Source organism: Sceloporus occidentalis, unplaced genomic scaffold (assembly GCF_023333645.1).
Source record: "Sceloporus occidentalis isolate IW3139 unplaced genomic scaffold, rSceOcc1.0.p SCAF_54, whole genome shotgun sequence".
Classification (NCBI taxonomy): Eukaryota; Metazoa; Chordata; class Lepidosauria; order Squamata; family Phrynosomatidae; genus Sceloporus; species Sceloporus occidentalis.
The window spans coordinates 1,639,673-1,699,042 of record NW_028317034.1 but is presented as its reverse complement, the minus strand read 5'-3'; the positions used below and the strand labels follow the sequence as shown (position 1 = coordinate 1,699,042).

The following is a 59,370-nucleotide window of genomic DNA, read 5'->3' as shown; positions in this document are numbered from 1 at the left end:
GCATAGTAGGCTGAGCATTGGGTGCTAAAGGCTGTTACTATTTGTAGCTGTTAGAACGCTGTACGTCCCAGTTACAGCACATCTCTATTTTGTAACTTCTTCATTGCCAACTTGAGCATTTTGTACATTATCCTACAAATCTTTTTGTTAAAACTCTTAGGGGTCTCTATTAAAATGTAAGTTTTAACAATTCATACATATTAATTTACATTCAAGAAGAATGTGGTTCCTATTTGGTGGCTGTGTTTTATCTTCCAACTGTTTTGCCTTAGGAAACCACACTTGAATTGAAGTATTTCACAAGTATTTAGAATCATGCAACTTAGACAAAGGGCTATGCTTCTTAAACTTAAAAGAGGCGTGCAATGTCACATTTTGTCCTAGTTATTGTGTTGTGTTAAATAAAAAAATCATTCACTGCATATAAGTGCTGAATCACCCACCCCGCTGTAAAAGTAGCATATGCCCCTGAGTTGTTTAGAAGAGATAGTAAAGAGAAAAAAACAGTTTCCTTCTAAATGACATACTCAATTGTGTATATGTATATATATATATATATATAAAGTCCAAGAGTTACAATTGCACACCGACCACTGCTTATCTGCCCAGTGCCAAATAACTGTAGCAATCAATCATATAAAATCCAATGATAGTTACCGGCACTCCAGGGACACGAAACCTCCAATTTTAAAATTTAAAAAATTATTTATGGAAGTCCCTGGAGTGCCGGTAACTATCATTGGATTATATATATATATATATATATATATATATATATCTTGGGGCTTTAGACCTGGACCATTACTAAGCCAATAAACTAAAAAGAAGACCCGCTGAGTGCATCAACTTTATTTGCATGCTGTGTATGTATATACATATATATATATACACGGTATATATGTATATATATATATATTAGACATGTGCAAATGGGCCAAAAACTATTCGGAAAAATTATTTTGTTCCTTTTTGTCCCATTCATTATCTGGCAATGGATTACGTTTTCCTGTCCGTTCTGGGCAGACAAAAGGTGGATTCTTAATTTGGGTTCACACATTCACTCTTGTTCACTCTCTAACGCTCTCTAAATGTTTTCCTACCTTCTATGTCGACCACTTCCACTTCTGTTTCCACTTCCAGTTCTCCTTGTTCGTCATCTTCTTTCTTATATCTTCTATTTAACTTGCACCCACAAGATTTTCCCCAAAATCCAGGTTGCAGCCACATGATTTGTACAGATCACATCCACAGGACTTACCACATACACACACACAGACTACACCCACAGCGGTCTCCACTAAGAATCTCAGCTCTCCTTTTGATTCTCTCCTTTCTCACTATCGCTTCAATTTCTCTTTTAGCCCAGCTCTCTCTTTGCTCTTAGCTCTCCTTTTATTTCCCTTTAGCTCTCCATTTTCGCCCTATCTCTACATTTTTTCTTTCTCACACCCCTTTTTCTGTATCTCTTTAATCTCCCTTCTCAGTATCTCTCCTTTCTCTTTATCTCTTCCCTTTCTTTTTTATCTCTCTTTGTTTTGTTTATCACCTCACTTTTCTCTTTATCTTTCACCCCTTTTCTCTCTCCCCTTTCTCTTTATCAGTACTCCTCTCACTCTCCTTACCTCACCTTTTTCCTATCTCTCCCATTAATGTATAACACACATGTGACAACACTGAAGAAATGACACTCTGTTACAATGTAAAGTAGTGAGTGTACAGCCTGTATATCAGTGTAAATTTGCTGTCCCCTCAAAATAACTCAACACACAGCCATTAATGTCTAAACCTTGGTAACAAAAGTGAGTACACACCTAAGTGGAAATGTCCAAATTGGGCCCAAAGTGTCAATATTTTCCAGCACTGCCTTAACCCTCTTGGGCATGAAGTTCACCAGAGCTTTACAGGTTGCCACTGGAGTCCTCTTCCACTCCTCCATGACAACATCACGGAGCTGGTGGATGTTAGAGACCTTGCACTACCCCACCTTCCGTTTGAGGATGCCCCACAGATGCTCAATAGGGTTTAGGTCTGGAAACATGCTTGGCCAGACCCTCAGCTTCTTTAGCAAAGCAGTGGTTGTCTTGGAGGTGTGTTTTGGGTTGTTATCATGTAAGAAAGCTGCCCTGGGGCCCAGTATCCGAAGGGAGGGGATCATTCTCTGCTTCAGTATGTCACAGTACATGTTGGCATTCATGGTTCCCTCAATGAACTTTAGTTCCCCAGTGCCGGCAGCACTCATGCAGGCCCAGACCATGACACTCCCACCACCATGCTTGACTGTAGGCAAGACACACTTGTCTTTGTACTCCTCACCTGGTTGCCGCCACACATGCTTGACACCATCTGAACCAAATACGTTTATCTTGGTCTCATCGGACCACAGGACACGGTTCCAGTAATCCATGTCCTTAGTCTGCTTGTCTTCAGCAAACTGTCTGCGGGCTTTCTGGTGCATCATCTTTAGAAGAGGCTTCCTTCTGGGACGACAGCCATGCAGACCAATCTGATGCAGTGTGAGCACTGACAGGCTGACCCCCACCCCTTCAACCCCTGCAGTAATGCTGAGCATGTGCATTCAACTTCTTTGGTCGACCATGGCGAGGCCTGTTCTGAGTGGAAGCTGCTGTGTGGAACTGCTGTATGGTCTTGCCCATCGTGCTGCAGCTCAGTTTCAGGGTCTTGGCAATCTTCTTATCGCCTAGGACTTCTTTATGTAGAGCAACAATTCTTTTTTTCAGATCCTCAGAGAGTTCTTTGCCATGAGGTGCCATGTTGAACTTCCAGTGACCAGTATGAGTGTGAGAGCGATAACACCAAATTTAACACACCTGCTCCCCATTCCCACCTGAGACCTTGTAACACTAACGAGTCACATGACACCGGGGAAGGGAAATGGCTAATGGGCCCAATTTGGACATTTCCATTTAGGGATGTATTCACTTTTGTTGCCAAGGTTTAGACATTAATGGCTGTGTGTTGAGTTATTTTGATGGGAAAACCAAATTTACACTGTTATACAGGCTGTACACTCACTACTTTACATTGTAGCAGAGTCATTTCTTCAGTGTTGTCACATGAAAAGATATAATAAAATATTTACAAAAATGTGAGGGGTGTACTCACACTACACAGCTCAAATGTCAATTTTTTCACAGCTCACACATTGTGTTTGTGCCGGAGACCAACTGCACATAACTGAGTGTTCAAAGAGTATAATCTGAATGGATTGATCGAGTAAGTCATGCAGAGTCCTTGAGTTTTATACTGGTGTGATAATACAGTATATCAGCCTTTTTTTACCAGTTCTTCAAATGCTTTATCATACCACTAATAAAAGAAGGCTTAAAAAAAATATGTTTTTAGAACATTTTCTAAAACATCAAACTAAACACAGAAAGTGAAATAGAACATAAAGAATTATTCACTTACTTACCAGTCACAAATGCCTACAGCTGTGCAACATTTTCAGAAAATCTTGTGAAGCGTATACAGGCTTAAACACCACAGGGATACTATGATATGCAAATCCGTGAAGCTATTTCCTGTTTTTTTAAGGATTTCTCATGACAGACAGTGTGCTTTGCAGCATGATTTCATATACTCAATGAATGGCTTTATGTTTAGACTGAAGGTTAATGTCTGAGACTATATTCTCATTATGTTAATATTTCATTGCTGCAATTCTTCTGATAAAGAGCAACATAAAGTTGCAAATTTTAAGTTAATCAAAACCATTTTGTTTTAGTAAGTTTGTGTATAAATGTAAAAAAGTGCAATTGTATACATTGCAGGTGCTAACATTTACGGATGTAACTTTGTCTCTTGAGGAGCTTTCAGTGAGGTCTATTTACTAAACTGAGGAAGCTTGCAAGTGGCTAAAACGTTCACAGAAGCAAAGTCCCACAAGTTGAACAAAAGTCCCACTCACAAATTTCCTAAAGCCAACTTGCATTAACACTTAAAAAAAAATCACAATTTATGTATGTACACATGCAGGAGAGGCAAATTTACAAATGCAGGCTCATAAATTAGGTGACAGGGTTGATGATCTTGGAGAATGGTCCAAGAAAGTTGGTAGGGCAAGACATTTTGATATGGGACAAATACACCTTGTCCCCTATTTTATACATGGAGGTAGATGTGTGCTGCCAGTCAACATTTGCTTTATAACCCTGTTGTACTTTAAGTACTGTTTCCCGTAGAAAAGTAAACCCTTGATTCAAAAGGCAGATGCAATCTGTGACCTGTGGAATTTGAGTAATAGCTGGCAGCTGAGAAATGTAGTTTGGATGATATCTGTAGTTGGCCTTGAAGGGAGACCTACCAATAGAATGGCGTAATTGATTATTATCTGCAAACACCGCTATAGGCAGCAAGGATAGCTACTTATCTTAAAGATGTGTGACATAGAAACATAGATATTACACAAGTGTTTGGTTTGCTGTTTCGGCTTGACCGTTGGTTGGGGGATGGTATGCTGAATACCATGGAATGGGCAATGGATGTAATAACCAATGGTTGGTATTGGAACCTTTGGCTTGCCCACATCTGTCACATGAGTATATGTAATGCTCAAAGTATATAAGGGGACAGTACAGAGATCACTCCGTGGACCTATTTATACCCAGGACTGTATCTATAACAAGGGGACATCCTCTACGGTTGGAGGAAAGAAGGTTTCTACACCAGCACAGACGGGGGTTCTTTACAGTAAGAGCGGTGAGATTATGGAACTCTCTGCCAGAGGAAGTGGTTATGGCAAACTCAATAAAAGAGTTCAAAAGGAGCCTGGACGTGTTTCTTGAAAGCAATAATATTACAAGTTATGGATATTAGATTAATAGGGACAGAACGTTGATCCAGGGATTTATTCTGATTGCCATATTTGGAGTCGGGAAGGAATTTTCCCCCTGGTATGGGGCAATTGGCATCTGCTTCATAAGGGTTTTTTTGCCTTCCTCTGGATCAACACAGTAGGGACACAATATGTATATAGGTTGAACTTGATGGACTTTGGTCTTTTTTCAACCTTATGAACTATGTTACTATGTTACTATGTAAAGTAGTTTTTCATCCCAGGCTACCAAAATAAACATTGAGTCAGTTCCAAGGTTTTCTTAGTACCGCCATGGCTGGCTAAGGGATGATTGTATACTGTTTGCAGAAAGTTGGTATGGACAGCAGGAGAAACAAAGAGAAGAGCATCCTTGTATAGCAATATTTGTTCATTTTAGTTAGGAAGGGATAGTGGGCGATCTGTTGTTCTGTTTTATGGATTTTATTAGTAATGATTGTGTGGCCAGGAAAGGTCCAGGCTGTAGAATAGTGTTATTGTATTGTATCTGCATAGAATAGTGTTATTGTATTGTATCTGCAACAGAGCTTCACCATTTCCATTGTGTGACCCGTGACGGTAGGCGATATGTAACAAAACCTAGTTAATAAAAGAGTACATCAGAGAAGAATGACATGAGATGAAGTGTCTCTCTGTCCCCTTTCCTTTAGTACAGAATGGCCTCACAGCAGTCTCAGAAACGTTGACTTGACAACTTGACAACAAAATATGGGCACAGACTGACCAGATGTCCAAATGCCAAAAAATGCACACCTCACAAATGTGGCCTTTTAGCCCCCGAACAACCCAACAAACACATGCATGTGGGGTATCACTGTGCTCAGGAGATGTTTCTGAACACGTATTGGAAGCGGTAATTTCACACCTGAAGTACAATGTGTGTGAAAAAAAAAATAAAAAAATTTACTACCATAAAGTTTGACAAAGGCTGATGGTAGAATTAGTGCGTGTAAAGGGTTAAAATACCAGCATTTGAAATACCCTGGGGTGTCTAGTTTTCAAAAATATATGGTTTGATGGGGTAAATTGCAATGGCCGGCTCCAAAAATGTCCCAAATACCACATGAGGCAAAATGACCAGATTTCGGGGAAAAATGGTTTTGAAATAGCAAAACGCTACTTGTATTTATTGCCCCATTGAAAAAAACAACAACAACAAAAAAACATAAAAACATTTGGTAGAATGTTTGAGAATTGTAGAATCTATTTAGCAGTTTTTTTCATTCGTTTTTGCAGATAAGTAAAAGTTTTTTCAAATAAAAGTGAGAAAAAGTCCTTTTTTAACCGAAAATCACCATATTATATCATATTTTTAATTGTAAATGAATTTATATGATAGAAATAATGGTATCTAAAGAAAGCCCTGCTTGTCCTGAAAAAATATATATAATGTGTGTGAGTGCAGAAAGAAAGAAGAAAATTACAGCTAAACAGCAAGACTTAAAGAAGTTAAAAGAGCCTTTGTCCCAAAGTGTACTACGTCTAAGAAACAGTCTTGTCATTAAGGGGTTAACCCAGACTGAATTGTAGGCATCCTGTAAATCTAACTTAGAGGAGATGTGTCCTTCTCTGAGTCTGTTAATTCAGGAACTAAATGCTGGGGATACTTGTTTTTTATATAGTGCTACAGATATACAATCCTATCCAATCTGATAAGGTCCCCCAATGTTCATTGGGGACCTTATCAGATTGGATAGCAGAGGGGTGTGTTTCCATTACACATACACCTCTACTAGTTTGATTACATGCTATTGGAGACCTAGTTATTATGAAACCAGGCCCCTTGCTCTGGACATGGAAAGGAGGGCATCGGGGGGGCATAATTTTGACCTACTCCCCTACACAAGATTACTTAAGGCCTTGGCTTCAGTCTACCATGCGGTTACAGTTAAGGCTTACACCTCAAACATAGAGCTGCTTAGCGGGAGGTAGACAGAGGAGACCCATGACCATGCCAGATAAGGGACAGTGGGGCGGACAGGCGGCTAGCCAGCTTAACATTATTCTGTACGATGCCTTGATAAACCTGGCGTAATGGTCAGATGTCCCAAGACTTTTGTCCATAGTGTGCATATGTTACACATCATCTTAGTAATAATATTTCTTCCTGTGATGGATCTGAGCAAAAAATAATCTGAGTATATACTATATATACTATAAGTTTTTTACACTCTACTGACACACAAAATAATGTACATTTTCATCAAATACAATTAAAATACCTTCCTTATGCCTAAAGCATGTGAAATATTTGTATAATAAAGAAAAAATTCTTACATTCTGTAATAAAATATATATATAGGGCCAAACACAAACTTCGTATCAGGAACAACACATAAATATGTGCGTCAAAAATAGGCAGAGTCACTTAGATGCAAACAAAGGTAAAACATTTAATACGAACAAAAATAGAAGAAGAATATTAAAAGTAGATAACAAAAATAATACAAAACGAGTCTTACAAAACCTTGGAGAGGAATTTTAGTTCATGACATCTGTCCTATGCATTCCTGAGGATGGAGGGAGGGAGTGTTGGGACGTGAAGAGTACATGGATGGCAAGTACATCTCCCCTCTACCTCTCCTCCTATGCTTCTCCAAGGCCTTAACTTATATACACAGTTTGAATAATGATGTCAGTCTTGTCAGTCTATTGGTCTTCACCTAATTGGGTAAACATGCTCACTAAGATCTTTACACGTCGAGACCCTATTTTAGGTGGTGGCTGTACGCATACTGTAATGCCCTTTTAGAGTTACAACTATACCCTGCATTAGCAAGTTACTATCCTATCTATAGAATGCCTGTTCAGCAAATCCTTCATTCCATATCTTAAGGTCAAGGAAACCTTGAAGCCTATCATTGAACTATTGCCTATACCAATAATTATATATGGTCCATTTCTTAATTGAGGTTTATTAGAATCTTTTACACATTCTTACAGCAATGTGTTTAAAGTTTTCAAGGCTCCAGCAAACAGCTTTAGAAATTTACCGGTATCGGCAGTACAGTTTTTTTTTAATCTGCAGACGATTATGTACTGTTTAAGTAGTAGACACACCTACAATTATTCAAATGTGAATAAATATGATCTATGGAAAGTTGACTGAGTAAATATTATTCAAACAGGAATAGTTTCTTTTGCAAAGCTTTCCTCAATCAGTGGTTTACTGTAGAGTTAAAGCAACATTTGCCTCCATTGTTTGACAAATGTGTGGGCATTTGTTCAAATATAGAAGCCTTGTCAGTCTCCTTGTGCAACACATAGTGTTTCATAGTGTACAGGACTACTAATTAACTCCATGACTGCATAGACCAACCCCTAGCCTCCCAATACAGGGCACTACTGGTTCATTGATATGCATAATCACAAGTAGGGGGAAAAAAGAAAAGGCAATCAATATATGACCAAAAGTAGGTAGACACCTGATCATCACACCTATATGAGCTTGTTGGACATCCCATTGCAAAAGGACCATGAGGTTACACAGGCCTCTGCTGAAGTGCTTTCTCGCACTGTATACCGGCGACTGATGCCAAGTACCAGGATATGATGTCATATATCAGTGCTCTACACTGAAGCTGCGAGCTGACGGGCCAGAGTTCCATAGCCGCAGCTAGGTAAACCCTGGTCCTAAAGATTGAGTACATAATAAAACCAGGTTTCCCAAATGAGCTCCCTGTCAGGGTTTTCACCCTTTCCCTGGTCCTCTTGCTTCTGATACTCATCCTCACCTCAGCTGAAGTAATTTGCACCTAATTACTTCCCTGGTTGCAGCTAGGTCCCAGTCAGGCGCATTGAGCATTTCCGTGTATGTGGAGCCCCCATAGCCGGCTAATTCATAGAAGTCTGGTTATGGCAGACCAGATGGGGTTTCCCATTCACCCTTTGCCCCCTAATGAGCACAGGGTGACTTAGACATAAGAAGGGACTGGACAGGCAGGTAAGGAGTCTCCCCAAGAATCCATCAGTGCCCCCCTCTCAGGCATACCCCCATGAGTCCTCAGACCATGGCAGTGTACAATATTAGACTGTGTAGGGTTTCATTGTGCTGTGTTACAATGTGCTTGTGTGTGGGGGTTGTTAGCATAAAGTGTTGAACAGTGTGTACCGTGATGGTGTCAATGTATAGTGAAGAGTGTAGACTATGTTGAGTGTCATTGTACGGAGTGAACGAGTGTGTGGAGGTATCAGTACACAGTGTGTCAGAACGTGTGTTATAGTATGGTGTGTGTTTGCATATTGTGTTAGAGTGACTGAGCACTGAGCATTATTGCCTGTGTCTGGGTGTGATGCACCATGTGTAGCTGCCTCAGCTGCAATAATTGCTCTGCTCCCTAAACTGTATAGCTTCTTCACTGCTTGATCGTCACTGCTAGGCTTTAAAAATATTGCCATCTGTGCAAAAGAGTGGGGGGCAAGAGAATATGCTTGCCTGGGATGCCACTTGGTCTAGGACTCACCCTGTTGGGGGAATTTGTGCCCTTTCAGCCAAAAAAGCCACCAAGCCCAGACTCGACTTCCAGAACCCAAATTGTTATTTGTCACTTCAGAGAACGTTTCTACTGCTCGAAAGCCCAGTGGTAGCGTGCTTTCTACCACTGTAGCTGACTTTGCACATTGTCACCAAACTCATTTCATGAAGCTCCCGTATCACAGTGCTTGTGTTGATGTTGCTTCCAGAGGCAGTTTGGAACTCTGTAGCAAGTAATGCTACAGAAGATAAGTTATATTTAGCACACAACAGACCCACTCTGTGAGTGTGGTAGTCTATAGCTTTGTGAGTGAGCTGTTGTTACTCCTAGACACTTACACTTCAAAATAGTAGCACTTAAAGTGGAATGTGGTAGCTCTAGCAGGGTAGATATTGACTGGAAGAACTGAAAACCCACCTGTTCAGGGAAGCGTACAACATTCCTTCCCAGTACTCCCAACCATTATCATAATCAAGACATCTGAACAATCAACAGCTTCAACACATCATCGGAACCAAATCAACTCATCCCCATCCAAGCAGTCCTCTCCTATTGTCTCACTGCCCCCTCAACCACCGACTAGATTGTAAGCTTGCAAGAGCAGGGCCCTCTTCACCAGTTTTCTATAGTAGGTGTTATTGTATGTGTTTATAAATTGTTCTTCTGACTGTAACAGAGCTGCGGAATCTTCCAGCGCTTTACAAATAAATGTAATGTAAATAAATGTAATGTAACTGCCGCCATTTTGGTGGAAATTCACGCAGAAGTTCACGCAGGAGATAATAAGGGCATGGACAAGAGCCTTAGTGGCATCCTGTGTTAGGAAGTGATGCATGCAGGCAATGTTTTTAAGATAGAGATGGGGTTGAACGAGAGGTCAGAGTCAAGGGTGACACCAAGACAGCGATCATGAGGAGACGAGGAGATGGCAACATTAACATTAAGGAAAACTGATGAGGGAATCTTAGCATTGTAGGGAGGGAAGATGAGAAGTTTTGATTTGGAGAGATTGAGTTTCAGGAAACATGCAGACATCCAGGTAGACAGACGCACGGCAGTTAGTGACATGATTTAAGACAGAGGGAGAGAGATCAGGAGAGGATAGATAGATCTGGGTGTCATCAGCATACAGGTGGTATTGAAAGACAATATTTTGCCATGCGAGGAAGTGTAAAGAGAACTGAGCCTTGGGGGACCCTGACTGAGAAGGGGGGGAGGCGTTAATGGAGACGGAGACACTGAAGGTATGATCAGAGAGGTAGGAAGTGAACCAGGAGAGATCAGTGTCATGGAGACCAAGAGCATGAAGTTTGAAGGAGGTCCACAGTGTCGAAAGCAGCAGAAAGGTCCAGTAGTATTATCATGGAGTTGTGACCCTTGGATTTAGTAGTGAGTACGTCATTAGTAACTTTAGTAAGGGTGGTCTCGGTGTTGAGGGCGAAAACCAGATTGAAGAGGGTTAAGTAGGGAGCTGGTCATATAGTGTCATATAGTTTGATAGAATCCCCAATATTTATGCCGTACATAGGTGCTTTATGAATAGTATTCTCTGGGTATGCACTGAATTCTTGCTTTGCTTTATGTATTCATTGGTCTTTAATATTCTAGCAGCAACCCGGGAATCTGAATGTGTATGCTTTTTAGGTTGTGCTCTTCCCTTTTTGTATATGGTGTTCCTGGTTATATTTGTAGGTTTTGATCAAACCTTATGGTTGAGCAGCCCCACCTGTGACACAGATGCCTCACTAATGGTTGCCAGAGAAGGCTTCAAATTGCATGAGCGTCTCATTGGGTAAAAATTGCAATGCAGTCCCACTGATTCAGCTCCTTGGTAAGCGATTTTGTCATGTAAAATTAGATAGGACTCTCCAAGCTTGGGGTACTTTGACATAGTGGCAGGCTAAGCAATATATGGCCATATGGTGTGATGGAACTCCCAATACTTATGCCTTAGATAGGTGTTTTTTGAATAGTATTCGCTGGGTATGCACTGAATTATTGCTTTGTTTTGTGTTATTACATGCCAGTCAGTTAATGTGATTTACTTACTGCAATAGCTAATATGTGTATTTTATGTATCTCCTCTGCAGGGATTGTCTTTTTGTAAATATGAGTGCCCTTATATGTATGATAGTTTGGTGTGGTGTAGGGGAGTGTGGTATGCAATAATTGACCCAAGGTATTAATATGGGGACATTTAGTAAAATCAAATTTCCTCTTAACAATCATTTTTAGACTAAATATATTTTATATTTAGTGTATTTATGAATTATATAATTATTTCTATGGATATGCACCTATATGCATGAATGTCCCCCATATTTACGCTAAGCTTGCTACAATGATGTATTTTATCATATGGAACATAGATATGCTTTATGAAATAACTGGATGCAGACTATTGAGTGATTGTTTGGACTTGGGGTATATAAGGTAAGACAGACCAGTAGTATGTATGCACCATGAAGAAGCCCCTTTTTGGGCGAAACGTGCTGTGCATGTGTGCTGCCTGGGATCAGCAAGTGGAGGCAAAGTCTTTTTTGTGTTCTAAAATCAGCAGGCCTGTGATTCTCTATTTCCAAAGCTGTTTAGTGAGTCCTGAGAGGAGTACTTATAACACCATCTTGTAAGAATTAGGATTTTAATATATTTTATCTGTGATATTAAAAAAACAGTTTCGATACTACATTGCCTGTCTACCTTGAGGTTCATCTGTATTCAGAGCCGGCCTTAAGTGTTCCGGCACCCTGTGCGAACTACTCCTCTGGCGCCCCCCCTCACTACCCCCCCTCTGCCCCTTCAAACTACCCCCCCGTGCCTTCAAACTACCCCGCTCTGCCCCTTCAAACTACCCCCCTCTGCCCCTTCAAACTACCCCCCTGTGCCTTCAAACTACCCCCCTCTGCCCCTTCAAACTACCCCCCGTCCCTTCAAACTACCCCCTCTGCCCCTTCAAACTACCCCCCCTCTGCCCCTTCAAACTTGAAGATTACAGAGGACCTTTCTTACAGCAACATAAGTATATATATTTTTATTGTGTATTCACTTTTTGGTGGTGTGTTATACCGTAATAATTTCTTATTCTCCATATATTGTTTTCTTTTTACTTTTGTATTTACAGTGAATGGGGGTAGTCTCTGTTTAGGATTGTAGCATTCACATTTTAAAGCACATTTTCTCTTTTTTTCTGGCTCCGATTTCTATATTCATACAAGATTTGTGTTGTACTATGGTCTTGGATACAAAGAAAGTATATACAGTAATAGTTGTAAAGATTGTAAGCTTGCGAGTAGGGCTCTCTCCACCTAAAGTATCGGTTTGTTTTAGTCTGTCAATTCTAGTCTTGTCATTCTCCTTGAATATACTGTATGTATTGTAAGAAGCGTTGTGTAAATTGTTGGCGCTATACAAAATAAATTATAGATATAAGTAAAAAAATATGCAACTCCTAATCTCTTTAAGATAGAGAAAGTATGAATAAATATGTTGCAATCAATAGTGAATCTATCCCGTCAAAGGAGCAGTTTACTGTCCCCGAAGAAAGAAAAGAAGAACCCATACTAAAGTACTCTGTAAAATGTAAGTCTTTAAAGTAACTCAAAAAATGTAGTCATGGTTTTTTTTTTTAAACTAGCATATGCTCTAAAGATTTTCTACTGTCTTGAAAAGGTTGAACTTAATGGACTATATAACGAAGGGTAAAACTGATGATAGAACCCTCTGTCAGTGTGGATCTAAGCAAGGTTCCAAGATAAGCAGAGCAAGGGGAAGCCAGCAGGAACAGACAGACCAATGAACAAATGTTTTACGCATATTTGGAGGTTTCTTGTTCATTTTCATTTGTTTAGTAAAGATTTGTATGAATACACACATTAGGCAAAATTTGTTCAAATGAAGGTTTGTGAGAATCTAAAAGCACAAGTCTAATAAACATACATTAAGAACAACATAATGCCAGTTTGTATCATGGTTAAATAATATATGTTCAATGCATCATGCATTTATGTCTATATTCTTTGTGTCTATAGGATCATGTAATCTAAATTGTGATTTCTTGGATTCAGTATATTCAACAATGCCATATAGTACCATCCCCACTACCAGAATACACAATAATATCGATAGTTTTATATTGATGCTTAGAAACGAGCTGTATCCAAAAGATAAAAAGTATCCCAAGGATTTCCATAGAAGGTAGTTAGCAAAAGCTGCCTCTCTGTTGTCATCAAAGAGTGTTCCGTAGAGAGCTGTACCAAAGTGAATAAATAAATTAATTAAACATTTAACTTTGTTGCAAAACACAGTTATGGTAGCTCATATTCTATAAACATATAAAAGTGAATAAAACTTTATTTTTAAATGTTTACATCAGTTAATCTCAGTTTTTTGCCAGTTGTGAAAATACAAAAAGGCACTAAGCCCTCATTTCCATGTTTTAAGTTAGCAAACCACAGCAAGTTACTTTTATAGTACCAATGTATTTAAATAGTAAGAGTAAATAAAACATTAACAGTAATCTGCATCCAAGGTCCATAATTATGTATTTTGTATGTTCATTTTTTATGGAATAAGGAAGTTTCATGCTTGATCGACAGCCCATTAGCACTACATCAGTGTCCTTGAAGCAGCCCACCCAGAGGAGGCACCAAACGTACTATAACTGATTTCATTTCTCATTGTTCTGTATATGTATTAATTGTCTCTTGTCTGGTAACACATGGTATACCCTGCTAGTTTTATTAATAACGAAGAGGAACATATTTTTTTACAGATTGTTCCGGCATCAGATGCGAAATACCTACTCAGTCCTCCCCCTGCCCTTACCCTCCATCTGACTCTGCACCCTCTCATACACTGAACTCTTCATCCTCTTCAAGCATGCTACCATAACTTCTATCTTGAAAAAACCCTCCCTGGATTTGACTAATCTCCCTACTTCTTGCTTTCAAGCTTCTTGAATTGTCTAAACTCAACTAATTAAGTTTCTTGACCCTCAATCTGGATTCCATTCTCAACATTCTACCGCCCTTAGTAAAGTTACTAATGACCTACTCATTCCTAAATCCCAGGGCCATTACACTACGCTAATCCTACTGGACCTTTCTGCTGCCTCTGACACTATGGACCATCCTTTTCTTCTTCAAACTCCTCATGGTCTTGGTCTCCATGACACTGCTTTCTCCTGGTTCACACCCTACCTTTCTGATCAAACCTTAAGCATCCCCCTCTCCAGTAACACCCCCCACCTTAGTGTCACCCTTCATAGCAGTTCCCCTACTTACATCTCCTAACTCATCTCTAAATATACGGAAATTATGGAAATACACTCCTGCCCGCTCTCTTCCCTTATCCAATGATCTCCATTTGTCTTCTCTGATTTCTAGTTCTCATGAACGTTTGCAAGATTTCTCAAGGTCTCCACCTATCCTCTGGAGTGTCTTCCCCGAGACTATCCAGCTTTTCCCTTGTCTTTGGTCCTTCAAGAAATCTCCCAAAACGCACTACTTTAAGGAAGCCTATAAACTTATATGTTAACACCCTTATATGTTAACATATATGTTATATGTTAACCCTCAATATTCTTTCGCTCACCTTTTCTAGTCCCTCTAATGCATTTCTTATAATAGTGTGGCTGGTCCGTCCCTAACAGCGACACTTTTACCTCTTGTGTAATACACCCTAAATCTCTAGATTGTAAGCCTGTTTGAGAAGGACCCTCCTTACCTGTTGTTTCTATAAATGTAATTGTTATGTTACAAACTACTTATCATGTCCTACTTATCATATCACAAGCTTCCATGTACCCACAGGACGGTTTGGGAGACACATGGCTCTAGACATGCTTTAGCACTGAGGTTGGCAGCCTGTTGATAGAATTGTGGAGAAGCTGGGTTATTTTAGTAAGGTTACTAATTCAAGAAATTGAACAAAGGAAGAGTAAAGGGTCTACGTCTGTATCAACATATCAGAAAATAAGTGGCAAGAACAAAGAGAAGTTATTATGTACTTGTGTATGTTGCAAGAGAGAGATTATGCAGCTTCAAGTATGGTTACATGTTGACTGTCAGAATGTTTATTGCTGTGTGTTTTAATGATGGAACTTGTAAGAGTGGTGGATTTAATTTTCTTTACTCCAAGAATGCTAATTATAATGTATATAATATGTTTGCCTACATAGGTGGTATTTGCCTTTAAATATTTACTGAGTTTGACTTCAACTAGTATCCCCAAATCGTTCTAAAGTGATGACTTCCCTCAGTCTTACCCAATTTAGCTGTAAACTAGCATGTGTTGTTACTAAGCAAATGCATAACTTAACATTTATCAGTGTTGAATCTTATCTACAAGTTTTCTGAACAGTCTCCCAATTCAAAGGATTAAAATTAACCATGTCTAGGTTTTTAATATACAAGTTAAGCAAATAACCTACAAATAACCTGTGGTATCGATTCTGGGTCTAACATATTAAACACCTAGAATAAGGGTGCACCAGGTAGAAATTCAGTCTGATAATTGGGTGAAGTGGGGTGACAATTGTCAATAAAATCTTGAAATAGTAAGTACTTGTCATACACTGGTTCTGAGACTTTTCTTCACACACTCTTTTAGGTCTTTCTATAGCACCTTCTTACACCATATTGTCTGTACTTCAACAACTTTCAGTTTCTTTTGCAACATCAGAAACTAGCTCTTCTCCACATCCTCATGGGCTTTTTCATCTTCTTTTTTCTCTGATCATGTATTAAAGCTGCAGTAATGCATTTACCATGCAATATTATGCTACATTCTTACATGTGGCTCACTACCCTACACTACCTAATTAAATATGTTGTCTCCATCTTTGTCCCTTACAAGCTGTAATTGATAGTAGAAGGCGCCATAAATCAACCTACATGGTTATTCGAAAGATTTGTATCACTTTTCAGCAGGCCATACCTAGATTTAATCGATGCCTTGATATTTTTTTCAAATTTATGGTGTAGCATTTTCATTTTTAACTTGTTGATCACAACAAAACTTTCCACCAATTTAAATTGCTTGTGCATTCAAACACACGCACACATCTAAATTCTGTTGTGTTTTGAGAAGTTAAGAACAAGCTATCCAATGTACCCAGTACTATGGCAGTGTGCCATCTGACTATAAGAAGCCATTATAGGAATTATCTTAGGCTTTTCTAATTATACAAATATGCTATAAATTGATAATATACATATTAAAGCTTAAAAATTACGTTTTTGATCTGAGAGCTCATTTGTTTATTACCAGCGATACTAACCATTTACTAGTGTTTGCCAAACAGCATCTCCAATGCCCCATAATCCAGAAAATACAAAGAACACGACTAGTTGGTCAGACAGAGGCTTCCACAAAAATAATGCTGTTATGCTGATAATGTTAATAACTGCAGCTAGAAGCAAGCACACAAATATAATTATGTATTATTTTGAATAATAATATGATAACTATAAAACTGGTCAATTCATTTATGTTCTGCAAAGAAAAGGGGAAAATATTTTTTCTTGATATCTGACAAGTTTATTGCCTCCTCTTTGCATTTCACTGCACTTCTCATGATGACTAAGAAAGTTATGTATGTATGCAGCAAATTGTGATGGGGGTTGTCTGGCTAATAAAATTGTGTTTAATCATACAGATTTTTCAAACTATGATTTGTCTCTTATATTTGTGGTGCACATATATATATCTCAGCTACCAAATAGAGTAGTAGTGGGACTAGTTCTAGTAGATAGTTGACAACTAAAGGGACAGTGGTTATAAGCCAAAAGCAGCGCTTACCTAAAAAAAAGAAAATAATCCGACTGGCGTATTGACAAAGCTTCCCAAAGAGGTAAGAACAAATTGAAGTTGTTGCTCCAAATATAATAATCACATAACCAACAAACTGTATTCCTAAAGAACAGGTAACATATGACTAAAAGGTGAAAGAAAAAATATTGTTAGTCTATTATCAAAATCAGTTTAATTTGCTGGGATGGGCTATAAAGCATTAACTGTCCTTTTACAACTGTATAACTAAATGGGAAAGAATTAGGGTGGGCCCTTTGTTTTTTCAACTTTTAAATATTTTTTTGTATTTGTATACATATATAATACAGATCTCATTTCCTGGCACAAAATGTTAGATAAATTAGAGGAGGGCAGGACATCAGCCTAAAAAGCAGTGTAAAAGTGTTTATTGAGGTATATAGCACCATCATGTTCTACAAAGCTGTACAATGATTGTGCTGTAAACGTGTGCATGTATATTTTTTAATCTAATAAAAAAAAAACAATAGTATGCAATGACTACCTACGTCTTTGTATGACATTATGGACTGCATCATTGTACGGTATATGTAAATCCCTGACATCCTTTTAGAATTTTTATATTATGTTTTACAACAATTCTAATCTATAATCTACCAAAGATTCTGTAAATTATGCCATATATTAAGGTAACCAAGAACGTCACTCAGAATAATATATACGAAGGAATAAAATACAGCTAATATTGTTTGTACATAGCAAGGAAAACTAAAAGGGATGCTGTAGAACTCACATTACACTCACCTGTGTATAATCACTCAAAATAAACCCTTGTTCAATTCCTGAGTACATAGTCAAAGGAATTAAAAGGCATTGACGTTTATCCTGGAGATGTTTTAATGTTACCAGGAAATGGGTAAAAATGTTTTGAGTGGGCTCATTTTTGTCCATTTTATGTTGAAGATCGATTGGATCCAGAAAACAAGCAACCAACAAAACTGCTAGAGTACCACATCCTTTCAAAGAAAGCATGGAGATATAGTTACTGGACAGAGGTTAGTGGACAGTATTTTTAACTATGAAATACAGATCAAATTCATCGAAACACTTATAAGATTGCATAATATTACTTTAAAACCTAAGATTTTATAAGAATAGATATACTAAAAGGTATACAAAACCAGAAGAATATAATTTTAGTGATTTAACCACGTTAAACCTTTGCAACTCTGCTAAGAAGAACTTAACATTATTATGGATCTGCTTTTTTGTGAAAAAATACAGATAATTGTAAAGGGGTTAGTGTTTTTCTCTGTTATGCCTGCATATTCAACTGAAAAAGTAAAGTAATTAAAGCATTTTCTTTACCTGTATATATACCTAAAATTACGTACATTAAGAAATGCTGTGATTTTGTTGCCATTGGTTCCGAACTGCTCGTGTTCCCAGTCTTAATTAGGATGGCAAGAAAATCACTTGATCCACAGTTTGTGTTGTTCAAATACTTCAATGGCTCTAAAAAATTGAAATATGGTTTATTTATAGGGGTTGGACATAAAAACATAGCTAATATAGGAGAAAACCTAGTGGATGCTACTACTACCATGGGTGGTAGCACTGGTGTTACAGCTTTTCCATTACAGAGTAGTGTATTGTAGCCTAGGTCGTTTTAGCCTAGGATAGCATAATGGGAGCAGATTGTCACAATGGGCAATCATGACCTCCGGAACACTGCAGTTCTACAGGCCATCCCCCTTGTACCTGGCCAAGTTACTATGGAGATCTGCTCCATGGTTTTACTAACATCATAGTCTTATATGGTGGCCTTGGATTAGACCTGAGACAGCATTCAGCATAAAATACACCAGTGTTGTTTCCATTTACATATTTTATATTAGAGCAGGTCTATGAACCAATCCCAAGAAGATCCACTTAAGGCAGTGGATAAATCAGAATTTAAGGCATACAATTAAATATTGCATTATTAGTCTAAGTCATTATCAAAGTATGTGTGACTTTCTTTAAGAAAGTACACTAAAGTTTGAAATTACTAAACTAAAGAAATTAATGGCAATAATTTGTCTTAACTGTGAAAGGGTATTCCATAAAGAAACAGCACTTACCATTTTCGGCAAAATTTAGTATTAATGAAGATATAAGATTTCCCCAAATTCTTGATGACTGAAATATGAGGAAAAATATTCCAAAATACTGGTTTATAACATGCATCTTTACTTTTCCCATTTCCTCTGCATACTGTTTTGCACTAAGAGTGAGGTAGGTGCATTTTGCCGTCCAGAATGGACTGCCACCTAAGCCGACCATGACAGACGTTGGAATCAAAGTGTACCTGGGAAATAATTATTTATTTTTAGAACAAGAGGGTTATTTTACAAGGGTGTTATAATTAATATATTTCCATTTCCTGTCAGTTCTAATTTTGTCCCCAGTTCAGAAAGTGCTAGCCCTCCCCTAACTTCCTGACTTCATTCTTTGGGTACATTTTTTCAAAATGTATCCTTTGATCTTCACTGACTAGAGCTCAATGCCCAATGGGACACTGTCTTCTATAAAGGTGTCTCAACAACATTTGATCAGAGTTACTATTCTATAAATACTGAACAATGTTACATTACCATTTTGGATAGAAGTTTGCCAATGTACAGATGATGTAAAAACACATAGCGATTACAATTGTCAATTTACATCCAAGCTTCTGTATAGCAAATGGAGTAATGAAAACAGAAGAAAAGATTTGGCTTCCATATATAACACTTAGAGAAATGGCTCCCATGCCTTCATATGGATTTAGACTACTCTGTGAAAATAAAATCAACATTAAACATCATTAACATTACAATAAACTCAACCCTCAGCTGAATAAGTTATTTTTAATCCTTAACTGGAACGAAAGATAAACATGAATTTAAATAAAATTGGAGTTTTTCAATTGCGGACAAAGCAAACAAACTATACAGTGCCCTCCACAAATATTGGCACCCTTGGTAAATATGAGCCAAGTAGGCTGTGAAAATATGTCTTTATTGTTGAACTTTTTGATATTTTCTTCAAACAATACACAAAAATACTCTGCTCTCATGGATATTAAACAATTGCAAACGCAGGTTTTTCCCCAAAAAAATAATAAAAATGTTAAATAAATGAGCCACATTTATCGGCATCCCTATGAATTAATATGAGAAAAATATAGTTGAAGTATATCCCCAGCGGTATATTAAATTTTTTAGTATGCCTGGGTGACTAGGAACAGGAAATTGTTCAACTGTGAATTTCTGTTTTCACAGGGATATAAATATTAGGTAACACATAGGGCAAATTCCCTTAGTTATGCATCACAATGTGTAATAGGAATATAGCAGTGATGTTTGGGGAAAGGTTGTTGAACTTCACAAAATGGGATTTCCATTTCCACCATCAGGGGAATAATTAAGAAGATCCTGAAGAAGAACTGAAAATGTTATGAATCAATCTGGAAGAGGATGTGTATCTATATTGCCTCAACGCACTGTGAAGAGGATGGCCAAAAAATCTCCAAGGATAACAGCTGGAGGATTGCAGAAGTTCGTTGCATCTTGGGGTCAGAAAGTCTCCAAAACTACAATCTGATGTCATTGACATCATCACAAGAAAAAAGCTTCTACTTTCATAAAAAAACAAATTCAACCATCCTTTAGTTTGCCAGACACTACTAAAACTTTAAATTGGATTGGATTCTATGGGCAGATGAAACCAAAATAGAGATTTTTGGCAAAAACAAACAAACAACTGAGGTGGGTTTAGAGCACAAAAAGAGGAAGCTATATGGAAAAATACCTCATGCCCACGGTTAACTATGGTAGTGGCTCTTTAATGTTTTGGGGCTGTTTTTCTGCAAGAGGACCTGGACATTTTGTTAGGATACATGGCATCATGGACTTATGGACATATATTGATTTCATACCTCAAAATCCACAACCAAATGGTTTAATAACAACAAATCAAGGTCCTACCATGGCCATCCCAGTCCCCTGACTTGAACCCATAGAAAACATGTGGGGTGAACTGAAGAGGAGAGTCCACCAGTGTTGATATCAAAATTTCAAGGATCTGGAGAGATTCTGTATGAAGGAATGGTCTCATTAGGCATTATAGGAATAGACTGAGAGCAGTTATGTTGGCAAAGGGAGGTTGGGACTATTGACTAAAAGGGTGCTAATAATTGTGCCACACAAATACTTTTATACACACATAAAAATACATTTTTAAACCTGTGTTGTGTTTGCAATTGCTATATTTGTATTTTTGTGTATTTCTTTGAAGAAATTATCAAAGGGACAATTTTTGCTCAGAATTCTTTGCTCATATTTACCAAAGGTGCCAATATTAATGGAGGACACTGTATATAGTATGTGTTCACCACTTTAAATGCCTGGGTACAGCCAAAAAATAAACAGTTATTGTATTAATGTATAGTATGTATAGTAGTTCAATTAGTAACTTACCTGCAAAGTTTGGAGGCCACCAAAAGCAATGAATATAAGTAAAAATCCAAAAGCAATTACAAATATATTCTTCAGGTGACTTATTTCCATGTTTCTATAAAAATCACAAAGTAGAACTCTTGTGTAGGATTACCTCTCTGGTGTCATACCATAGAAAAAAAATCAGAAACTGTATAGATCAGATTTGCATTGTGATCAAAATGTAATATAAAGAGCACAAAAAATATTTTATTTAAACATGACATTATTTATACTATTAATACTAGTGAATGTACCCTCTTATCAGTTAAAATGACAGCCAATGTTTAATATTAATACCCAAGCCCCATCACAATTCTAAATTCTACATTTCTAAATGTGATCTTTGCTGTAAATTGAATTAAAAGGTGCTGTTCTACCCAGACAACACATTATTTTTTAGCACACATATTCATTTTTCCATTTCAAAGTAATAACTAGAATACTAAGTTATTAAACTTTATCAGATCTGTCACTATATTCTTTCTTTTGAAGAAAAGAGGAGATCCTTATCTCTGAAATTTCTTTAATATAATATTTAGGGTCCCCTTTAAATGTATGGACTCAATTGCAATACAAAAGAAAAGAAATAGGCTTACCTAAGGTTAGTTCTTATTGGTAAATTATTTCCTTATTTCAGAAGAAGAAAAAACATCCAACATGAGATGTTTCTTAACAGATTTTAACTGTGTGAAATAAAGTTCATCATTGTCCACATAGCCTCTGGAAATATTCTGTCTACTAATGCCTTGTTTCCTTCTCAGGATATATAGAGTTATGACACATAGGGTAAAAGTGTTAAAGGGTTGTTTCTTATTGTAAATATAGAACATACTGTACAGCCATAGAGTGCAATAGATATATCAGAAAATTACGTAACCCAAGTTAGTTTTAAATTTCATTTAATGCAGAAATGTGAAGACTGAAATCTAAACACATCCCCACACAGAATAAAATAAGGAAAATACTAAGTGTAAATATAATTGACAGTATTATTTGATTGTAATTTTTTTTAAATCATCATTATTATTCTGTTTTTCTTGCATAAAAGAATTGTCCTTTCTATGCTTCTGTTCTGATACATGTAAATCGTGTTGTAATTAATCAACTAGGTCTTTTATTCTTAAGGTACCTGGGTGAACATCAGTTTGACTACTTCAGGTGCTAATTAGCCCATCTAGTGACTGCCATCATGCACTATGTGTTTTTTTTTAGGTTGATTCACTAACTGGAAAGTGAACAGAAGAGCTTGCAGGAGGGTTAAGGTTCTAAAACCTTGACCGCCCTTTAGAGATACAAGGTCCAATGCCTTTGAGTCTTTGTTGCAGAAAGAGTTTAGCTAACGTTGTATTATCATTATAAATAGACTGTGTAAGTATCACAGGGCAATGTAAATAATATGTTGTAGATAAAGGGAAATCAAACAATAAATACATAATACATATGGCATTAATACAATTTGTGAGCAAGATTGCATGGGTCCGGGTTTGTCCATGGGACCCAGGTCGCAGTTTGAGGGGGTGGCTATTTGCCGCCCCAAGGCATGTTCTTTCCACATACATTCAGGGAGAAAGAGAATCGTCTCTGCATGTCTCTTTCTGCACAAATCTGCATTATTCTACCTTTTCTGAGGAGTTGCACCAGGAGCCAAGATGTGCTGCAGGAGAAACAGTGAGACAGGAACATAGCAGGATCACATAACACAAGATTATCGCCCAGCGGTTAAATGTGAGGCTGCTCACAGCTGGAGGAAAGCTATGGCTGAGGTAAGGGGGAGTGAGTAGGCAAAAAAACAGAAGAAAAAGAAGAAAAGAACAAGAGGCAGGAGAAGAAGACAGGGACCTGGAATCAGTCAGATCAGAAGGTAGAAAGACATGAGAGTGTTTATTAAATGCAAATTTACAGAATTTTGGCAAATTTAGCAATTCATACAAAGCCACAAAATCAAGGCCAGACTACCTGCGAAGCAGGAAGAAACTAAGCAAGAAGCTTTTTTTGGCCCATACTTTCATGCATGGGTAGAATCAATGTACTCAGGAGATGTTGCTGAACACATATTGGGGTGTTGTTTGGCAGTGACATATACCGGGAGCAGTAAATTTATACCTGAAATAAAATGTGTGTAAAAAAATAAATAAAAGTACTACCATAAAGTTTGACAAAGGCTGGTGGTAGAATTGGTGCATGGAAAGAGTTAAAATACTAGCCTTTAAAATATCCTGGGTGTCTAGTTTTCAAACATATATGGTTTGATGGGGTAAATTGAAGTGGCCGGCTTCAAAGATGTCCCAAATAGGATATGGAGGCAGTATGACTATATTTGAAAAAAAAAAATTTTTAAGTAGCAATATGCTACTTGTACTTACTACCCTATAACAGGCATGTCCAAAGTCAGGCCCGCGGGCCAATTGCGGCCCGCGTTCCGGACTGATAAGGCCCCACAGATAAGTTGCCCAAATATAGATCTTACGGCCCCCCCAGTGAGTCCCCGAGCGCCGCTTAGGTCTCCTGGGATCTCTCGCCGCGGGACTTGACGTCATCAGCCGGCACAGGGAGAAGAAAAGCCCAAATCTCGCGAGATCTCGAATGTCGTGAGATTTGGGCTTTCCTTCTCCCTGCACCTCCACACACAGCCACAAGGGCGACCATTAAGGGCTATTGAAGAAGAAAAAAAATTCTGCCTACCAAACACCTTGACAAGGAGCAGTAACTGCACAGACAACACTGACAGGCAGGCAGGGCTGTGCAATCAGGATACATGTATAAAGCAGACAAGGGAGCATATAGGAATCTGTGGTAGCAAGCTGTCATACCCTTCATTAACCCCGTGACTGTGCTATAATTCCATTATCTGATGACCTAGTCTATGTGCTGCAGTCCAGATCTCAGTTTCACCCTTCACATTAGTGCAGGGAAGTTTTTTTCAATTAAGATACATTGTAAAATCTCAGTTAATGTCAGCTGGTCTAAATCTGTTATAAATATATTTGAACACATGTATACTTGGTGTTATGTTCCTGTTTACATTTTTTGAGCTTAAAAGTTAACAGACAACCTTTATTACTTTGTGTAATGTACTTCACAATGTTCCTGACATATTTCAGCTTCCTGTTTTTTTTATATTAAAGGCAGAGTGATTTAACACCTGTTTAGATTTGTCATCCAAGTCACAAAATGAAAAGTATGCCGTTTTCAATAAACTGCATAAAATAGTTAATTTGCATTTAATTTTAATGGTTCAAAGAATGTCAGGCAAAATGGTCGGCCCTCGCACATGTTCACTTCACCAAATCTGGAACTCTTCGAAAAAAGTTTGGACATGCCTTCCCTATAACCTGCAAAAAAACCATAAAAACATTGGGTTTTATAAACTCGGGACAAATATTACAATCTATTTAGCAGTTTTTTTCATTCGTTTCTGCAGATGAATAAAAGAATTTTCAAATAAAAGTGAGAAAAAGTCATTTAAAAAAAAAAAAAATCACCATTTTATATTTTTTATAGTAAAAGAGATGATATGATAAAAATAATGGAATCTAAAGAAAGCCCTGCTTGTCCTGAAAAACAATATATAATGTGTGTGGGTGCACTAAATGAGAAAACTACAGCTAAACAGCAACACTGCAAAAATGTTAAAACAGCCTTTGTCCCAAAGTGTACTAAAAGTAAAAGACAGTATTGTCATTAAGGGGTTAATCATGATATAATATAATAGATGTGGGCTTAATTTTGGTGGGTATGGTTTTGCTGGGGGGAGGGTAGCATTTTGTCCTCAGACCCAGGTAGCACAATGTCTTGGGCCTGCCCTGTGGGCAAGATATTAACAAGGTCGGTTAAAGAATGGGATTTTGTGGATGAGGTAGAATATAAGAAATGTAGAGTTATTAAATATGTGTACCTGCTCCATTCTCGTTAAAAAAAAAAAGTTATTTAGTGTATAGTTTAGAGGGACATTTAGTCCAATGATACATGGAGATTTAGGTTAATTGAGGTGAGGTAATAGTACACTGTGTGCAGTTTCCTAAATCCCTGCTACAAAGCATAGAACAACCCAGTTCTCATATGACAGAAATAAATGCGTGTAAATGCATGCACTGCATACGGAAACCCTGCATAAAATGTATTACTCATATTATTTTAATAACGTGGCAGAAGCAAGTATTTGATCTTATAAGTTTGTTTGCACACATAAATCGGACTACCTGGAGTTAGAAATTCAATTGTAACCACAACTTCTCTGGGTCCCCCCAGGAGGCTAGTTGAAAGTGCTTAGTGTGATATCTGCTTAAAGTACGCTGTGAGTGTTTTAATATGCAATATTAAAAGAAAATAAGAACTTATCTTAGGGAGAAGCTAAAGCTACAGATCAAACCACAGAAAAGTGACAAAAGGGTCTACCAAGTAAATGACATCAGGAGAGGGCAGATACTTGCCATTTATCCTAATCCCTTTTAGCTGGGTGAAACTTCTAACTTGTAAAGGCTGGAAAAACTGCCTAAGGTCAAAAAAAGCAATTTCCACAGAAAGGCTAAAACGCCAGAAAAAACTCCAGAAAAAAACGCCAAAACGCAGGAAAATGCAGTGGCAGTTTTCTTGGCGTTTTTCATCAAGAAAAAAAACGCCGGACAAAAACCCAAGTGGAAACCTAGCCTAATAGTATCTTCTGCAAAATGCATACTTAAGCCATGTCTTTAGTTACCCTTTCAAAGATACATTAATACGAAATGTAAATTCAACACTGAGTTCTTAAGGAATTGTTTAATATTCACTATAAATAATAATTTAAAATGCAATGTACATCAATATACAAAGTATATACATTAATACATAAAATAAAAGCAGTTTGGTAAAACAAGTCTATTTTTCGAACTGACAAATGTATTTGTTTAAATCTACTTTCCTTTAAAGGGTACTTAGAAAAATATAATTAATACTACATTCACCTGTAACATTAATATCACATTAACTCAATATCGTTATTAAGTTTATTAATTTCACTTTGCACTCAGCCTTGGAACTTATAGAACACATTTTTGAATTAATATATGAAAAATATTTGGATTCATGATTGTTTTCTAGGATTGCATCTTATTCTTAGGTGTTTACTATGTTTTTTTAGTACAGTGTATTTTTGGCATTATTTGCAATATTGCATTTAATACATTAATAAAATACCGTTCAAACTACATTTCTCTGTGTGCTTTATAAATAATTTACTATATGTAGTCACATTTAGTTTGATAAGTGTAATTATTATTAATAATAATTCAGTATTTGTAAATTTGTCTGAATTGCAAATTTACAGCATTTTGGTAAATTCGGCAATTCGTACAAAGCCCCAAAAACGAGGCCAGACCCCCCCCCCCCCACGAATTGGACAAAACCAAAGCAAAAAGCTCAGAATGTTTGTCCGAAATTCATGGGCCATTTCACTCACACTCACTTTCTCATACTCATTTTGTTCACGCTTTCTAAATGTTTCCCTACGTCCGCTTCTGCTAACCACTTCCCCTTCTGCATTTTCTGCTCTCTGCATCTTCTCTCTTTTATCTTTGTCTGTATCTCTGCAGACATAACCCGATGGAAACTTCCACCAAAAAATATTGCCCTCAGTTCAAAATGACAACACTTTCAGTGATTTCCTCTTCCCCCCGTTTGCAGGGCCGGGATGAGAAGGTCACAAGCGCCACTATTTCTGTGGAACTTCTGCCCAGTAATGTCCGGGGAGATGGGGACAAATATAGCAGATATGAGAAGATGCAGAGAGCAGAAGTGGTCAGCAGAAGAGGAAGTGGTCAGTGGAGACGGTAGGGAAACATTTAGAGTGAATGTGAGAATGAACGAGAATGAGAGTGTGAGAGCATGAGAGTGAATGTGAGCACCGGGCCAACATATTGAAATCCGAAATTAAAAATCCCTATGGCCGAACCGAACAGGCAGGGAACGAAATTCATTGACCAAAAACAAATGTGCCAGAAAAATGTGTCTGAATCACTTTTGGCCCATTTGCACATGTCTAATAATTAGCATTAGCACATGACACTTAATGAACAGACACTGCATGTTACATAATTTTTATATACTGAAAAAGAAGAAAATATACATTCTCTTCGGCGCACAAGAAGCCTAAAAATACGGTATAAGTTATTGGCAAGTGACAACCGTACACAATATAAGTTAATAGACAACAAACTTCTTATATAATTAGAACACCATAAACATTATTTGCATATACCACTCCTGTAGCATAAAAAAAATCACACTGTATATGTTATGGATCAATTAAAAACTAAACAGAATATACTGCATATAGAGTACGTAAAGTGACCAGACCACACACACTCCATTTTTTGGCCAAGGTGATTGTTTACCACGCAGTCTTAAATATATACAATACAGTGAGTTTCAATGTGCATACAGTTTGTGGGCTTTAATTTGCAAGCATACACATGAGTCCAACAAAAACAAACCATAAAACAAAATAATCTCTCTTTCGAGAACTAACTAAACAGTTTTGTACTCCCAACCACAATTGGGATGGCCACATAATTTCCCCAATACAATAAACATATCATGCTTTTTAACACAAAGGTTTTTTAGAGCCTTCTCAGCACACACAAAGTTTCTAGCTTGCTGGTCCAATTGATTTATTAAATATAATGCCTTGAACTCCTATTAACCACAGAGAATCTACTGCATACCCCCCCCCCCTTGCATACCGATATGTAGAGAATCACACAGGGGAACTCTAGAGTCCCTTGAAGGATCTCAAGACATATTGCCAGAAGATGTCATCTGGATTTATGACACTGGCAAAAATAAACTCAGAGACTGACCCCTGTATTCATGTATGTATTTTTTCATGAAACACCCAATTTTGAAATGGCTTATGGTTGAAATTCTGAGTTTAGTGAAGAGATAGCCCACACTTAACTGATAAATGTAAATCCATATGTGTGAAAACCATACCTTGGACCATTTCTGTCAATGTTGACCATATTTGTAAAGGTAAGACTCAAAGCATTAGAAACAATATTTTCTTATGATTCATGTTGCACACCAAATGCTATTGATATATTTGGATCTTCTCTGGTAACATCAGTATAGTCTTTATCACAAGCTGGTGAATAAATATCCAGGAACATCAATGTATTGGTATCCTTCCATTCTCTATACTTTACCGCCGTTAATTCACCACCTTCCAGCAGCTGGTTGATTAAAGCCAAATCGTGTTCTTTGCACTTGTTAAGAAACAAAAAAAATGTCAGCCTCATTCTGAGGTAGCAAAAGGGACACTATAACATTCTTTTAATTCTAATTTAAAGAGGGAGTTTTTAAAGCAATTCCAGTGTGTAATTTAATCTTTATTGCCCAATAGGAGGAATATTTCCCAAGTATATGATGCATACTTGATACTTATCACACCTATAATGAAACAGGTACATTATAACCAAGAGAGATCAGTGGACTTACTTCCCTACTCTTTCCTGGTGATTTTTTGGAGCAAGAGATCAGGGGCTCTGCTGCTATAGATCACTTTACACTGCTCTGATATGTTGAGCTGAGCCTCACTAAACTGACATTAGAAGTTAATTAGAATGTAATGGCACAGTGCAAGTCACAGTATATTTTTATTATTGGGTTATCCTTTGGGTAGAGTAAATGTGTAAAAGAAGATAGGTTAAAGGCTGGAAATGTGGCACACAAAGGCTGAGACTGAAGGGTACTTGGGATGAGTAAAAAATGATATATGGAGAAGTGACAGAGGATAGAAGAAAAAAAGCTATAAAAAACAGTAGTAAAAGATCTGATTTGGTCGTGGGAGGTGTGCGGAGTAATCAAGAGCAAGGACAAAAGTGGAAGTGAGAACATGGAAATGAGATGGCGGAAAGAGAGAAATTGAAAAAGACAAAAGTTCAAAGTGATACACGTTATAATTACTCATGAGAGCTCATAAATATAGTGATGTACCAGTGGTTGACCTGTTTTTTTCCCCAATGGATGACTTTATTTGGAAACAATAGTTGGCAAATGTGGATACCTACTTTTAGTGTGCTATTCAATGTCCTGATCTTATGAAGTTTCTCATTGATTGATGGGTTTTTACAACGTTTTATAAACGACTTTCTTAGTTCTTTCTTAGATGATGGCCGTCGTTCTCCAATGGGGGACAGGCTTGCTTGCTCTAAAGATTTATAAAGTCTTTCCATTTCATCATCATTATCTGAAAATTACAGTAGATATTTAAAGCATAGAATTAAAATTGGATATTTTCATGTTTTAAATCTGAAAATAAATTGATCTTAGGCAACATTTGAGAATAAAAATAACAATAAAAATATCACAGCACATGACTAATTCTTGACGACAACTACTTGCATGTTTACCCATTATGACCTTCAGGAACATGATGGTCATTTGTAATTATGGTGTGTTTGTATAGAAAGTGACTACTTCAGACATGCAGATGAACACATCTAGGAGTCTTATTCATAATATCAGATCAAGCACAAAATTGCAACAACATATAATATACACAGTACATATATATATATTATACACACCGATCAGCCATAACATTATGACCACCTGCCTAATATTGTGTAGGTCCCCTTTGTTGCCTCCAAAACAACCCTGACCTTTCGAATCATGGACTACACTAGACCTCTGAAGGTGTGCTGTGGTATCTGGCACCAAGACATCAGCAGCAGATCCTTTAAGTCGCGGAGGTGGGGTCTCCATGGATGCATCCTGGTGCCATGTGTTCTCCAGGTAAGCAACGCACACTCAACAGACCACCCATATAATGTAAAAGAAAATGTGATTCATCAGACCAGGCCAACATCTTCCATTGCTTAATGTTGCAGTTCTTATGCTTACCTGTCCATTGTAGGTGCTTTTGGCAGTGGACGGGAGTTAGAACGGGCACCCTTACTGCACCCTTACTATGCAGCCCCATATGCAACAAACTGCGATGCACTGTGTGTTCTGACATCTTTCTATCAGCAATTTTAGCTACAGTAGCTCATCTGTTGGATTTGGGCAGCCTTTGTCCCCCACATGGATCAATGAGCCTTGGCCACCCATGATCCTGTCAGCGGTTCACTGCTTTTTCTTTCTTGGAACACCCCACAAGAACTGCATTTTGCAGATGCTGTGACCCAGTCATCTAGCCATTACTATATCGCCCTTGTCAAAGTCGCTCAGATCCCTACGCTTGCCCATTGCTCCTTCTTCTAACATCAACTTTGATGTCTTACTGCCTAATTATTAGATTATTAGTGTTATTCACTTCACCTGTCAGTGGTCATAATGTTATGGCTCACAAGCATAACATAACCTTTGTTTGCCAATTAGTACTAAATGTCAAGATCACAGAACCAATTCAGTGGATAAGTATTGCCAATTCTTGTTATGGAGGAGCCAGTACACCCCAAAATAAGAACAGCTCTAGGTACATGTACAACTCAGCATTACTACTATACATGTCAAAGGAAATTATATGCCATAACGGAATATGCATGAGGCTGTCACATAGACAAACAGCAAGGCCAACCATGTCATTGGTATAAATGAAAACAATTTCTATGTAGGGTAATTTTTTTTATTTCTTATATAGGATTGTTATTTGACATGCTGGTATAATACTGGCTAGATGGTGAACTTTATTCATTATTGTTATGTGGAGCTTATAGTTTCTGGTTTAAAGTTACTATTAAAAAAAAGTAATAATACGTTTTGAATAAAACACATTTCATTTAGCTCTTACCTTTAAATGTTCTTTGCACTGATCCACTTACACTGTAGTTCTCTGAAGTGTCATCTTTACTGTGTATACAACGCAAAGTTCCATCAATGGAATTTACTTCTTTTTTCTCTTGCACTAAAATTACTCTTTCTATTTCTGGTCCCGATAAATTTGCTACGGTATGAAGATCACATTGTTTTTCATGTTCCGTTGTTGATGACACAGATTTAATAACATGGGAACTTTTATTCATGGCTAAGCTTAGATCTGATGACATGTAGGAGTCTTGAAGAGTCTGTAAAAATTAAAAATTAACATTGAGGTTGTAAAAATGCTTCCCATACAAAACCACATATACATTATATTAGTATAGATCTTAAATGCTGCCTTTACTGGATTCCTTTTTGCTTTAAAGTGATTTCTTCAATAACCCTCAGTTAGTTTATTGTACAGAACTGACTAGCTGCTCAAAAATGCCCCCCACTCATGTAAGAAATAATGATTCTCAAATCTAATGCTGCAGCCTCTTTTTATGCTAGCAAGAAATGCTTTAAATACACCCAGCTGTTAGGGAATGCAGACAGATTAATTGATATTAAACATACTGAGTCAGTGGGTTTGTGTTGTGCAGTACATGAGGAGGATGAGATCTCTGTTGTTGCGTCTTGATCATCTTGTTCACTTTCGCTCCAGCAATCTATAATATGAACACAAAAGCCCATTGTGTTATCAGACTGACATTCAGCAAGATCCCACATATGTAGTGTCATCGCTTGTTGGTGGTATATATTATTTCACCTCAACTCCACAAAGTTTTTTTTAATTGCCTTATTTCTATAAAATCTTTTTTTAATAAAAAACGTTAATAATGTATATGTCTTGAATGTTTTATTTGCAAGAAGTTCATATTTTTAAAGCAAAACTGGTGTAATTGGAGCAAAATCAACAGAAACATCCCTATGTTTCTATGGTACAAATATACAATTTGCAGAAGAACATCCCAGTTTTGCCTTTATAAATATGGCTCAATACACCTCAAAATATGGGACATTTATACAGTGATTCAGGTAGATAGATATCATTTTTACATTGTTAGACTAATCAGTGATTATAACAACCACCAGTATAAACTGTCTTTACAAACCTATATAGTATATTGGGGGTTTTTTTCCATTTAATCTGATCATATATCTTGTATTGTCTTGTCCTCTATATGTAATAGTCTACCAAGTGTACCTTGGATCAACAAGTACTAAATAAATATTAATCCCTACACTATCATACATAGTCATCTGTTCTGCTTCATTAAAAAAGTATCTAGGCATTTCTCAATACAAGTGTTCTTTTTATATATACTTAATGTCAACTTCAAGGCAACGAGTGCAATAATTCTAACACAATGCCACCATACAGTTAACAAGTATAACAGAGAAAATTATATAAGACCCACACACTACAATATTGCTGTGATTTAATATACTGTACGGGTCACGAGGATCTTATCTGTATATAAGTATATACTAAGTATAATAGTTCCTCTGGGACCAGTATGACATGTTTGCTCTATAGCTGATACAAGATGAAAAAGTATTAGTACCTTTACATATTTCAAAATTAATTATGTGTTAATAAAGCTGCCTAACTAATTTGTTTATGTGAAAGCTCATACTAGAAACCTTACCTTCTTCTTTTTTCTGTTCCACTGGCTGAGCAATTACAGCTAGTCCCAATTTATTTAACCACCTACAGAGATATAAAAGAAATATATATGGAAAAGGATAATACTAATGTCCTTCATCAAGTAGTTAAACAGCATGGTTTATTATAGAATATATATATATATATATATATATATATATATAACAAAAAATATAAGCTTGAAATTATTACTAGATTATTTTAGGACTCCAATTCATGCGTCTTTTACCGTATTTTATTTTTTCTCTCCCTTAATGTTGTATTTATGGTTAATGTATTTATGGTAAACTTGATAACAAGTAATGCATCATATAACAAATTGGATTTACAGAAACATTAGGTGATCAAGTGAGCATAGTGATACTGGCTAGGATCTCATAACTAGGAACACGGAGATATTAAATTAATTTCTCTTGAAAACACTGAAACTGTAAAATTATTTGGACCATCTAGGCTGTCCACTTTTCAACCAGCCTCAAGATCTCAGACCTTACTTCGTGTTTAGACTAGACTCATGTTCTGGTCAACCTTGCACATACACAATCTTGTGATCTTTTGGTATAGCTTTGGGTTTGCGAGCACAGCTTGATAAGGTAATTAATACAAAAATAAGCAGCACAAACAAAATTAACATTTAAAATAGATACAGTGAGGTTTGATATACTGTGCTTAGACAATATCAATTTAAAGGGCAACATTTTGAACACATTTGACAAAAACTTTGGAAATTAAACACTGTATATTGATATTTGTACTTCCAGGAGAGAGGGCCTAAACCAAGATTGGTTTATGATTCATTATGAACTTTTGTAATTAGATTCAGTGATGTATCTGTTTTTGTTGACCTGGGCTCCAGTAATCTTATGTAGCTGCAATTTATCACAAGGATCCAACTTTTATGTTAATCCTCTCAACCACTGTCTCTTCCTATTCATGTACTATGTATTTAATGCTCCTTGCTCCATAGTCTGACATTCCATCTGAAGAACAAGCCTCATAGTACCCAAAACATATGTAACTTTAAAAAATGTTATGTTTGCCAAATAAACACACTAATACACATACACACACCCTCACACACAGTCACACAAACAGAAAAACATATTTACACAAACAGACAAACACAGTCACAGACACATATCTAGTGCTGGCTGGATATGAAAGAGGGCCTCGGCCTATCAGGATGGGCTTGTGAACCTTCAGCCATTGAAGAGAGTTCTTTTTGAGGCTGCCCTGGACTCAATGTCCCATTAGGTGACTGTCCCGGGCAAGATGGGATATGTGGAAACCCTAATTTTGAATTGACAGCTTTCAATTGAGTGTGTAGCCAATGCAAATCTTGTCTGCCCACAAAACATAAACAGAAGGATGGGTTACTGAAACTTACTTATTCATTTCTTCTCTGTTCTCAGCAGCAAAATAAAAGGTCTTGATTTGTGGGTGGGTGATTTTTATTGCACTAAAATTGAACACAACACATATAAATAGTGAGGACATATTCCACTAACCACTGAAGCATCTTATTTATTATTGATAAAGATCAAATATAATAAAAAGCAGTGAATCAAAACTACCTCACAAACCACTGTTTGGCATAGAACCAAGTCCCATACATTTACGAGTTACTTTCTCAGTGTCCAGCTCTTGTAACGTGGATGCTACATACCACCAAGAAGCAAAGACCAATAGACAGGTCAAATATAATTAAGTTAATTTCATAAAGTAATAAACCTATTGGTTAATAGCATGCCTTGAGACTTTCAAGTCCTCTCACATTCAGGAATAGTGCTTTGTTGATGAGTTAAGGATACCCACAAAGATAGAGCAAGACCTAGCATATGCAAATTGTGGCAAAGGGAGCAGACAGTGGGTATAGCCAAAAAATACCATCTCCACCTAGGAATGGTACACTTAAAGGCCAAGTAAACAGCTGTGATTCCTAAGGCAGCCATGCTAAACTCACAGTGCCTCCACTTATGGTTTTAGAAGGGATGACTAATTCCAAAGAGATAAAAATCTCCGATTGATCTCAAAACATCATGTACAACAGATAATCATGTACAGCATTTTTAGATTATTAAATTTTTGTGTGAAACGCCCCAAAATGGTTTGTGAAGTGGCCTAGGCATGGCAGAAAGCCAGCAAAATGTTCTATTTTAGGCTTAGGTCGCAGGTCCAGTAGGGCAGCAGGGTGACTGCTGCAAAACTGGGGGCAGATTACCTTCTTGGTCGATGAAGCCATGCAGTGTGCTTCTGCTCAATGCAATATATATATATATAACCTCTATAATAAGACATACTTGGTTAACTAACTCAGTAATGTAGTATGTCACTGCATCAGAGCACAGCATCAGAGCTCAGCCTATGGTTTACAATGCACAGAGCGTGACAGAGTATGAACAAATATAATCCAAGAGGAAAAAGCCAACATAGAGAGTTCAAGAGAAAAATCTAAAAGCGGCATGTAGGATTTTCTTGGTTGCGGTTGGATAGTCTCCCTATCTCTATGGGAGAGTGAAAGGAAGGGGGAATAAATGATATTTCTATTGTCGCATGCTATATTATCTAGCGTAGTAAAAGGCATAGTGCATTATTGGGACAGGAAGGATAAAGATATCATAATCCTAGTGTTCAGTGTATGACGCCCATGGTAACCACTATTGTTTTATTAACTTACTTCTTTTTTTTGCATTCACTTGCTGGGTTCACAATAAAGTCTGGAAGATTGATAAATCCTTCTGCTTTTTCGGCCTGTCACAGAAATATTTATGTTGATTAATCACATACAAAAAAGTAACTATCAGTCCAGAGAGACATTTTAAAATATTTTATTGAAGATATAATGTTATGTATGCATTAAACTTTAAAATGGCACATACGCACATAGTGGAAAAACTTTGGAAAAATACAATATGTAAAGCTAATCTACCTTCTGATCTGCGTACAAGACTATAACTTGATTTTGGTTACATACGAATCTTTGATTAGAACATTTAATAAAAAGGCTGAAAGAGTCGTAATTGGTCGTGTCTTAGCATGTCATGTGACTAGTTCTATCTGGCAAGCCGCTGCCCTTGCAGTTTAGTATAAATTTATATATTTAGTATATAGAGTTTTCACCCTGAGGTGAAGATGGCTACAAAACTTATAAATTGCACCAAAGAGGAACATTAACATTACCCTTTACTAGGACTAAGAGGTCTAGCCCAAACTCTGAAACACAGCCCCAGACCATGATCCCCATACCTGGGAACTTCTGGGCTCCAGCTACCCAGACCCTTCCCTTGCGGGACGCGGTCGTGTGGGTGGGAGTCCCCACTGACGTCAGTGGGAAGTCCCACTGACATCAGGGGCATTCCTGCTGACGTCGGGGGAGTTCCTGCCGATGGCAGCAGGAAACACCCCCATTTAAAGGGAAAATAAGCAGGGAGCGTTTCAAGACCCCGCTCCCGTGACCCGGAGGATTCGGGTCTTGACCCAGAGAAGCGATGCTTCACCTGGCAGTCTCCGGGCAAACCCAGAGAGTTCCCAGGTCTGATTATCCCTCCTCCATTAAACTTTCAATAGGCATGTTCATGGTACCTGACAAACCCAGATTCATCCATCAGACAGTGAAGTGGAATTTATCACCCCAGATAACACATTTCCAATGCTCCCTGAGTCCACTGGTGGTGTGCTTTACTCTACTCCACATGCACAGTGAGTGATGCTACAGGGGACAGGTGTTTTTTTTACATGCTACGCACTTCAGGACTCAGCAGCTGTGCTCTGTGAGTGTGCATTGCCTACCGCTTCTTGGCTGAGCTGTTGGTCCCCCTAGAAGCTTCAACTGCATAATAATGTTTCAGCAGATTTAGTAGGTCAAAAATTTTACAAGAGAGAGAAAAAGCATTAGTAAGTATGTGATAGTAATGGGAGTAATGCTGCACCATTGTCAATGTCATGTTCAGTGGTGAAAGTTATGCTGTACCACCATCATTGGTACAGCATAACTCCTATAGCTTTATACTGAGCCAGACATTGATGGTGATAACATAACATTGACAGTGGTACAACATAAAGCCTATCACTGTCTACTGAGCCTATCACATCAATATATGGGTCAGTATATATTGAGTTATATATATAGGAGTTATACTGTACCACAGTCATCGTCTGCCTGAGTATAAAGTGATAGGGGTTATCCTGAACCACAATGTCTGGCTGAATGTATAATGATACCACTTAATTGTACCACTGTCAATGCCTGGCTTAGTATATAGTGATAGGTGTTATGCTGTACCAGCATAACCACTGTACCATGCTGTATGACTGTTAATTTCTGGCTCAGTATTTAATGATAGCAGTTAATGATAGCAGTTATGCTGTATAACTGTAAATGTCTGGCTCAGTATATGATAGCAGTTATGCTGTACAACCATCAATGTCTGGCTCAGTATATAGTTATAGGAATTATTCTTTACCATATCTGTTCAGTAAATGTTATTTATTTAAATTATTTTTAAGCTACTGTTTTATTTTTTCAGGTTTCTAGTTTTTCCAGTTGGCATACAGTTTACGGATTTTTTGCAATAAATATTCCTGCCAACATTAATGTTTTGCGAGGATCTTTTCATTTTAAAGTAGGGGTGGTGGGCGCCACATACAGGATCCACCCCAGGTGCCAAATACTCTAGGTACACCCCTGACTTGTCGCAAAGGTTTGCAACACATTAAACTCACTGAGCTGTTCACTACAACTCATTCTACTGTTAAAGTTTGTCTAAGAAGATGGCATGCCTATGTACTTGATGTTATATACTTGTTAGCAATGGGCGTTGCTGTAACAACAAAACCCCAAAATTAGGAGACAAGTCCACATAGTTTTGGTCATATAGATTTATGTGTATTTGTGTGTGCGTGTGTGTATACTCAACTAAAAGTAATTAATAAATAAGTAGCACTAGGTTAAAAGTTAAAGCACAACTGTTCTACTTAAACTTTTGATAAGGGATTTAACAAAAAAATTGTGGTTTAATTATTATTAAAATAACCAGAGGCATTAGATAAGAGATAAGCAAATATCAATTTAAAATAAAGCATATTATTATGCATTATTACTCTTGTGCTCTTGTTGCTGCCAATAGAAAAATAAATTCCAATTTTGTATGTTAGCTGTAACATACACTGACAGAAACTGTTGAAAAGTGCATATATTTTCCCATAAACAGACAAATTCAAGCACATATTGTAAATATATATATGTGGATTTTTTTTTTGCCCCTTTTACATTTCTTCAACTTTTGCTTTCTTGCCATACTTAAATGTTACAGATCATCCACTTAATTTTAATATGAGACAGACAATATGAGTAAACACAAAATGCAGCTTTTAAAAGATCAGATTTCATCAAAACCTATATCACTCATGTCAAAAGGTTCTATTTAATTGTTTAGATTCAACAGGGCTGACAGTAATAATGCCTGTGTGTCTACCAAATTATGAATTAAATCTGGTTGATTTTTTACATAGGGCAAGGTAGGGTTAGATAGATTTTTTCCTTCTATACATATGACACATATGCAAAAAAAAAGAAATCTGGAAGGAGTGAATACAGCTGCGTGATATATTTAAATTGACAAAAGTATTGAGACACCTGACCATTACACCAACAGGGACTTTTATTACATTGCATTCTATATACATAGACATTAATATGTAGTTGGTCCTCTATTTGCAGCTATAATTGCTTTCACTCTTCTGGGCTTTCCACAAGATTCTGTAGTGTTTTATGTGTTTATGACCATGAAACTGGGGGTTAAGAGGAAATGAGGGGGGTGATACAGAGGCCACTGGATTTGTAAAGGGTATACAAGTTACAGGGGGTTAGTGACTCATCCTCTTTTGATCATTTGATTATTGAACATGCACATCCACCCTGGTAATTGGTGGGTTAATATGTTTTATTTTGTCACAGCTAGTGTTCCGGTGGTGAATGAGTGGATAAATAGAAGTGGAGGGGAGGTGTGGGTCAGGTTATTATCTTTTATTTATATAGCACCAACAATTTATGTAGCGCTTCTTACAATACATGTATTCAAGGGGTATGACAAGACTAGAAATGACAGACTAAGACATATCGATACATTAGGTGGATAGAGCCCTACTTGCAAGTTTACAATCTGAAGGTAAAAGGGGGGTCACTTTAACAGCTAAGCAGCAGGTGGCAATAGTTGGTAGGTTTGGTACATGTGGAGCCCTCTGAGCAGGGGATACGCAGCCAGGGGGTTGTATGGACTGGTGTTAGCTACATGTGACAGGATTCTCCCATCAGGTGTTATTGTTTACTCTTAGCCAGGGTTATAACGTTATGGTGTTATTATATTTATCCACTCATATCAAAGATTTATGTCTTCTCTAATTCATGTTAATAAAACTGTGGCCTTCTCAATCCAGTAAAGGTTGTGCAGTGTCGTTTTTTCATTCTTACTAGACAAAGTGGCGATAGATCAGTTTTGAGTCCCAGAGGCCAGGCAGTAGTCCTGTTTCTTGGCACAGCAAAGTAGTACATTCATAACAAGTGAACTGGTAGCATTACACTAAACTAGGTAGACATCAATCCTTAGCTAGATCATTGTATTCTAGAATTTTGCTTTACACACATTACCAGATGTGCTGTACTGAATTAACTCTCCCATGTCTTCCTCTCTTGTCACTCTTAAAACTCCCATCAGAGGTGGTCTACAACCCAAAGGTCCACCAGATTTTTTTAAATGAAATCCACAGAAGATTTTAATGCATTATTTATATGATACTAACAAGTTATAGCCAAAATTGATCACTATAAATAACTTTAAAAGGCATTGAAAGCAAAACATAATTTAGCTGTAGCATTCGGAAAGTTTTAGATGAGAATTACAAGGAGATGCTGACTAACAACTAACTATTCTATAATGTAAAAAAAATCTGACTTTCCAACAGCTTTGATTGAAACGCAAAACTGATCTTTGAAAATTACTTATAGGGATACCCGGGAACTTCTGGGCTTCCCCTGCAGGATGCGGCCAGGACTGTCCACTGACGTCGGTGGGAGTTCCCGCTGCCATCGGGGGCGTTCCCGCTGCCATCACCGGGAAACATCCCACATTTAAAGGGAAAAGGGGCGGGGAACAGGGCATGTCAATACCCCGCTCTATTCTGGGTGGTGGCTATATTTATGAAATTGCAAGTAAGGCTAACATGTTCAAATTAGTGCAATGCAGGGGAGCAACTGCGAGCCCATCCCCTTGCCAGCTGATGAAAAATAATTTAGTTTTTCAATGCTGTAATGTTGTTTTTTGACTAATGTCAAATTCAAGGTATAATTCCATATAATGGAAAGAGAGATAAAAAAAAAAAAAATGTTTTTAATGCATTTGCCTACGATGTACAAAATCAATACCATGATAACAAAAATGATATGTATTTATTCCAATTTGAATGTTACCATAGATACCTCCTTGCAATGTTTTATGCATTATGTTCCTAGACACACTCAGAGGAATGTACAATTGTACAAAGAATATACCATATTTGCTTGATTATAAGACAACCCTGATTATAAGTCAACCGCACAAAATTTTAATATTAATTTAGAAAAAAGAAAAAAACCTGAATATAAGACTACCCTATAGAAAAAAAGTTTTACCAGTAAATTCTAATTAATGTAAACTATTTTTTCATATTTAATATTTCTATGATTGAGAAAAATTATTTTTTTTGTTTTTATTTTCTTGTATTTGCCAACTTGCCCCAGATATGCCTTATACCCCCTTATATGCCACTCTGCCCCTGATATGCCTTATATCCCGTATATGCCACTCTGCCCCCCCAGAAATTCCTTATACCCCCTATATGCCACTCTGCCCCAGATATATTTTACACCTCCCTATATGACAGTCTGCCTCGCTGATATGCCTTATACCCCCTATATGCCATTCCCCCCCGACTTACTGATACATCCCTAGTCTTGTCCCCGTGCTTCAGACTCCCTAGTGTCTAGTGGGGGCAGCCGGTGGATATCTGCGCGATGTGCGTAGAAAACCTCCACTTCCCATTAGTTCGATGATTAGAAGCCCCGGCGGAAGTGCCGGCAGCAGCGGAGGTTGTCTGCCCGCAGTGCGCAGATGTTCACTGGCTGCCAGAGAGATTAATTTACAAACATGACTGTTTATGTACATATTATTATGGCTTTTACGACTGTAGAACACTGTGATGATACTGTACTCAGCAAACACTCTGAGCTCCTGGGAATTGTTTTTTTTTTAGGTTAAGTAAGAAAAGCAGGAGACTTACTGTCCTAAAGAGGGATGCTTTCAAGAGTTGTGTGTATGGTTCTGGAGATGCTGGCACCAAAATATGAATAACAATCAGTGATGAATGAGTATTGATAACTGGAGAAAAACACATTGCAAGCAAAATATTTAAAATGTGAATACTCCTAGAGAACAGATTTAGAAAAGATATGTGAAAGAAGATTCATGTACAAAGTTTAAATTATACAGAACCCCGATCTCAACCTCATCAAACATCTTTGGGATGAACTGGAATGGAGATTGTGAACCAGGCTTCACAAATGTTCTACTGGATTTTTATGGAAATTTCCACAGAACCACTTCAAAATCTTGTGAAAAATCCTTCCCAGAAGAGTGGAAGCTGTTATAGCTGAAAAGGGGGGATACAGCTACATATTAATGTCTATGTATTTGGAATGTCATAAAAGTCCCTGTTGGTGTAATGGGCAGGTGTCCCAATACTTTTGTCCATATAATGTATATAGTAACCGACACATATTAATGGCAATGTAAGGTTAAAACGGTTAAAACAGAAATCCAAAAATAGCAGTGAGAGTTTGTATCCAATGAAAACCCCACTATTTTGTTGTTTAGGTGTCTATCAAGGCAAGTATGCGTAGGAAGCTCTCATTAAGATCTTTAAGTATAATCAACTGTGCGCGCAGAATCTTGTGTCACATCATCATAAAGCTCGTCTCTTAGCTACAAAGCTATCTTGGTGAGCCTTTATCAAGAGTGGAGGAGAGCCAACTGAAGCTAAGCTCAGTCTCCTCCACTCTTTTACAATATTTGTCCTTGTGAGTCTCTCTATAGAGCTTTATGTGCCTGGGAATCCCGATTAGGTTGTGCAAGGTTTACAGAGATAATGCTGTGCAACCAGCCTTCTCACACACCTCTACACAGTGAGATATTCACAGCACTCTATACAGGTAGGAGCACCCGTTAGAGACCAAAATAAATGCACTTTCTTTGCATAAGCCTCCAACTTCAACAGCTAGTCTTTGCCACCATTGCCCTCACACAACTGTCCTGTGCCTTCTTTGCCTCTTGCCCCACCCTTCCAACACACTTCATCTCACCCCACTTACACATCCATGCTCACGCACACAGAATTACACATCCATGCTCACACAAACACAGAATTAAACATCCATGCTCACATTCATACTCACACACAGAATTACATCCATGCTCACAGACACACACACAGAATTACACATCCATACTCACACACACGTACACATCCATACTCACACACACGTACACATCCATGCACACACACACACACAAGTACACATTCATGCTCACACACACAAGTACACATCCATGCTCAAACACACACACAAGTACACATCCATGCTCTCACATACATATATATATATATATATACAAACACATATACATATATCCCACCTCCCGCCACCGCTTACCTATCACTGTTCCTGCAGCTTTCTCTCTGGCCGCTTGTGCACAGTGTGCGAGCAGCCTCAGTTTCCCTGATACACTCCTGTCTCCCTGTGCCCTTTCAAAATAGTTTAGAAAGGGCCTTTTCCAAACCATTTTGAACCGGTACGAGGGGACAGAGAGAAGGGGTCTTAGGGGTCGCACCGGGTTCCCTAGAGCCACAGGCCCTGCCGCAGCTGCAACCTCTGTAGTTACGCTAGTGCTCAGTGTTTCATTTATTGTTGGTGTGGCAGTTGTGCTTAGGACCTACCTTAGTGGCGGCATATGATGTTGTACTCCTGCTTTTCACCTAAGAAGGACACATAGTGCTGGTACAGCAAACTATGGGATCTATGCATCAGAGATTAAGTAGCGCCCCAAGAAAACTTGCCACTCAACTGACTTGCTGCCCTAAGCCAGTATGAGCTCCTGAGTAAAGCTCTGTATTCCTCATCGTTTATGATGTATATTGGGTCTCTTTGTTAACAAAGTATAATTAGAAATGACCAACATAAAAAAAAAAAGTATCAGCATTTTAATCCAAATCGGATAGCATCAATATTTATATCAACAGCACAAAAACATTCCTGACTAAGTATACCAATCAAGATTAACATTTATTGTAGATAGTTTTAGTAAACAGATGGGCAAAGAACAGACTTATAATTGTGTTCACTTTCGTAACAAAATGCCACTAATCTTTTCATAAGATTTACAGTTCTCTACAACAATAATTTCAGCATACAGCTAAGACTCTGTGAACATCCCACTCAGTGTTTAAGATTAGATACACAAACAAATTTCTGAATTTATCTTATTTAGCCTTAATAACTGATAACAATGTGATGACTGGAATTAAACAGTGACTCACAACATGGAGTTTGGTAATCTTCGAAGCCAAGGACACTTTCTGAATTAATATAAATAGCCTCAAAATGTGGTATGCAACAATTATTTTGTATAATAATCAAGCCACTGTAAAGATTACCTAAACAGTTTGAGATATGTAAAGTGCAAACGATAACAGTGGTAGTATGATGCAGGATGGTGTGTCTTTTTTTAAATCCCATATTTTTGTAAAATTTCTTCAAAATATAACATGGTGGCACTTGTAGAATGTAAAATATACCTTGCGTTACATGCAAACTATATCAATGAAAAGTTGTCAGAGAGATAGGTTGGATTTACTATCACTTTCAGTTTATAGCATTCAAACACAGCTTCTAAGTTCCCTGCAGTGAATAAATGGTGGCTAAATTTCACACCATTTATGTAGAATCATTTTTTATGCATGTTTGCTTAGACAATGATCCTGCCAGATGGGGCCATTCTAGGCATGACCTACAGCAGCTCCCCATGACCCCTCCACCTCTGTGGTCAGGGTGTCCAGTACAATAAAAACTGCTGTGTGCCTTTAAGAAAAGGAGCCCCAGGACTTGACGTCCTTTTAATGGAGGCTGTGCTGAGCGGGCACAGTATCTAGAGCCAAAATAGGCCGGTTGGGGAGATTAAGGTTCTCCCTTGTAACTTGCCCATTGTGTAGTGTGACACTGGGTGGCTTAAGCGCCCGAGGGGGTGATCTGCATTGTGCCAGAATAAGAGCTCTGAGTAAAGGAGGTCTCAGCCAATCAGGAGAAAATTCTCACCTCTACTGATTGGCTGAAAGTTTAGAAGCCTCTCCTGATTGGCTTGGCCCCTCCTTTAAACAAAGCTCAGTGTAAGCTGCAGCAATATATATGTTGTAAGTATATATAAATAACATGATTTCCAAGACTTCCTAATAATTTACATAATATAAAATGTTATGTGTATGTGGCATTGTGTACGAAAGTGAATCAGTGTGTATGTGAGTTAATATACGGCTGTGTGTGCAATCTCATCCACTCCATACTGTGTCCCAGAATAACGGAAATAAAATGTGGTCACCCAACCTGGACCTAGTTTACCTAGGCTAGGATACATCATTGCTTTGGACTATGCTTTACAAAAACAAATGAACATTTCAGCCCCTTCCAGGAATTTCTATAAGCCTCTCTAACTGGCCTTGCTCTTGTTACTTATTCTAACCTGAAGGGATATTGCAATAATAGTTTACACAGTTAGAGAAGGCATGTTTGCAAGTTAGTTATGCCATGATAGCTTCTTTGGAGACAGAAACTATGTTCTGATAGCTATGTTAAACTATACAAAATTGATTTCTAAAGCTACGGAGGTGATAAGTATCTACAATAAAACTAATATCAACAAAGATTTAAATAGTATATAAGCTTACTTGACATTGCATACTTTTTCTTTGTAATACAATTTTCAGTTATAGAATTACTTTTGTCTTCAGGTTTGACTGGTTAAGACATCCATTATTTTATGTTTTTCTGTAATGGTTTTTATTGAGGAATACCAGAAAACTTGTAAGGAAGCAGATACTGTCAGACAATTAATATAATGTCTTGAGGCCATTTTCAGACAATGCATGTAATATTTCATACTTGGCTGGCAACATATTTATGTTATTTTGCATAATCACGTGATACATTATACCGATGAAAAATAACTTGCTTACCATTTGATTTGTGTACCAATAAAGGCAGGAACCCTTCAGCACAGCCCAAATTTTTTTCCACTTATTGACCAGAAAGGATTTTTCTTTTTTCTTATACATCCACCCTTGGCAGTCAGCATTTCCAAGATCCTTACATGAAATCCTTCTTCGGCTCATACTGAAAATGCTTCCTACATATTTAAATAAATATAAAGGTAATTTAAGTGATAATATCCATAAGTGTCCCTCCTAAATAATCCTCCCTTAAGTAGGCAAGTAACCATTTCAAGGTAACATGCAGATAGTATCTGGTTTATCTTGATAAACAAAGTGGTAAAATGTAATCACTTCATATGTTAAACCTTTTTTAAAGAAATTGTAGCTACTAGTAGCTTAACTTTTTTTGTCAACAGGATATCTTATATTTTAGGTAGTAATAATAAACACCGCACTGTGACAATGTCAAACATAAATTGTAATATGTAATATCAAATTAAATATCCTTATTTTGTTCCCTGGGAAACGTCTACAATATATATATATATATATATATATATATATATATATATATATATATATATATATATAAAATTTTAAAAACATATGCCATAGTATGCCCTCAGTGTGGTAAATTTGCTTCACACAGATCTTTGGTTATGTATTATATATTTAAATGATAAGAAGAAGAAGAATGGCACCTATTGTTATAATCTTAGAAAATTAAGCCATTATCTAACACAGATAAGATTTTCTATAATCATGATGTTTTTCAAAATTACTAAATGCTTTTGCAATAATAAAAGCAGATATATAATAAATGTTTGCATTGATGGTCAAAATATTCAATAACTACTTTTCCTGTTTACAGCGGAGCACTGAGGAAATTCCATACTCCTTGACAAAAACAAAGCGATGCATAATCAGCATAATAATAACTAGTAAGATGTTTGCAACTTCAATTTACATTGCAAATCCAAAGAGTTTGGAAGTTAACAGAAACTATAATTCAGTTTTTCCCGCAAATGTACTCAAACTGTAATGTACTGAAATATTACACATTCTTTAATTTCCATGAAACAATTCATACATAATAGCACCAAGGGGCAGGTTTTAGTATTATTTAACTGAAAATAAAAATACATAGAAATCTGTGGAGAGTTACATTACCTCTGGATTTCGTGTTCAGCTTCGGACGCAAGGAAACCTACAGTCAGGAAATGAAAAGAGGAAAGCAAGAGAGAGGAAATTTCTTATTGTGAACATACACCAAGAATGGAAGAGGCTGGAGTTAAATAGGAGGGTCTATTTGAAAGCCTGATTATACCACAAGCACTGCATGAAAAAAAGGGAAGCGTTCTGCTCTAAAATAAAACCGCTTTACTTGCAGTTAATGTGTGAAGATAGGCATTATTAAATCCCACATTGTGAATAATGCACAAGTGCCCAGAAATGTACAGCAGAGTTTGAGAAAGAACGCTTGAATGAACAAATATACAAACCATTGTTAATTCACCCGGTCAAAACCACAACAGAATGACAACACATTAGAATGAATGTTCCAGTGAAAGGAAGAAAAAAAACCTTATTTTTTCTGCACACACTGTCATACGGATATAGCAAATGCATGCGCCAAGGACAGAATTATAAAAACAGATTTAGGATATGTAAAGTTATTTTTTGTTTTGATTTAATATCGCCATACAGATATGGTAACAATATTTATGTATGATATGTATCACTCTACATTGCTTTTTCTGCACTTTTTAATTTAAAGATTACTTTTTCTAGAAAACTTAGCCCTATATGGTGTTCCAAAATTCTATCCATATAGGCAAGCCATCCATATACCAGATTAATTCCACCCACTGTTGAATTGTTGGGTTTATTTGCATTATATACTGTAATTTACAGGAACAAAACAAGTGTACAATCAATGTCCACAGTGGCAGTGTGCTGTCTTAGGTATGCATGTGCCCTTGTTTATAGAACCTGAATCTGGGTATGCTAAATAGGCAGCTGCCATGGAAAGCGACTGGTGAAATTGTAGGTTAAACGTTTTTCTGTACAAGCTATCTAGGACTCAGAAATCCTAGAAAGGGGCATGGTTAACTTAAATTTCTGCTGAAATCTTTGTCGTATCTTGGGAGTAGCAGATTCTGTGTTTGGGAAACAGAAACAGCACTATAAGTTCATAGGTTGGTTTGAGAACCCATGAAGAAAATAGCAGTTATTGGAATAAAGAAACAAAGAAGGCACATGGAGATGTTTCCATGAAAAACCCAGGCCAACAATTTATGTTATTGCTTCTTATTTCATGTTACTGCATTTTATGTCAACAGGTAATGCATGCATTAATTGGACCTTTATGTTGTATCAGTAATCTAAAGCATAACCATATATATGTATATTGTGTACACTCCTCACACATATCACCCCCAAAAACTAATATTGTAAGGAAGTTAAAATTTCTAACACCAGGACAGGCAATATGATTTTAGGATTATCTACTTTTATTTTTCAGTAAAGGAAATTCAACTTAGTTTAAGATAGTTTATGTAATTGCTTGTTATTTTATGTTACTGTGTTTTATGTCAACAAGTATGCATGCATTCATTGGTCCTTTATGTTGTAAGAGTTAACTACAGCTTAACCATATATATTTTTTGTAGACCTCTCTGCAGTATATGTAATGTATATACCCACAAAATGTAGTCTATATCCTAACAATATATTGTAAATCTATATATCATCTCATTTTTTATTTTTGACTATTTTTAACGTAATCCATTTTGGATTGTCCATACAGTTGACCTCTGAAATGTGTTTGTGTAGTCAGCAGACTTTCTAGGCAGTGATTATCAAAAGAACCTTTGTGCTAGACTCACACTGGTGCCAGTTATCTAAAAAATATATTTCCCCAAGTCATTTACTAGTTATCATTACTGTTTTAGCTTTAATTACCTAAAGTGATAAGGTGGAGACGGCCATCATATGGGAAAACTCTACAGATTTTCCAGGATGTTGCCACCCCTTCCCTTCAAATATAGAAAAACATATGACTGAACTATCATATCAGGAGTAATGTCATTATATTATAAGAGAATTTATGGGAAACTAAAAGTATTTTTTCTCTAATTTAACTGGCTGCTGTCTTAAACAGGTCATGTGACATTAATCAAAATTCCCTAGTAACAAATGCTTTGGCTTGGCTTAACATAGGGACATTACAGTACCATTCAAAGAGTGGGTTGGGATATGGAATAATGTAATTTTTTGTATAATTGCTGTATAAATATTTAAACATTTGCATTTTCTAAGTGACTGCAGTAGGAAACAAACATAAATTACCAGTAAGTATCTACTAAGAGATTCAGATATTACATTAGAATCACTGACACTTTTATTATATATACACTTAACTGATTGAAATGTTTTCTTAGGCATTGTATACTAAAGACCACATATGAAAGAGCAGGCAACATTTATGGCTGCCAACAAAATACTGTTTGTTTTTTTACAACTCAAGTAAAGCTTGATCAATTTCTCAAGAGTAAAAAAAAGTGCCACTTTAATCCCCATCCCAGAGGTATGAAGGGGTATAGTTGGGGACAATCATCAAGCCCCTCTTGGTTTACAAGGAGGCCTTGGGAGCCCAGTTTATTTTTTTTCAAAAGTATTTCAGTTTTTTTATTTTTGTTATATTTGCTCACGGGAAGGAGGTGGTGACTGGCAAGTCACCTTACGTGACTCTCTGGTAATATCATGGCTGCTCACAAAGTGTGTGAGCAGCTGTAGAGATAGACTGCAGGAAATAAAACAGTGTGGGGTGTGCTATGTGAGGTGTAATATGTAAAGTGTGTGTGTGTATGTACAGCTGTGTAAAAGAAAGTGCATCCTCTTTGAATTCTGTGGTTTTAACATATCAGGACATAATAACAATCATCTGTTCCTTAGCAGGTCTAAACAATAGGTAAGTACAACCTCAGATAAACAACAACACAAGACATATTACACATGGACATGATGCATTCAACAAAAATAAAGCCAAAGTGGAGAAGCCATGCTAAGTAGCAGACAGGTGCTGCTAATCAAATGCCCCCCATTGATCATCAACAGGGTATTAGTGGCTCCTGGACCCCAAATTTGTCTTAATTTTACAAGCTTTAGGCCAAGACATAATAAATGAAAAGTTGCATGAAACTATCAAAATGTAACCCCTCAAGGACAACGTGTTGTCCTTAAACCCATTAAGGATAGTATATTGTGAGCCTGTACATGTACGGGCTTTGTCGGAAAGGGGTTAAAGCCACTTGTAAATAACTAGATTTTTTGTGAGTAGACCCAAATGTTCAAAATTTGCAAAAGCTGGGGAGAAATATCAGTGCATTAGCGTGTAAAAAACAAAACAGAGACTTATTCAAAGATGTTAAATGCTTCATAGAACAGCATAGTTCTCTTTGAATAGTTAAACTGCTCTTTCAGCATCCAGTCTCAGCTAATTTGCTGCAGGTTGGCCAGCTGCGCCTTTTTTTTAATTCTGATGTGGAATAAAACTATATTTTAATTTTATTATTTGAAAAGGAAAGTTTAGTGGCTCTTTAAAATAGAAATGTATTTCTCTTTTAAGCTAAAAACTTTAACTGGCACTAAATCCAATAGAGTTTATCCAGCATTTGGAAACTTTTACATCTAAAAATGGATTTTGTGCACGGATCATGTGCAAATATGATCTTGGGGTGGATCATTTGAGGAACATGGTGGGCCAGTGCTCCAACTTAATCTAAATGGATGTCTAAGTTTGGCTTGATCCTGTGTCTGGGTTTTTAATGAAATGTACAACTAGTGTAGGGCATGGATATCTAAACCCCCTGAAGCCTCACAAGTTCCCCTGTGCTCCCATTGCAAGGATATGCCCTGAAAGAAGATACTTTAGCCGAGTGTGGCATTACCTGCCTGGACCTTTGTTTGCATTGTCTGGAGGTGGTATTTCAGAGCCTAGCTTAGGTGGATATGGCAGTGATCAATTAGTGTATAGTAGACTTGTGCATGGTAAGCAAAATCAATTCAGACAAACTTTACTAGTTCTTTTAATTGATCCCTAAGAGTTAGGAAAGTGATATGTTGGCAGCAGTAGCAGGTACTTGAAGTACATATCCAGCCCCACTGTACAGGACCCTGAATTCCCCCCCCCCAAAAAAAATATGTATCCCTCAGAATAAGGGAGGAAATTGAGCTGCAGCAGCAGAGGCAGACAGATTTAATCCCCCCATATTATAAACAAGAATTGATCCACCAGGGTGAGAAAGGGCATCGTTGCACAAGGCAAGCACTGTCACACAGACTAAATACCCCCATATTAGAAACATGAATTGATCCACTAGAGTAAGGAAGGGCATTGAGGCACAAGGCAGGCCACAGAACAGGAAAGGCCAACCACTGGCAGACTGGCATCCAGCACCAAGACAGATCCCTCTCTAAAAAAAATAATCTCCAAAAGTAAGGAAAAGCATTGAGGCACAGGGCAGGGCACAGGCCATAGGCAGACAAACACACTGAGCCACAAGACTGATCCCCTTCCCCATATTAGAAACAATAAGAATTGATTCCCCAGTGTATAGAAGGACACTGAGGCACAGGGGCAAGGAACAAGGCAGAATAGGCCAGGCAGCGTCAGACAGACACATCCAGCCACAAGACCGACTAACCCCATAGTAGATATATATATACTTATATATCGAATGCTTGTCCTTTCCCCTTGTAAATTGTCCAGTGTGAAAAAAAGTAAGGAAGAACTCTCACAGGTTGTTGGACCCATCAATCACAGCCATAACCATCAATGAGACCACTTCTCGTTTTATTTGGCAACCTATCAGTCATTGATATGTACCCTGGGTGTAATGGCTCCAAAACATGTGACATTATTGATTTCTAGCCAAGATGTTTTGTCACTATATATATATATATATTATATATAAAATATATATATATATATATATATATATATATATATATATATATACATATACACAAAAGAGGTTATTTCATGCAGGAATAACCAGAATTTTCTTGCCAAAGCAATTTTTACATGCATAAACAGTCATGTTCATACACACAGCATTACTCAGAAACCCATTTGCTGATTCAAACCATGGGTCCTTAAAGATCTAAGTGTGTATGAAAACAAATCTTTTCAACCAGCATATTGTACAAAGAAAGATAAAAGTCTATACTCTGACTTTTTAAGTGGAACATTACAAAACCTGTGCATAACAAGGGAAGAAACGTTGTCAGCAGTTTTTTTATTAATAATAGTTGTTTTTTTTTACCATTACATGTTTTGAGTGTCATGTTATCTTGTACACATCAAGCTGCTTGTATAGAGAGTTACTAAAAGCCAAGAGGAGGAGGATGGAAAATGCCAACGGGCATTATGTGAAGCAAAAAGTAGGAGGTTGGCGATGACTCAGATTTATTAACGATATAAGTGTAGGCACCAGAGTTCGAAAAAAAAAATTAACCCTTTGGTCAGAGGTGATTTTGTAGATAAACAGTACCTGGTCACTTGAATTGACCACTAAGAAGATGTTCTGTTCCCCACTAGCTGTGTGATGTGACAAAAAAATTAATACACAGCCAAATTCAAATTTATTGAATTCAAGTGAATTTTTGTCCCAATGTACAAAATAAAAACATATATATGAAGAAAAACTCGAAGTGATGAAGAACTATTAAACTCAAAAAAACATTTGGTATAACATCTTGTGTATGTATATTACCCGGTCAAAATACAATTTCTCTTAAGAAACAACTTAGTGTAACTATATATAGATAAGAACCATTTTTATTTAAATAACCCGCTTAATAGCTGCCATGAAATCACTCTTTCTTAATAAAGCTATAAATTGTAGGTTGTGCAAAAACCTTGACTCTTAACTTGAATGCAGAGGAGGTGGCTTTTTTTTTTACCTCTTTATTGGCCTCGGAATCCATAGTGCTCTTTCAAAGATATTGGTCAATCTATCAACAACAAAAAATAAAATAAAAAATAAAGCATATCCCTAATTTCACAACTATACTCTCACAATGACCAATTGCAGCATATATATTAAAGCCTTAAGAGGCACATTTTACTGTCTGACAGCCCCCTAAAGAAAAATGTACAGTATATTGAAGTACTCCATGAGTGCTTTAATATGCATTTTTCATAAAAAAACAAGTAAATAAATTAATCACTTACCAGACCTGCAGCTGCCTTGTTTCAGCTGTGGTTTAACGATTCTTGCCACCGATTGGCTGCTTGAGAGGCAGGAAAAAGTCAGAGGGCATTTTCCATGCGTGAGCATAGGGGTCAAGACAGACCCCCACTTGCAGCCTTCACTGAACACATCTCCTGCACAGAAAATAGTGCTTAGGGGAGGGTGGAAATGCATATGGAGGATTCTGCAAAATCCTTCCATGCATTTGTAAAAAAGGACATAACGAAAATGTCATTATCATATGCATTAAATTGCATGAGATGTCTTGAGTATCCCTTTAATGTGGAATTTATGAACGTCCTCTTGTACATAAGTATATATAAAAAAAAAAGGACCAAAAAACATCTATCGACTGCACAATATTTTTAGAGTATGAGGTTGCTCCAAAATTACAGGATACTAGTGTCAAACATTATACCCAAACAGGCACAAATTAAAAGGCAGTAATATATAAGTAGCAAGATATATGTAGATCAGTGCATCAAAGTTCAATTTTACTTACACAGCACCAGCAGATTCCATAACGCTCAAGTTCACATTGTCAGGCTACACTAATTTAACCCAAAACAAATTAACAGCATTTACCTAAGCTAAGATGAAAAGCCCCTCATCTATTAAGAAAAAATGTTGAATTACGCACTGTTAAGATACTGTCAAGTTAAATATTAACCATTTAATATGGTTGCACGAAGCAAGTGAACGGTTGGTCGAGTTTAATGAGTTGGGCAACCCTATTATGTTTACCGGTCAGCTCACTTACTTCTGACGAGTCAGCTTGTCACCTAGAGCCAAGTTGAATACAGTGGCAAGAAAAAGTAGCGAACCCTTTGGAATTACCAGCATTTATGTATACAATTGTCTTAAAATATGATGTGCAATCTGCATTGCAATAATTTTCAGTTAGATCACCTTTGACAAAGGCTGGTATGCAGAAACGTTGGGTATCTCATGAGCGTTATCCGCTCCTCTGCCACCAGTTATTTCTTTGGTGTGCCATCTTTCATGCTCTCGTATTTTTCTATACGAGCATATAAGTCATAAGCATATTGTATGTCTGTACTTATGACTTAGATGTAGTTCATTTCATGAACAATTAATGCAGAAAACCAGGTAATAATAAGGCCTTTTTTTAATTAGTTTTTCTTCCCATGGTATCTGTGAATAGAAAATGCCCTATTCTATGAAAGTTGTCAACTCCGCTTGAGCCAAATTAACTTGAACTGTGGTTGGGTTTGTAGCCAAGTTCATTTTAGTTGGCCTGAGCAACTTTACTGCCAACTTGACTCAACTAAAATGTTTGTGAATGGACCCCTATAACAGCATTGAAGTAGACAAAATGTGCTATAGTAGTATAATCCGTATTTATTAATGCATCACCCAGAATCATGATAAAAACATAGAATCTTCAAAAGCTGTAATTATATATTATTGGATAATGTGCTTTTATCAATCTGTGAATCTTTTCTTGCATGAACACTTTTTTACTTTTGCAAAACATGTGCCTATAGCACAGTTACAGGCTTTGCTATGCAGCACCACTTTTTCTCGTATTTGTCAATTTGAGCCATATGTATATAGAGGTCAAGATAACTACAGATCCATTAGGCTATAAACGATAATGGCTGTACTTTTGCCAGTTATAACTCGGAATGTCTACTACTAGCAATAGTGGATTTGTGTCTGCTTTTTATAAAATCGATTTTGTCAAATCTTTATAGAGACACAAGTGCAAAATGATGTGGCCATTGTTAAAAACTCTCACCAATTCCTGGAAGTAGTTAGCGTAATACAATGGTTCTAATAAGGCAGGTAGGAAAGCTATGTGAAGTAAAATGGTTGCGACTTGCCTCTCTTTCCATTTTATCTACACCACCATATTTTTTGCAAATACCATTTGTGTCTAATTTACACAAATGTATATATACCAAGGACTGGTCTACTCCTAGTCCATATGCCAAAAGACCCTTGATATGTGAATTGGTGCCCTGCATCAATTTTTAAACACTTATTTTGTTAAAGAGATTTTTACCAACCATGACTTTAACACAGGAACATATACATGTTTATTCAGTTTTTGAAGGTGACTAGGCATGATTTGCGGCAAGCTTTACCCAATTAAACATTACATAACCTTATCCCTTATTTCAAAAAACCACCTTCAGCTAGATAAACAGGAATGGATGATGTTGGTCCTGTATGACATGTGCTCAGGTGTGGATTAGCAACAGGTGAAATGAACAATAGTTTAAAGAGATTCTTAGCCAGCCAAAAGTATTTACACCAGTAAAAGCTCCTATTTTAATGGGCAAATAGACAATCTTACACACAATCTGCACCTGCTTATCTGGTGTTTTACATTTTTGATTCTGTAACAGCAATAGGGGAGTCTCTACTTATAAGCGATCCATTTCTAAATTCCAACATTTTAAGTAAACCTGATATAACAAGATAACAGTTTCCAAAAAAATAGCCAAAGCAAATAGAGTAAAGAATTTATAAAATTATACATTGCAGTGCGAAACAGAAAGTATTAAAAACAAGATCGAAAAATTAGGTAAATACAACCTCAGATGAACAACACATGACATAATGCATAAGTGTCATAATTTATTCAACAAAAATAAAGCCAAAATGGAGAAGCCATGTGTGAAAAACTAAGTACACCTAAGAACACTTGATCAGTCTTTTTCTATTTGTATTGTCATGAGTGTTGACATTTAACATGCTATAAAGATGTGACCCCCATTTGGTTTTATTTCAAGAAAAGCTTGGCTGACCCTGTATAATGTGTAGGTTAATCACGCCCCCTCACCTATTACTCATTATGCTAGCCCAGCTCAGACCTTCTACATAGAGAAGCTCGCCAGCCTTGGCCCTTCGTGATAAATATTGAAGTAAGGGAGTGGAAACCACAGCTCTCCTGCCAACTCTACCTTTAGTGTAGTAATGATTCTCTGCAAAGCACATCATGTAGATAGACTACAAAGATGACGTTGTTGACGGGTGTAACCTCGCTGTATATTATGTGTCTTTTTTTAACCGGACCTCTACTGGCAAGGCAACAATCCCAGATTCCAATCATAACATACAATGTGCAAAGTGGTCCTTTTGAGGCATAGGCACCAATTTAATTTGTACTTTAGTCATTACACCAGTGCAAATAACTAGGGGGAGAGACGTGTTTAATAACAAAGACCACTATAAAAATTAAAACAAGTGTGAATCAATTGACTAGGCAAAAAATGGGTGCGGTATGATTGGAAAATGTTTATAGATTGAAGGAGGTTTGGTCAAAATGGGTAGAACCAGAGTGGAAAGCAGTGCTGTAGCAGTATTTCCCCTGTTTGTTTATTTTTTTTTTAATTACCTTTTTGTTTAGAAAAATATTCTAATGACATATTATTACATGTCGTTCTACTTGTAGTAAATTAAGCTGTTTTGGTACATCCCTTAGCATCCCATGTTATCTGTGGGAAAAACTGTATGCTCCTGAATTTTTAACAGTTTGTTTTGTGACATTTAAATCTTTTCAATATTTTATTTGTGCTTCATTAGTGTCAGCACAAAAGTGTAAAAAGATCTGGCCTTTCGTCTAGCTCCAGGTAGCATATCACCACAGGGGGTTCAGACCTAGAAGAGGACAATTGGGGTCCAGGTTTCCAATGTGGCCTTGTCACCATGGAACACTAACATTCAATATTCACAGAAGCCCCGGGTAGCCTACCCTGGGAAATTCTCAGATATGGTCAGTGTTTGGGACTCAAATACTCTGCAAGTGCCTAGAGCAGTTGACTATTTTGGCCGATAAGGGACAGACAAAAATAAAGCTGGAGAATGCACTAGGTTTCCTACTGTATGTCTCATTCTTATCATCAACTGCTCATTTGTGCCAAACCTTCTGTGCCTTGGAGAGCATGACATAAATATAATTATATTTTCTAAATGAGGTGATTCTGTCTGAGAGTTTTTCAGTCTTAACTCTTTAGTAGCTCAAATAGTTACTCTCAAGAGATAAATATATAATCAAAACAATGAGATATTCTGAATTAACGTCCTTGTATTTAAACAGGATTTCAACTATGCTACACCAGTAAAAAGAAAACACACTTGGGTTGTTATTAAGTCAGAACAGAACATTTCAATAGTCAATAGTAGACTCTTTGGGGCTTATTCACTAAATTCAGAGTTGGAATGATAGTTTGCAGGATTGTTGTGGTTTCAACTCCCTAACTTTACTATTTATTATGAAGGTCCTCCATCAAGAAGGGCTCAGTTGGCTTTGCCTAATGCATAATTCATTGTTTGAGGAGACTCTAGTCTTCTTTCATAATGGTTATTTCATGATGTATCGTAAAGTTTGGGAGTTAAAACGCTTCCTTTATTGAATACAGACTTATAAAGACGTATTGAACCTAAGATCCTGATTTTGGTGTTAAAATCGTTAGACTGATAGCAAGACTCAAAAATCTTATGTATGAATAAAGAGCAGTGAAGTTCAGCCCCTACAAGAGTCTTGAGATTTTACTATATACCATGAAGCAATACATTAATTTACATTTATCACAGCTATCTTACAGTGGTGAGTAAATGGTTAATGATTGTTAAATCAAGTCTTACATATGGTCAGTGATATAACTAGGAATAAGCATTTTTTAAGGAATTTACAGAGTGTTTTCTCAATACAAGTAGATTATCAGATATTGTAAATTAAATGTAACAGAAAAATATCAGTTTCAGTCAAATTAGCCAAATAGGTATAAAGGTAATATAAAATAATGTGATACTTCCAAAATGCGCAGCAGCCCAAAACAAGCTCTCTAAGGCTTACACTAGACCACAATAAAAGGGAAATAGGGCACTTATGCAAAAAAGGGGGAAAAAAGACAAAACAATAGCGTAGAATGTCAAACAATACACCAAGTCTGTTAGCGAGTGCAATATACACACATTACACATTGGTCGTATTGTTGAACATCCTACCCTATTGTTGTTTTTTTTCTTTTTTCTCTTTTTACATAAGCGCCATATTTTCCTTTATTGTGGTAAATTACGGTAAGTTTTGAAGAGAATTGAGAAGTAGTAACAGAAAGACAAAATCCCAGAATAGTTTAGCAGTCCACATGGCCTCCATATTTGAACCCGCACTGCAATGGTAAGACCACTCTGAGAACCTTGAAGAATATCATGTCTCCAGACTATGGACTAAACCAATGGTCCATAGGTCATTATTACTTTACTGAGGCTAATATGACTCAAAAAAGTACAAAATATTTTTGAGTATTTTTTTATGAATATAAATTACTTATTACTTAACTTACTTGTACAGCGCTATGGAATATGATGGCACCAAATGAATACAGCGTATTAGCAGAACATTGATACTGGAAAAAAATCCACATTCATATCTAATATACAGCATAGTAAATTCCTTCAAATGTGACAGCTTTGATTAAGCTCCCCCTATGTCTTAAACTTTAGAAAGATCCTATTATCGTTACTTATAAAATATATAACAGGCTGAAACAAATGTGTATTTTCATTTTCCTACATTTCACATTTCAGGGAAATTATTTTAATTTCTCATAATTAATTTCTAGGTCCACATATTAAAGCTAATATGTATAAATAAGGGATATTACCACACGGCATATAACACAAGTGAAAACAACCTTGTCATTGAACAAAGAGAATTCTAGAACGTGCTACCATACAACTATACTAAAACCAAAAGTACACATTTAATTTAAAATTGTTATAATATAACTATTTCCCTTTTTGTTAATAATGAGTATTCTTGTGCCCAATTCCACACTGCTAGCTAATACTATATCTACATTATTACGTACTGAATGAATGATATAGGAGATATGAGATTATATTACATAAAATAGTTTCTATCTTGTTTTTTACATGCATGAACCAACTAATTTCAGATGACTTTAAGATGAAGAAATAAAAAACGTCAAACCCTTAATTTAAATTTCATGTTAAAGCTGAAATGATCATCATTGAGATAAAAAAGAGGTTTAAATTACATACCCAGACGTTCTTTGCAGCAAAGATAATTTAGCTCTACTGTCCCCTGTAAGTATCTCACATTGACAGGAAACTCTTTTTAACAAACTAGTTTCATTAAGATTGCATAAGAGGAAAACAGCATATGCCACAGTAAGTATTCACTGCACAGACGTCATTTTGGTATGGTGACTAAAATGCGGGCTTCTATACATTTTCTCAAGCTTGAGAATATAATATTCAGATTCAGACCACATAACTTCAGCCTACCTGCTACTTATAAAAATATATTTATTGAGAACATCCCACAGTATTATGAGATGGGACAAGTTGGTTTCTATGTATGTGGGTACTTTAAAATACTATGAGATTAGCCAATACGATATTAAAAATTACAGAACATATATCAGAAAATGCAACAGCGTAGACCCATCACTTTCATTAAATGCCCCATACATGCACACATACACATTGTAAGGCAAACACACACTCCCAAGGCTTGAGCATGTTGTTGTGGCATATGACATCATATTCCGGTGCTCAGCATGACATCCGGCACCGCGACGGAGGTAGAGGCCTTGTGGAGGAGATTGAGGGGCACCGGGCGGTTGCTAGGCGCGCCTCTGTCTCCTCCGCGTGAAAAAAAAAAAAAAAAGCGTTTCTATTCGCGCTGCCCGGGATTCCGGGACACGTGGTCACCCTAGGTTGGGTGGCTCCAAATTCGGCGGGGGCCTAGATT

General features: G+C 37.0%; 2 protein-coding genes across 2 annotated transcripts; both read right to left on the bottom strand.

Moving 5' to 3' along the window:
- Positions 1–13,323: 13,323 nt before the first annotated feature.
- LOC149288021 (N-acetylglucosamine transporter UNC93A-like) lies at positions 13,324–21,692 on the bottom strand. The gene is made up of 7 exons (XM_089492158.1): positions 21,603–21,692; positions 19,737–19,918; positions 19,224–19,450; positions 17,905–18,116; positions 17,131–17,266; positions 16,610–16,741; positions 13,324–13,577 (listed from the first exon to the last, which is right to left on the bottom strand). Exons 1-7 carry the CDS (start codon positions 21,690–21,692, stop codon positions 13,324–13,326), a joined length of 1,233 nt encoding a protein of 410 aa, XP_089348284.1.
- Positions 21,693–28,660: 6,968 nt separating this feature from the next.
- LOC149288020 (interactor protein for cytohesin exchange factors 1-like) lies at positions 28,661–45,540 on the bottom strand. The gene is made up of 8 exons (XM_089492157.1): positions 45,382–45,540; positions 35,744–35,817; positions 34,454–34,525; positions 33,050–33,111; positions 31,974–32,065; positions 31,390–31,663; positions 29,666–29,844; positions 28,661–28,861 (listed from the first exon to the last, which is right to left on the bottom strand). The coding sequence occupies exons 1-8, from the start codon at positions 45,535–45,537 to the stop codon at positions 28,661–28,663; spliced, it is 1,110 nt and encodes a 369-aa protein (XP_089348283.1). The 5' UTR covers positions 45,538–45,540.
- Between the last annotated feature and the right edge of the window lie 13,830 nt (positions 45,541–59,370).

Bases quoted from the DNA above. Each gene is read 5' to 3' on its own strand.
- LOC149288021 (XM_089492158.1), bottom strand. From the start codon at position 21,692: ATGGAAATAAGTCACCTGAAGAATATATTTGTAATTGCTTTTGGATTT. The intron at 17,267-17,904 runs GTGAGTGTAATG...TTCACCTTTTAG, and splicing joins TTTTGAGTGATTATACACAG to TCATATGTTACCTGTTCTTT. The intron at 13,578-16,609 runs GTTAGTATCGCT...ACTTTGGTACAG, and splicing joins TTGGCAAACACTAGTAAATG to CTCTCTACGGAACACTCTTT.
- LOC149288020 (XM_089492157.1), bottom strand. From the start codon at position 45,537: ATGAGCCGAAGAAGGATTTCATGTAAGGATCTTGGAAATGCTGACTGC. The intron at 33,112-34,453 runs GTAAGTTTCAGT...ATATCTCTGTAG, and splicing joins AACAGAGAAGAAATGAATAA to GTGGTTAAATAAATTGGGAC. The intron at 31,664-31,973 runs GTATGTTTAATA...TAATTTTTACAG, and splicing joins AACACAAACCCACTGACTCA to ACTCTTCAAGACTCCTACAT.